Source organism: Lactuca sativa, chromosome 7 (assembly GCF_002870075.4).
Source record: "Lactuca sativa cultivar Salinas chromosome 7, Lsat_Salinas_v11, whole genome shotgun sequence".
Taxonomy (NCBI): domain Eukaryota; kingdom Viridiplantae; phylum Streptophyta; class Magnoliopsida; order Asterales; family Asteraceae; genus Lactuca; species Lactuca sativa.
In genome coordinates this window covers 32,909,563-32,981,651 of record NC_056629.2, presented here as the reverse complement: position 1 = coordinate 32,981,651, position 72,089 = coordinate 32,909,563, and the positions used below count along the sequence as shown (strand labels likewise).

The 72,089-nt window shown below is 41.2% G+C and overlaps 3 protein-coding genes across 4 annotated transcripts; 1 reads left to right on the top strand and 2 right to left on the bottom strand.

Moving 5' to 3' along the window:
• The first annotated feature begins 11,835 nt into the window (after nt 1-11,835).
• LOC111892032 (uncharacterized) lies at nt 11,836-12,249 on the top strand. Its single transcript, XM_023888090.1, has one exon. It carries the CDS (start codon nt 11,836-11,838, stop codon nt 12,247-12,249), a length of 414 nt encoding a protein of 137 aa, XP_023743858.1.
• A 5,488-nt stretch (nt 12,250-17,737) lies between these two features.
• On the bottom strand, nt 17,738-20,834 carry LOC122195110 (uncharacterized). The gene is made up of 3 exons (XM_052765525.1): nt 19,883-20,834; nt 19,506-19,586; nt 17,738-17,955 (listed from the first exon to the last, which is right to left on the bottom strand). The coding sequence occupies exons 1-3, from the start codon at nt 20,239-20,241 to the stop codon at nt 17,880-17,882; spliced, it is 516 nt and encodes a 171-aa protein (XP_052621485.1). The 5' UTR covers nt 20,242-20,834; the 3' UTR covers nt 17,738-17,879.
• A 143-nt stretch (nt 20,835-20,977) lies between these two features.
• Nucleotides 20,978-22,312, bottom strand: LOC111892059 (probable inactive dual specificity protein phosphatase-like At4g18593). 2 transcript variants are annotated; one of them, XM_023888123.3, is made up of 4 exons: nt 22,166-22,244; nt 22,006-22,060; nt 21,357-21,586; nt 20,978-21,273 (listed from the first exon to the last, which is right to left on the bottom strand). In XM_023888123.3, the coding sequence occupies exons 3-4, from the start codon at nt 21,583-21,585 to the stop codon at nt 21,119-21,121; spliced, it is 384 nt and encodes a 127-aa protein (XP_023743891.1). In that variant the 5' UTR covers nt 21,586; nt 22,006-22,060; nt 22,166-22,244; the 3' UTR covers nt 20,978-21,118. The 2 variants fall into 2 exon arrangements, with proteins under 2 accessions (XP_023743891.1, XP_023743890.1); XM_023888122.3 differs by lacking the exon at nt 22,006-22,060 and having other exon boundaries at nt 22,166-22,312.
• Between the last annotated feature and the right edge of the window lie 49,777 nt (nt 22,313-72,089).

Here is a 72,089-nt window from a genome sequence, read left to right as displayed (position 1 = left end):
ATAAAGATGAAATCAAACAACATATATCAAATTTTACATTTTCATACAGCAATATCCAACCCAAAAAAATACAGGATAAAAAAAACTTACATGTTCTGTGTCGGTGGGTGGTGTGGTTGCCGAAAGCAGTAAGTCAATAGTGCCCGGAAGTGGGAAGTTGATGTGGTGGTTGGTGTTCATCGAAAAACAACCATATCAGGCAATTAAAAAAAATGAAAAATCAAAAAACCTTACCTGGAACGGATATTGTGGTGGCCAGATGTCGCAATAGACGTCGTCGTAGGTGGTCAAACCTCCATGCAACCCTATGGAGACACAAATCAAAAACAGGAAAAAACCCTAAAATCTCAAAAGCGAACTGGAAAAAGAGGGAAATCGGAGAAGAAAGAATGGACTATGGCATACTTGTGTCGTCAGCGGTGAAGACGAGTGGTCGAAGGTTCTTTGGGTGGACAATCGCCGACCGAGAGAGAGAGAGAGAGGGGGGGAGAGAGAGAGAGAGAGAGAACACACTTTTGGTGGGGCGCTGGCGCGCTGCAAATGAGACCAGGTCAAAAGAAGCAGATGACTTAAAACCCTATACCGACGACATGTCGTCGATATAAAGTTAAGTCACACGGAGTCGTTTACCCTTTTCGTAAATTAAAAATAAAATAAATACGAAATATATTTACAGACGACAAATTGTGTCGACACAGAGTATCCTGCGGATTGCTATCATTCTATACTGACGACTTGTTGTCGGTATAGTCCATACAAACCGATGTCGTTTCTTTTTTCTGCAAAATGGAATATAAATAAATAAAAACTATATTTGACGTAAGCTATACCGATGACGTATCGTCGGCAAAAGTTTAGAGGAAACCGTGTAAAACTTTTCTTTCCTGCTTAAGGTATACAGTGAACTTATCATCTCTATATATTCGCTATTTAGTCAACCGACGACATGTCGTCGGTATAGACAACACAGTGTCGACGACTTAAGTTGTCCGTATAGATATCGTCTGCACATGACTTATTTCTATGACTTATTTCTTGTAGTAAAAAGTTTAAATAAAAACCATAAAAATGTTAGGAAATGTGAGAACTATATTAAAAATGTTAGCCACAATTTAACGAACACTGTTTTTTTCTTCTAACAGATGTTTATTGTTTAAAACTAATTTTTATTGTTACAACTAGATTTCAATAGGGGTTGATATATATTTTTTCAAAAAAAAAAATATATATATGTTTCAATATTCATAATTGAATTTTGTAACATATTTTGTCTTTAAAATTTATGCATGATGGTTTATAGTTATTAAAATAAAAATTATTAACTTCGATATATTTGATTATATATGTTTATGGACGATAAAAAATAGGGTAAATGGTGTAACAACGTAAATTCCAAAACAAAATTTTCATTTTTCATCAACAAAATTCATATAAAAACACTTTCAAATATTTCGATTACTTAGTTTTTGAAACATAACATATCCCAAGATCATAAAATCAACTCTCTCTCTCTCTCTCTCTCTCTCTCTCTCTCTCTCCAGTGTGTACAAATCACGTCGGTGCCTTCCCACGGCCCTCGCTAGTACCTGAAACACATAACATAACAATTGTAATCATAAATGCTTAGTGAGTTCCCCAAAATACCGCATACAACACATACGCCACTCGAGGCTATAATACGACCCTCTTGTCGATGTGTCTCAGCGAGACCCTCCAGTCCCGTAGCTCGTTAGACCCTCTGGTCCGGTCATAGCTCGTTGGACCCTCCGATCCGGTCTATAACATCATACAACATACATATACCATATAGCACAAAATCTCATACATAACACACAAGACCCTCTGGTCAACACATAATACCACTCTAGGTAACGTATAGTGAGAAGACTCGCCTCAGGTGTCTCGGTAAGTCTCTGACTCGATAGAAATGTGATCTAGCCTCCGCCTAATCACATAAAGTAAATACTCTCATAAATACAACTATGCTCAAACCTTTCTTAACACCCTCAGAAGGGTAAAAGACCATTTTATCCCTCTCTTGGCTTAGAGGCCTCACTGTTGACCAAACCCTAAAAGTCAACAAAAGTCAACGGTCAAACTTTGACCCGACTCGTCGAGTGCACTTGGGTGACTCGGCGAGTCTACACGTGTCCACTGACTCTCTTAGTCCCTCTCTTGGCACGTCGAGTCCTTCCCCTTACTCGACGAGTCACACCTGGCATGAATCGCAGGGCCACCCCGACTCAACTCGCCGAGTCTCAAGGCCAACTCGGCGAGTTCCGCCTTGAACTCCAGTCCCCCTAACTCTCCCTGACTCACCGAGTTAATTCCCCAACTCGGCAAGTCTACTCGGTGAGTGATTTACGGGAAACCCTCATCCTACTCGCCGAGTCTGATCTTCGGACTCGGCGAGTTCATGCCATGCACAAACTCCATAGTCCTCTTGAGGTCAGATCTGTTCCTTAAATTCATAGATCTGGCCTTCCCAAGCATGATAATCACGTAAAGTTCAGACCTTGACACTCATATAACATCTAAATGGTCTAACATGGTGATTTAGTCCCAAAAATGACATCCCAAGCTCATGGCTCCCAAAATGACTCATAAAGCTCCAAGGGTTAAGGTCTCTGGACCTCTTTGGGTCCAGATCCAAGGCATAGACTCGAGAAGGGACCAAATGCTCCACTTATCCATCCTCTAAAGGGGTTAGAAAACCCTAACACTAAGATTCAACACCAAAACTGAAGAAGGTCCGAACAAATACCTCAATATGAGCTCTATGAACTTAGAAGTCACCAAAATCGCACCTCCTTCAGCCTCCTCTTGCCTTGGTCACTTCCTTCTTGCAAATCCACCAACAAAAGGATCAAGAATGGCCTCTCCTCCCTCACAAACGCTCTAGATCTCTTAGGGTTTTTCTCTGGGGTTTGGTAGCCGCAAATGACGGCCTTAAGGGCCTTTAAATAGGTCCCAAACCCAGGAAATTAAGGTTTCAATAAACAGCGTGGACTCGCCGAGTCCACTCATGAACTCGCCGAGTCCGGCTGTGAACCCATATACGAATCCGCGACCATACTCGGCGAGTTTAAACACCAACTCGCCGAGTCTCCTCACAACTTCCAAAAATACAAGAATAAAATATTATACCTGGGAATCCGGATGTTATAATTCTCCCCCACTAGAATTAGACTTCGCCCTCGAAGTCTCACTCTGCAAACAACTCGGGATGTTGCTCCCGCATCTCACGCTCCGGCTCCCAGGTCAACTCTGACCCTTTCCGATGCTGCCACTGGACCTGCACCAGAGGCACCTCCTTGTTTCTCAAAACCTTGATCTTCCGATCCCTAATTGCCACCGGTCTCTCAACATAATTCAGATTCGCATCCACCTGAATATCTTCTAATGGCACCACTGCCGACTCGTCGGCTATACACTTTCGCAGCTGCGACACGTGGAAAGTGTCATGAATCTGCCCCAACTCTGCTGGTAACTCCAAACGATAGGCTACCCTGCCTACCCTCGCGATCACTCTGAAAGGACCAATATATCGGGGCCCCAACTTGCCCCTCTTCCTGAATCGAATCACTCCTTTCCAAGGAGAGACCTTCAGGAGCACGAAGTCGTCAACCTGAAACTCGAGCTCGGACCGGCGTCTGTCCGCATAACTCTTCTGACGACTCTGAGCGGTCAACAACCTCTGTCTGACCTGCTGAATCTGTTCTGTCGTCTGAAGCACAATCTCGGTACTACCCATCACACGCTGCCCTATTTCTTCCCAACAAATGGGGGTCCGACACCTCCTCCCATACAACAGCTCAAAGGGCGGCATGACAATGCTCGAATGATGACTGTTGTTGTAAGAAAACTCTGCCAAGGGCAAATACGTGTCCCAACTCCCGCCGAAATCCAACACACATGCTCGGAACATGTCCTCGAGCGTCTGGATCATCCGCTCACTCTGCCCGTCAGTCTGTGGGTGGTATGCGGTACTAAAATGCAGTTTCGTACCCAATTCCTCATGAAACTTCTTCCATAATCTGGAAGTGAAACATACATCTCGATCCGAGACAATCGAGATCGGCACTCCATGCCGTGATACCACCTCTCTCACGTACATCTCCGCCAACCTCTCCGCGGAAGAGCTCCCACTGATGGCCAAGAAGTGAGCACTCTTCGTCAACCTATCCACAATCACCCAAATTGCATCGACACCCCTCGCAGTCCTTGGCAATTTGGTGATGAAATCCATGGTAATCTGTTCCCATTTCCACTCGGGAATATCTAACGGTTGCAGCTTACCATGTGGACGCTGGTGCTCGGCCTTAACCCTGCAACAAGTCAAGCATCTCTCTACAAACCATGCGACATCCCTCTTCATACAGGGCCACCAATATTCCCCTTTTAGGTCCAAATACATCTTAGTGGCCCCGGGATGGATCGAGAACTTCAATCGATGAGCCTCTTCCATCAAAATGGTACACGTTCCGCCCACAGACGGTACCCATATCCGACCCTGAAATGTCATAAGCCCCCGGCTATCGGTAATGAATTCCGATACCAGCCCGACAACTCGCTCTCTCTTCTGGCTTTCTGGCCTCACAGCCTCAGCCTGGGCCCCACGAATAGCGTCCAACATCGGGGTCATCACTGTCAATCTCAAACAAGCATCTCGCATCGGGGCGCCCTCCGCCCTACGGCTCAGTGCATCGGCTACAACATTGGCCTTGCTCGGGTGGTACAGGATCTCACAATCATAATCCTTGACCACATCCAACCACCTCCTCTGGTGCATATTCAGGTTGGGCTGATCCATCAAATACTTCAAGCTCTTGTGGTCCGTGTATATTTTACACCGAACCCCATACAGATAATGTCGCCAGATCTTGAGGGCGAACACTACCGCTCCCAATTCCAAATCATGAGTGGGATACCTCGACTCATGAGGCTTAAGCTGCCTCGATGCATATGCTATCACATGCCCCCTCTGCATAAGCACCGCTCCCAATCCGGATATCGATGCATCACAATATACCACAAAATCCTCCATCCCTTCAGGAAGGGCTAATACTGGGGCTTCACATAATTTCTGGCGAAGTGTCTCGAACGAGGTCTGTTGCTCCGGAACCCAAGAAAACGCAGCACCCTTCCGGTTCAACTCGGTGAGTGGCACGACGATCTTGGAGAAATCCTTAATAAATCTCCGATAATAGTCGGCCAAACCCAGAAAGCTCCTGATCTCGGTGGGTAATCTCGGCACCTCCCACCTCATGACTGCCTCAATCTTGGCCGAATCGACCAATATCCCATTCTAGTTAACGAGATGCCCCAAAAACTGAACCTCTCGTGACCAGAACTCACATTTGGAGAACTTGGCATAAAGTCTCTCCGATCTCAAAACTCCGAGGATCTCCCTCAAATGCTCCTCATGCTGCTCTCTGGATCTCGAATACACCAATATGTCGTCAATGAACACGATCACTGAGCGATCCAACATCGGTATGCACACTCTGTTCATGAGATCCATGAACACCGCCGGTGCGTTGGTGAGTCCGAAAGGCATCACCACGAACTCGTAATGCCCATAACGAGTCTGGAATGCTGTCTTCTGGACGTCCTCATCACGCACCCTCACCTGATGATACCCAGACCTCAAATTGATCTTGGAGAACCAAGATGCTCCCTGCAACTGATCGAACAAATCGTCGATCCTCGGCAACGGGTAACGGTTCTTGACTGTTAGCTTGTTCAACTTTCGATAATCAATGCACATCCGGTGTGAACCATCCTTCTTCTTGACAAAAAGGATAGGCGCCCCCTATGGCGAACTGCTCAGCCTAATAAATCCCTTCCCCAGCAGCTCCTGGAGCTGCGAGGATAACTCCTGCATCTCTGGAGGCACAAGGCGATAAGGCGCCTTGGCAATAGGCGCAGCTCCCGGAAACAATTCAATATCGAACTCTACTTGCCTCTCTGGAGGCACACCTGACAACTCCTCTGGAAACACATCCGGAAACTCACGCACTATCGGGACCTCATCAACAGACTTCAATCTCTCTGAATCAACCCTCGCATCCATCACATATGCCACAAATCCCCTACAGCCCTGCTGTAGACTCTGTTTCGCTCTGGCGACCGAACAAAATGCTGATCCCGTACGTGTACCCTTGCTGTACACCGTAAGAACTCCCTCAATAGGGTCTCGAATTGTCAACAATTGACGCTCGCAGTCTATCACAGCTCCATATCGGCTCAACCAATCCATACCCACTATAACACACACGTCCCCCATCGCAATCGGAACCAAATCTATCGGAAACTCCACATCGAAGATCTCAAGGACACATCCTCGAATCACATCTGAAGCATACACTGCTCGCTCATCAGCTATGGAAACTCGCAGAGGTCGATCCAACGCCTCTCGACGGATACTAATGTGCTGACTAAATGCTACGAAAACAAACGACTGACTCGCACCCGAGTCAAATAATACCAAAGCAGGCACAGAACTCACAAGAAAAGTACCTACGCACATCATCATATAAGCATAATAACTCAACTCAAATAAAAGATGAATATAGAATACATACCAACCACAACATCGGGCGCCGCGCGGACCTCCTCCGCAGTCAGCTGAAACGCTCTCCCACGAGCCTTCGGGGCCTCGCCCTTCACCGGCCGAACCTCGGTAGCCCTAGCAGCAGGCGCAGATCCCTACGCTGACCTCTGAAGTAGCTGAGGGCACTCGGCCTTCCTATGGTCGGTCTGGTTGCAATGAAAGAAAACCGAAAATCCCTTAGGGCAATCCCTCGCGATATGCCCCTCCTTCCCGCACTTGTAGCATACTCCAGCAGTGCACGACCCCTCGTGGCTCTTGCCGCACTTCCCACTAGTGCGACCCTTCGCACCTCCAGATTTCAAATCAGCGGGTCTAGCCCGTTTGGCTGCCGGTTGCGACTGAGCCGGTCGCCGATCCGCCCTCTGTGACTCGGCCTCCTCCCTGGCCTGAGTCTCCAACTCAATCTCCCTCTTCCGGGCATTTGCCTGTAGCTCAGCAAATGTCCGGTAAGTCGAATTCTCCACGAACTCCCGAATATCTCTCCTCAGCACACTCAGATTACGGCTCATACGAGCCTGCTCAGAAGACACCTGCTCATGGCAAAACATCGCCCTCTCATGAAACTTCATGGTGATCGCTGCCACGGAATCAATACCCTGCTTGAGGGTCAATAACTCCTGAATCAACTGTTCCCTCTCCACCGGGAGAACATAGTCGTCTCTGAACATAGCGGTGAACCTCTCCCAGGTCACCTCAGAAATCTCTGCCAAAGTGAAGTTCGCCGTCACGAACTTCCACCAATCCTTCGCTCCCAAGCGGAGCTGGTTCAGAGTGAACCATACTCTCAAGTGCTCTGGACAAGAACACGTATAGAAACATCTCTCGATGTCAGAGATCCATCTCATCGTGGCAATCGGGTCCTGCGTCCCATCGAACTCTGGTGGCTTGTTGAACTCCCGAAACAACAACGAGTCACCTCCCTGAGGTCTGGCAGCAGCAACAGCAGCAGTAGCTGCAGCTGCCACAGCCTCAGTCAGCGTTGCATACCGCTCATCAAAAGTCTCAATCATTGTGGTCTTGATGTCCCCAAACATCTCAGGAATCTCAGCCCGAATGGCAGCATCCACCTCCTCATGAATCAATCGACGGATCTCCTCGTCGCTGACACCACTGCTCTCAGGTATGTGTCGAGTCCCAACCATGATGCCTCTGAAATACAACAATAATTATCAGAGACTCAATCGAGCATACTGATACTCGATGATGCAATCCTACTCGTCCTCCGTTGTCCAAAAGATTCTTACTTGGAATGCCCAGTGATCCGGTGTCTTCAGTAGTACGGGCCCAATACTACTGACCACACCGCATCAGCATTCACTCCTAGTCCTCCTCCTTGCATCCTGGATTACAAGTACTCTACTCTCATTATGCATTGGCTACCCTCCGATAGGCCTCTCATGCGCTCCTAACTGCTATCTACTCGCTCTCAAAGCATCTCAGCAGCAGAAATCTCCTAGGCTAAGGCATCACAAATCAGGCCACTCTAGTCCTAATATGTATACCTAGCCTACTCTAATATGCATAATGTAACATAACATATCTCATAACACATAAAGTAAGGGTACTTTTGGGGATTCACCGTTCGGGCGCTGGCTGATCGTACACACGACTCTGCTCTGTTTGTCTCAAAACTCTTTTTACCTTTTTTCAAAATTTTTACTTCATTATCAAAATTTTCCTCAAATCCGCAGTTTGAGTTCAGATATGCCCGAGGATGCATCCAAATCCCTCAAACCAAGGCTCTAATACCAACTTGTAACAACGTAAATTCCAAAATAAAATTTTCATTTTTCATCAACCAAATTCATATAAAAACACTTTCAAATAATTCCAGTACTTATTTTTGAAACATAACATATCCCAAGATCATAAAATCAACTCTCTCTCTCTCTCTCTCTCTCTCTCTCCAGTGTGTACGAGTCACGCCGGCGCCTTCCCACGGCCCTCGCTAGTACCCGAAACACATAACACAACAACTGTAAGCATAAATGCTTAGTGAGTTCCCCAAAATACCGCATACAACACATACGCCACTCGAGGCTATAATACGACCCTTTGGTCGATGTGTCTCAGCGAGACCCTCCAGTCCCGTAGCTCGTTGGACCCTCTGGTCCGGTCATAGCTCGTTGGACCCTCCGGTCCGGTCTATAACATCATACAACATACATATACCACATAGCACATAATCTCATACATAACACATAAGACCCTCTGGTCAACACATAATACCACTCTAGGTAACGTATAGTGAGAAGACTCACCTCAGGTGTCTCGGTAAGTCTCTGACTCGATAGAAATGTGATCTAGCCTCCGCCTAATCACATAAAGTAAATAATCTCATAAATACAACTATGCTCGAACCTTTCTTAACACCCCTCAGAAGGGTAAAAGACCATTTTACCCCTCTCTTGGCTTAGAGGCCTCACTGTTGACCAAACCCTAAAAGTCAACAAAAGTCAACGGTCAAACTTTGACCCGACTCGTCGAGTGCACTTGGGTGACTCGGCGAGTCTACACGTGTCCACTGACTCTCTTAGTCCCTCTCTTGGCACGTCGAGTCCTTCCCCTTACTCGACGAGTCACACCTGGCATGAATCGCAGGGCCACCCCGACTCAACTCGACGAGTCTCAAGAACAACTCGGCGAGTTCCGCCTTGAACTCCAGTCCCCCTAATTCTCCCTGACTCACCGAGTTAATTCCCCAACTCGGCAAGTCTACTCACTGAGTGATTTACGGGAAACCCTCATCCTACTCGCCGAGTTCATGCCATGCACAAACTCCATAGTCCTCCTGAGGTCAGATATGTTCCTTAAATTCATAGATCTGGCCTTCCCAAGCATGATAATCACGTAAAGTTCAGACCTTGAAACTCATATAACATCTAAATGGTCTAACATGGTGATTTAGTCCCAAAAATGACATCCCAAGCTCATGGCTCCCAAAATGACTCATAAAGCTCCAAGGGTTAAGGTCTCTGGACCTCTTTGGGTCCAGATCCAAGGCATAGACTCGAGAAGGGACCAAATGCTCCACTTATCCATCCTCTAAAGGGGTTAGAAAACCCTAACACTAAGATTCAACACCAAAACTGAAGAAGGTCCGAACAAATACCTCAATATGAGCTCTATGAACTTAGAAGTCACCAAAATTGCACCTCCTTTAGCCTCCTCTTGCCTTGGTCACTTCCTTCTTGCAAATCCACCAACAAAAGGATCAAGAATGGTCTCTCCTCCCTCACAAACACTCTAGATCTCTTAGGGTTTTTCTCTGGGGTTTGGTAGCCGCAAATGACGGCCTTAAGGGCCTTTAAATAGGTCCTAAACCCAAGAAATTAGGGTTTCATTAAACAGCGTGGACTCGCCGAGTCCACTCATGAACTCGCCGAGTCCGACTGTGAACCCGAATACGAATCCGCGACCATACTCAGCGAGTTTAAACACCAACTCGCCGAGTCTCCTCACAACTTCCAAAAATACAAGAATAAAATATTATACCTGGGAATCCAGATATTACAAATGACACAAAAAACACTCTTTTTACACAGAAATTCGATTTTGACACTGTATTTTTTTTTGCGTCAATTTTGACACCGTGTTTTCCAATTTGTTACAATTCTGATCACTTGACCGATTAACCAGGTTACATGTTGACGTGGCATGATGACGTGTCAGTTTTGATGACGTGACATGCTGACATGGTATGCTAACGTGTCAAAATTGATTTTTTTTTCCACAAAAAACATTAAGTTTTCACTTTTTTTCGATTTTAACACTAAGTTTAATTTTTTATTTCAATTTTGACACTATGTTTTTTTTGTTCCAATCGAACATCATTTATCAAATTTTGTTCAATTTTATCTATTTTCCATTTGAAACCGTATAAATATATTTTTTTTATTACATTTTAAACCGTATAAACATATTTTTTTCGTTTAAAAACCACATTTTTATTTAAATACAAGGTTTTTTTTCTTACATTCAAAGCGTTAGTTATATCATGAGAATCAAACTAACCTTAAGTTTCTAATAAGATGTAAAAATTTGATGGGTTGCAAACTTGATATCCGAGTTTTGATCGACTACACGCCTCCAAACCTCCAAACACATTTTAAAGTTGTATATTTAATATAAAATAAAATTTTTATATAACTAATACATATTTATACATAAAAATATGGTTTGAGTGTAAAAAAAATGTATTTATACAAAACTATGGTTTTTAAATGAAAAAAAACATACTTATACGGTTTAAATGTATTAAAAAAATATTTATACGGTTTCAAATAGAAAATTGTCAACATTGAACAAAATTGGAAAAAATGATGTTCGATTTGAAACAAAAAAACATAGTGTCAAAGTTGAAAAAAAAAACTTAAACTTAGTGTCAAAATCGGAAAAAATGAAAACTTAGTGTTTTTTGTGAGAAAAAAATTCAATTTTGACACGTCAGCATGTCACGTCATCAAAACTGACACGTCATCATGTCACGTCAGCATGCAACCTGGTTAACCAGTCAAGTGGTCAGAATTGTAACAAATTGAAAAACACAGTGTCAAAATTGACACAAAAAAAACACGGTGTCAAAATAAAATTTCTGAATAAAAAGAGTGTTTTTTGTGTCATTTACCCTAAAAAATATTAATAATATATATTTTTTTCAATTAAACTTGGTTTTCACCTTTTCTAACCTTTCGTTTTTGTGGTTCCTATTTAAAGTTTAAACCATTGTTACTTATCAACTTATATTTTACGTTAAAACTAATATAATAACATATATAAGAGTCATTACTAGCAAATGTTATCATGTAATGTAAGTAAATAAGGACTATAAATAACACAAAATCCTTCTTTTCATATGATTGATAATATTTATAACAGTTATAGTATATCGTATCAACTTATACCTCGTGTTTTTTTTTTCTAATTTTTTTAATACCTCATGTAATGAAACATCCATGCACCCTTTTTTTTATTTAACTTTTAATTCTATTTTAACCCAAAACGATCATGATCGAGCACGTATAGTATGGTTCATTGTTTGAAATTGCCGGCGTTTGGCCAGCAAATCACCGGCGAATATTTCTAAGATGTGAATGAGATCGCCTCGTTTTATCCACCAACATTGTCTCATCCCCATAACCATCTCTATAAAAACAGATGAACCCTAATAACTAAAACCCACAAAAACTTAAACCTTTCAACTTATTATATAATTATTAATGGCAGATCTAAAAGAAGGAGGAGTCGTGAAGAAAGGCCATGAAGAAGGTCTGAAACTTGCAAACTCCATTCTTGAAGAGTTTTGTCTTCCATTGGGTCTCCTTCCTCTTGCTGATGTGATTGAAGCAGGGTTCGTGAAGAGCACTGGTTACATGTGGATTGTGCAGAGTAAAAAAGTCGAACACAATTTCAAATTGGTCAAAAAGATGGTGAGTTATGATACTGAAATTTCAGGGTTTGTGGAGAAGAAGAAGATCAAGAAATTGAAGGGTGTGAAAGCTAAGGAGTTGATGTTGTGGCCACCGGTAAATGACATCACTGTTGAGGATCCTCCCACCGGAAAGATTGTGTTCAAGAGTCTCGCCGGAATCACCAAGACTTTCCCGGAGGAAGCTTTTGCTGCCGGTCAGTAGGGTCCAGAAATAATTCCGACAGGTGGAGGGAAGATTTGGGGTTTGGTTTATGTTGGAACTTGGAAGTTGGAAGTCGTTTTTTTTCTTTTTTACATGCATGTACCAAATAAATATTTCTGTTTTATGAAAATGAATCTGCAACGATGGAATTCTTGTTACGGGTTTATTGATATATGTATACTCGTTAGTTAATAAAATTGTTATTTTCATTATAATCCAACAACACGCTTCATTTTGTTTTAAAATGTCCTTAGTTTTATTTTTGTGTCTTAGTTTGAACGGAGTCAACATTGATGAAGCTCGGCATGTGTGAGCTGGACTCGACAAACACCCCATCACCAGCCCAGCCCAGAGCATGCAGAGTTCAGTGGCCGAACTCGGAAAGTTAATGCCGACCAGAGAGAAAAAGAGGGGAAGTTTCTAATTCGAAATATTACGTTTTTTTCAAACTTTATACTTTTTAATAAAAAAATTCAAAATTCTTTTACCTCCTTTTCAACCAATATAAATACCATGGTTCTAAAAAACATGTTATGTCGTGGCATGACGCGAGGCGTGGCGTAGCCATTACGAAAACTTCAAAGGCGAGTTTGTTAAGCGTGACGACCAAATACCGTGTCACGGCATGCCTTATCACGCCATGATGCGAGTTTTTTTTCTTATCTGACTTAACATATTTGAGTTTTTGTTACCTTTTTTATATTAAATATTAATGCAACACTTCTAAAAACTTGATATATTTGATAAAATTCAATAATTATATAATTTATCTCTTTTAATGTATATAAAATTGTCACGCCTTAAAAAACGTTATGGTTCGCCATGACTTAACTTTGATCTTGTCGCCAAGCTCACATCTCACGTTATTTAGAACATTGATAAATACTCATCACCACCTTATTTTATACCACACTACAATCTTTCATTTTTCACTCAAAAATTCATCATATTTGTGGAAAAATGACTTCCCCTTTTAATCCAAGAACTCCAACAACGATCAAGAAAAATATCCAAAACACAAACCTAATCTCACCTTCATCGCTTACATTCATCCAAAATCAAAGTGATCGTCCTATTTATTCACCTCATAATTTACATTATCTCGATGCAAACTACCCATATCCTATCCAACCCCAACCATAATTTCAATCTCAATCTCAATCCCAACATCAATTTTAATTTCAATCTCAAATGGAAAAAGAGTTCAACCCATCTGACCACATTCCTGACTCGTAATTCCAATTTCAATCCCAAACTCAATTTGAAACTCAATCACAACCCACAGTCGTACCCGAAATGGATTCCGGTAGTTTCATTTTATTAATTCTTTTCTTAGTTTATTTTTAGTTCATTTCATCTCATTTTAGTCAATATTTATGCATATTTTCCCTTTTTGTTATTTTTCGCCTTTATCGGGTACTTTCTAGTCTTTTGAGCTTAATTGCAGGATTCACCGAAGACTATTTGTCATTAGAGGTATAGGAGGAGTGCTGGACTTTTGGAGGCTTACGGTTTGCTTGTGGACTTGAAATGGTGTGATTGATCTTGGTGTCAACATAAACAAGAAAGCGAGTTAGACTTAATTTTTGGGCGAGAACGATGACGAGGCGACAAGGACTCGAGCTATGGAAAATTAAAGGAACATTAGAGCATCTTTGAAGACTTTGGAGGGCATAATTGGGCTCTCGAGAGTTTATGCATTTAGGTTGAATCACTTATGAGAAGAGTGGGCTAGCATGCTAATTAAATGGGCCAAAGAACCCATTCAGCGAGACCCACACGGCCCGTGTGGATCTTGCTGTGAAGGATTCGGGTTTTTGACATGAATCTCTATTTTGGGAAGCTTGGTGGGGTGCTTTTGGCTAACTTTTAATTCCGAAAATTGGACCCTTTTTACTGAAGATTTCGAATAGAACTTAACAACAACACACTCAAGAACAACTCCTTTTTTCTTTCAAGAGGATTTGGAAGAATTTGAAGATTGGAGTAATTTTCTTTCATCATTGCAACTTGAATCATGCTTGGTACCTCTAAACTATCTTGTATTTCTTTTATTTTGGCCATGCTTGGCTAGACTTATATTTTGGTTGATTAGGGTTTAGCCCATGGATCATTGGTTGTTTTGAAGACTTTATGTTATCTTGTGTTTGAAGTTTATGGAAATGTTTTCTGGTCAAACATCTTCTTATGTTTATTTATCTTTGATCATGAGCTTTGATGAATGAATGCTTATTTTTTTGTTGATTAATTTCTTGGTTAAGTAATGGACCCTCAAATTAGTTAGCAACAAATGGTTTCTATGTTTGTTTTCATTTCATTTAAACCGTGGAAATGTTTCGTCCATAATGATAATGTAAGCATTTGATTATCTTTTGGACTTGGTAACTCTTAAAACTTAAAGCTAATTGATTTTCACAAGATTATATACTTCATTGATTTTGTGACTTTAATTAAGGGAATGTGTTAAGAGCTCCTCTAAACATTTTAATAACAAAGAAGAGTTGAAGTAGTTTTTGCTTATGAATTGTTATAGCAAAGTTAAATTAATTCACAAGTGTTGCTTCATTTGGTATAATGATAAGTCAATCAAGTCATCCATGTGGTGTCCCCCAAAATCAATCAACTTCACTTCATTGAATTTAAATCAAATCATCTACTTGTTTACTTGTCATCTTTACATTCTAGCTTAGTTTTAATTTTCTCAAACAATCAAAAAGATTTAACCCCCCCCCCCCCCCCTTATTTATACTCTCGTTTTACAAGTACTTGAACCAGTGATTTACATAGAGATTTAATTTGAACCAATCTCTATGGATACAATCCCTTTATCACTATACACTATTTTAGTGTGTAATATTTAGGGTATTTATTTTGTTGGCCTCGACAACCACCAAATTCTGAGATGGAAGAGATTCGATGTCCACCAAAACCCAAGAAAATAGGAAAGGCATTCGAGTCGGAAAAGATTCGACGTCACAAAAGATATGGAAAAAGCTTATGACATGGCGGCCCTAACGAGACGTATTAATAACCTTACCAGACACGAAAGATATGGAAAAACCTCATGACATGGCGACATATATATATATATATATATATATATATATATATATATATATATATGTGTGTGTGTGTGTGTGTGTGTGTGTGTCTATTTATATTTCGTATTTTAATTTCTAGGTTTTGTAATTTTAATTTTTATATTTTGTATTTTTAACTCTATGTTGTTTTTTTGGTTGTGTTGTAATTTCCTTTCAATTTTAATGAAATTTTAGTTTTTATAAAAATAATTTTGTTTAAATTGATTATTTTTTATATAAATTAATTTTAGAAAAAAAAATAGTTTGACAAAAGTGGCAACCCACACCATCTAAATTACAAACTTTTGAAGCAGTGTGACAAATTCAGTATGACGCCTATGTGGCAACACTTTTAGTATGACAAACTTGGAACCACTCCTTCTAGTCTTATGGATCAAAAAACTCACAAAAGACCTAAAAAAGGGATTAGAAAGATTAAATACTTGTTTACAGGTTACCACTAGCCTCGTGTCATATGATGTAACATAATTTAGGCCATGTAGGTTTGACGTGCGGTTGACAAGACATACGTTTCACTGACCACATAATATAGCTTATGAAAGAAGCCATTGTCGATGGTTGCAAGAGATTACTACCTTATGTTGGTATGACATTATTGTAAATTTTGCTCCCAAACCTAGATTAAGATCACCAATTGGTAATTTAAGAAACCACTTCCATGTTTCCTTATTTTCTACACAAACAATTTCCCAAGAAATTAGGAATATTTGATTACTTACATCTTTCCTATTTTACAAAGCAACTCCCAGATCATATTACTTTCAAGAAACAACCATCTAATCCTACAACTCTTCTATAACCATCTAACTAGAGGTGGAAATCGTGTCGTGTCGTGTCGAAACACTAAACGGGTTGAAAGTGCTTGACCCTAACCCGACCCATTTAATTAACATGTCATGTCGTGTCAACCCGTTTATTTTCGTGTCGAGTTCGTGACGGGTTTCGGGTTAGGGCTATAGCTCAAAATATGTCGTGTCATGTGAGGTTAAAAGATTGAGCATGTTGAAAGAGTAGGATTTAGGTAGGCAGAAAGGAAAAGCTAATACTTTGGAGGCAGAATAATTGAAGTTATAGCAAGTTCAGATGAAAAAATTAAAAGAGTGGGAGTTGGGGAGGCGGATGACAAAGGTCATGAGGATGCGAGAGTGGTGAAAGATACTGGGTAGTTTGGGAGAGAATGAAAAACTGAAAGAGTGGGAGTTGGGGAGGCGGATGACAAAGGTCATGAGGATGCGAGAGTGGTGAAAGATACTGGGTAGTTTGGGAGAGAATGAAAAACTGAAATGAAGTCTTGATCTAGATGGCTAAGTCATTTCAACATTACAAAACAATTTAATTCAAAGGCTTTCTTTTACTTAAGGTTTTGATTTTGTATCTCTCTAGTTTATTTAAATAATTCAAAATACTTGCATATAAATAAATGGGTCATTTTCGAGTCATATTCGAGTTGAAATTCTCAACCCTAACCTTACCCATTTAATTTTCGTGTCGTGTCGTGTCAACCCGTTTATTTAAACGGGTTGAAATATCTTACCCAAACCCATTTATTTCGTGTCGGGTTTCGTGTCGTGTCAATTTTTGCCACTTCTACATCTAACCATACCTTTCTTAAATCAACAAAGAAACATAGAACTTGCTAAAGTGATTTTCCATATCTGGCATTGGTAGTAGATACATTTTTACAACTGATTCTGGATTTGATATTCTTATCTCTTCACAATAGGACTACAATTTAGCATATTGCTCGGTTAGAGTATCTTCATTGATGCTCATAGCATGTTTTTTATCCCTTATATATTGACTTAAACTAAAATCAATCTCAAAATTTTTTAATCACCTCCAATCTAAGTTGTCACAACACTTAGCTTTTGTCTATGCAAAATCTCCTTAGTGTAGTGACCTCCAATCCATGAATATGTGCAATTGAACTAAGTCTGTAGTTTCTATCACAATGATGCTCACTCTTAAATGATTGAATTTGAAATGAGTGTTCTTTACCCATCCACGAAGCCCAAAGTCTAAAGTTTCATTCCCCTTTGCAACACTCACCAATAACATTTTACTATCATTCTTTTCAAAACATCATTGGTAACTATTGGCTATAACATAGTTACACAACATGCGCTTAAGTTGTTTTGGTCCCTCAAATTGCATCTTTAAAATAAGAGTTTGCTTCTTCGAAGGTATGTCCTCATTGAAAGTGGAGTTGACAACACCACCTTCATCTTTTCCTTTCTCATTATGGACTAGGTTTTCATCATCATTCCCTTCAACATTGTCAACTTAGGACAAAACCTACTCAAGAATTGATATTCACTTGATATATTGTTCATAACAATGGATTCAACCAGAATTACATCATCCATGTAACGACCCGGTTTTCGCATCCAAAAATTTTGTTATAAATCGTTACTTGGAAATCATTAATAATTAAGACATTGTATAATTAACCATTCCACATCGAAAACCAAAACGAAATCCACAACATTTAAACAACCAAAATATCAGAGTGTCATTCCCAGAATAAACTCATAACTGCGGAAACAAAAGTGTGTGTGATATGCTGCTACCCGGGCCTGCTCCTTCCCCTTGGCTGAAGAGGTACCTGAAACAACAACTGAAAAACGTAAGCACAAAGCTTAGTGAGTTCCCCCACTGTACCACATACCATAATAATCACATAACATACATCTCTCGTCAGGCATATCTGGGTGCCCGACCTACCCCTTCGGTCCTCTCGACCGGATATTGCCTAGCATACCTGGGTGCTGGCCTCCCCTTCGGTCCTCTCGACCGGATACTGCCTAGCATGTCTGGGTGCTGGCCCCCCCTTTGGTCCTCTCGACCGGGTACCGGAGACTACTTCCCCTCTCTACTATTACCACATAATATGTACCACAGTATCAGAATCTATCTGGCATGGATGGGTATAACTACCCCTTCGGCCCTATCGACCGGATATCTTGGGGACTATCTCCCCTACTACCACTAACACATAACATCACATCATACTAACACATAAGAATGGAATAGTTAGTAGTAACCCTAGATGATTATCACGGAGACAATCATCCACATACAATTCCTACTGGTGGGCCGACATTGTGGCCGTAGACCCACCGCTACTGGAAGGTAACTCACCTCGAAGTAGCTACTGATCTGGTCGGGAACTGACTGCCTACTGCTGCTCCGGAAATCCTCCGGCTGCAATTCCCACAACATACTCAATCAATCACTGCTAACTGTCCTTTGCGTAAAATGACCATTTTACCCCTGATCATGTCATAAGTCAAAATCAGAGTCAACTTTCAGTTGACACGACTCGCCGAGTTGGCTCTCCAACTCGCCGAGTCCCTATTCAATCGATTGTCCTGGATCACGTCCCTACTCGTCAAGTTAGGCGTTGAGTCGACGAGTTCTTCTTCTAAACTGAGGTTCAAGTCCTTCATCCTACTCGCCGAGTTGTATGAACAACTCGCCGAGTTCATCTTCATTCGAAGAACACTATGCGGAGACTCGTCGAGTTGTATGAACAACTCGTCGAGTTCATCTTCATCCGATGAATACTTATGCTGCAACTCGCCGAGTTGTATGAACAACTCGCCGAGTCTGTTCTTGATCTAAGGAGATTGCCTTGAACTCGCCGAGTCAGGGCATGGACTCGCCGAGTTCCTCCATGGATGAGTTTGGCTTCCAACTCACTGAGTCACACCCCGTGACTCACTACTCACACTCGACACAATGAAAAGGGGACAACTCGGAGACTCGCGAACAGACTCGCCGAGTCAGATGAACGACTCGCCGAGTCGTCGCCATGCAACCACTATATACGCGATTTTGCTCGATTTCAGTCTATGCCATTCACAGATCTGGGTTCCTAGAGCATGAATGACACATAAAGTTTCCAACTTTACGTGTAGATACTCACCAATGAGGGATTTAGGGCTCAAAATGCCTCAAAAGGGTAGATCTAGGGTGGACAAGCTACATGGGTCCATAAAGGCAACGGATCTGAGCTCCTGGAGCTCAATTATGCCTAGATCTAAAGGCCAATCAACTTATTACGAATTATATTGCACATACAAGCTTGGGGAAGGGCTCAAGAAAGACTTAATGGGATAATAAGCATAAAATCAGAGGGAAAACGGGTTATACCTCAAAGGAATCACTGAGAGGACACTAAGATGCTTGACTTCCTTCCCTTCCTCTTGATCTACTCCACTTCCTTCCCAAATCCTTCAAGAACACACAAGAATGCTTCACACTCTCAAGGAAATAAGCTTTGAACGAGGGTTGGGGGCTCTGAGGGTGAATGGGGCTGGCTTGGGGCGGAAATGAGAGATTAAATAGGGTGCAAACCCTTGGAAATTAGGGTTTCATCGGACAGCGCGGACTCGCCGAGTCCATAATATGGACTCGCCGAGTCGCCAACTTAACCGTGTCCTAAGTCTCGTCTCTACTCGGCGAGTCGGGCCTCCAACTCGCCGAGTCCAAGGCCAAAATACAAAAATACTTAGATAAATCTTGCATACCAGGAACCAGGTGCTACAATCCAATTATCCATGGTTTTCTCCCTTTTATATATTGTGGCCTTGTGGGTTATTTCAGTAGGTTGTTTTTCGCCACGTTGTATTACTATACCATGCTCATCATGACTAACACCTCCGTTATCTGAATCCCAAAAATCATCTAAACAATCCCTAATATGATCAATGTATAGGTATATTGCAAGGTATTCATAAGTGGTATCAATAAAATGAGCATAATCCATATCAGTTTCTATGTAACTAATACCATAGGATAAATAACAGTTTGCATTATACAACTTCTCACACCTTTCTCCAGTAAAACGTTCTATGAAGGGTGACACATTCATCAACGTCCACACCATTAAAGTCTAATCAGTAAAATAGTAATCGTCACCACCAACATAAGCAACGCATCACACAAAAATATCATTGAAGTTCAATTCAACTCTCAAATAAATCGACATGCATTGTAAGAAAGCAAATTTTAAGGTTCAAAATCACTCACAAGGTATACGATCGTGAAAATTTAAAGTTTTGTACTTTGCATCATCTTTAAGGCACCGAAAGAAGATGTTGCGATGATGCTTAATAAATAAAAGTGATTTTATATATATTTAGGTTAGTATTATTCAAAATTAGATGTGTTTCCACGCAGATTTTATTCAATCAAGAGAATTATGGGAAGTAATGGTCAGATCACCTTCTTAACCGAGTGACTACTTCATTTTCAAGAAAAGGGTGTCAATTACATAATTTTTGTGAGTTTGTTGGTTCATAAGGCACCGAAATAAGACTAAAGACCTTTTAAAACAAAACGAAAAAATATTGTTGGGTTATAATGACAATAACACTTAATAAAACATCTAAAAATGACTAGTATAACTTCTTTTTTTAATAAATGTGTTCTCAAATATATATAAAAAAAAAGTAGGATGAATAATGAGAGTGTTATAAACCATCTTACGTTTAAAATGGCTTATTATAATTGACGTTAGACAAATCAACAAATCTATATGAAATTAAGTGTATTTACATTGTTTTGCTTTTATTTGTGTCCTCTCTTTGTGATACTTGACTTGTAATAAAAACAAATATATATATATCAAATTAATCTTTCTTTATCGTGCATGCTTATGATGAATAATTCTCAAATTTTACACCTCAAATGAAAACTCATCAAACTATCAAAATCAAGTTCAGACTTAGCCTAAAACCACAAGTAAATGACAAATTTACCCTTCAAAACCGACATTCATCTACCTTACTCTTGTGCAGCTGAAATGCCGGATTTACCCATGCTCCACAGTTACATTGCATACCCGCCCAATTAAACGAACCCAAACGCGCATTACAACCAATGCACTGAAGCTTCTGTTCCACACTACCTTCTTCAACTGTCAGATAACACAATTACAGTGTCACAAATATTTATAGAGAATATTTAATTAGTTTGAAAAGGGTAGTATCGTAATTTTACCTGCTTGCATCCATTTCATAGGCTCTACAAACATAGATGAACATTCAGGAAGTTCATTTGTTGTATCACCTGTTCTCTTCTTCCATTTAAAGCATTTCTGTCCATTTCCACGCTCATGAGGAATTATATTATCCTCTGAAGCAACAATCCTTCGACATTTCTTGCATCGGAAAATTGTTTGATTCTTTTCTTTGGATTCCATGTCAGTCTGATTAGTAGTTACTTCCATTCTTGATGCCATTACATGCAAAATACAGCAACATACTTTCAATTATTTGAGAAACCCTAATTCATCACTACAAACCCTAATTCAATCTAAAAGGAACTCAATCGTAAACACTATAGCTTAATCGCTATATTATATGTACATGTCTACATGAACACAATTTGTGCTAGGAATATTACTACAGCCTTGATTATGACATTTACTCTGACTGAGTATACCTCCTCGCTTTAATTTGGCTGCTCTGTTTGCCGATTTTTAGGGTTCTTCCGATTAAAAAAAAAAAAAAAAAAAAAAAACCAATTCTATTTAGGAATCCACAGTGAAAACTATGAGTTTACAAGATACTATATGTATGAGCGCGAATTCGTGCTGAAGCATTACTGCAATAGTTATTTTTGAAAATGAGGGTGAAGAAATCGTAACTCTAATCGAATTCGGTTGCTCTGTTTTTCCAAAATTAGGGTTTCCTACAGCAAAACTATAAACTCTATCAAGAAATTATACGTATGAACACCAATTCGTGCTCAGAACATAATAGTCGAGTATGAGGATTACGTTAAAAAATAAGGATGAAAATACGTACCTCTAATCGAATTCGTTCCACCGTTTTCAGATTTTACTAGAATTGTATTTGGGATTAAAGGCTTAAAGCAAGATTTCAGAAGGAATGAAGTAGCCCCAGTTCAAAGGGCGAATGTTTAGAATCTAAACGACCATGTCCTCACATCGGACGACGTCGTTACGTGTATGCTGATTTCTACTTTCGCCCCCCTTACTTTATATTTTTCTCCAATTGTTCCCTTTATTATTGGTGTTTGTTTTTTTCGTTTTTAAATTTTTTTTTTTAATGTTTTCATTATAAAATACAAACATTTTCATTTGGAATACCACGCTTCGATATGGTTTTATTTTTTTCAGGTTGTCAAATATATATATATATATATATATATATATATATATATATATATATATATATATATATATATATATATATATATATTAAAAAAAAAAAAAAAAAACAGTAGAATCATGCAACGAAAAAATATAGTATTATAGTATTAAATAAGGTATATTACAAAGAACAATTACCTTAATTTATGACATAAACGAGAGAAACCTTGATAACCTTTTTATATAATAACTACATAGGATAAATAGACACAAAAACTAAAAAAATCAGGATATGACTTTGTTTCGATATGCATGTCATGCATCAGAAAAGACATCTAGATTTTTGTATTTATATAGAATTATTGAAAAAACCATAAGAAATAATATTACTCTTACTCACCATCTTATATCAATCAATCATGTCGTTTTTTTAATTGCTTTCTTGGAATAAATAAATAAGTAAACGTAGGAAAATTTGGTACTCTCAAGTCTCAACTCTCAAGTAATTAAGAAGCCTTGACTTGCACGAATTGTCCGACCCAAACATACTCTATCGCTACCCTACAAAAGTATGGTTGGTTAAATATGTTATAAAACGAATTATTACGATCTAAAATAACAGTAATTAATTAGTTGTGTATTATTTGAGAAAATTATAATTTAGATCCTCTAAAAGAACAAGATTTAGAGAAGCATCATGCGATGTTGAATGTATACATGTATGCATGCATGCATACATACATACATACATACATACATACATGTACATAACCTATTTTCTTATTAGACGAAACGTGAAACGTTAAACGGACACAAGATACAGGAGCCATGTATGTAGATTAGAATGGATAGTGAGAGCTCTTTGTGATGTCATTTTTGAAAAGGATAACATTCTAAAACAGACAAATAAAATTGTTTGTATGTATATTTGTGATTGGTCAATGGTCATGGTTTTCAAGGATCTTGAAAACAAGCATGATGCATTTGACAGGGAGTTGAAAGGGAGTGAATTGTAGTATTCTTGATTGTGTAGACACTTAGAAGATTCCAACTGATTCCAAGTTAAAATCCCGAATCATTAAACTAATGAAAGATTCATCAAATGTACAAGCGTAACTACGTGAGCAATTGGCCCCATGAAAAGGAAATAGAGTGTATCATCTTCTTTTGGATGTTAATTATGGTTATCATAAATACGTCCCTTGGTCTACTTTTATATGGTGTTTGAAAATATGTTCTCTTATGTTTGAATGTTCAAGTTTCAATTTCACAGGGAGTTGAAAGGGAATGAATTGTAGTATTCTTGATTGTGTAGACACTTACAAGATTCCAAATGATTCCAAGTTAAAATCTGGAGTCGTTAGACTAATGAAAGATTCATCAAATGTACAAGCGTATAACTACGTGAGCAATTGGCCCCATGAAAAGGAAATAGAGTGTATCATCTTCTTTTGGATGTTAATTATGGTTATCATAAATACGTCCCTTGGTCTACTTTTATATATATATATATATATATATATATATATATATATATATATATATATATATATATCCTATCCCTATTCTAATAAAAGAATAGGTTTAATCTCGTATTGACAAGTGTCATGCAATTAGAACCCCTCATTAATGTTATATATCATTTATCATGTCACTTATCAACCTATTAATTATTCATTTCAAATTTCAAATTTTAAATTTCCCACTCTAATTTTATTAAATTAATAATTGATTCTTCATTTTAAATTTCAAATTTTAAAATTTCTTTCTTTAACTATATTAAATTAATAACATTAGATTAAAAAATAAAATAAAATTAATATAAATTATAAAATGATATAACTCCACTTATTTATTTAAATCAACGATTATAATTTTATATAACTAAAAATATCTCTTAAGTAATAATTTATTTAAAATAATTGATTAATAATTTTGATTTTTTAATACGAAAGTTTAATTAATTTTATAACCGTGGTTATCATGGGTTATAAACTAATATATATATATATATATATATATATATATATATATATATATATATATATATATATATATATATATATATATATAGATTTAGGTTCAAATGTTTTCACTATCTATTGTGTGCATGTATCATTAATTTTGGATCAATCATTTTAGTTATTTTAAGAAAATAATTAATGCATATTAAATGCTGAAGATGTAATTAATATCCATTATATCTTCAACATATAATATGCATTAATTACTTTCTTAAAATAACTAAAATGATTGGTGCAGAATCAATCATACATGCACACAATAGATAGTGAAAACAAAATAACCTAACCTTATATATATATATATATATATATATATATATATATATATATATATATATATATATATATATATAACCGGCAAATATATTAAAAAGTTACCACTAGCAAGTAACTAGAGGTAACAAAGAGCAGAAAAATAGAAAATATTTACAAGCAATTAAAGGGAGAAGAAATCCAAAGACTTCCAATCTAAACTTCCCTTTGATGATTTATGTTTCAACCAAACAAAAACCATAGATTTTACTATATCAACAATAGCCGTCGACGAGGTCTTGATTCCTTTATATACCAATTCATTACGGGCTCTCCAAATGCACCATAAAACACAAAAAATGATACTACATAGCACCTTTTGCTTCTTACGATTTTTTCCTTGTTTACACGCGAATGTCACGATCTCCATCACGGACTCGAAACGTTGAATCGTCAGGCCACACCAATTCAGAATCGTATTGATCACTTGTTCTGCCATCAGGCATGAGACGAGTAAGTGATTCGAGCATTTTGTATTATTACCCCATGTCTGACAGTTCAGTGAATTAATATGAACACCCTTTTTTATTAACTCCAAAGCACTCGGGATCTTTCCCAACCTTGCACGCCACACGAAACACAACACCTTGAACGGAATCAATTTTGACCATGAGAACACGACATCACAAACAAAGTGGGGGCGTGCTCAATCTTTTTCCGCAGTTCAGCCACCACAAAGGATTTTTTATCTGCAAAATCAGACTCCCAGCAAGTATTTAATATGTTCCATCTGATGATCTGCGAAGGTACTTAGTTTCCCAATTCTTGAATGCTTTTTGAGATATTCCACCATACACCATTTAATGCTCTATTCGATATACTTTCTGAACAATTTTGATTTAACTTGTGGAGCCCGCTAATCACCTGGGCCCATAGTGAATTTTGGTATGTCTTAATTCTCCAAATCCATTTTGCCATCAAAGATAAGTTCAGGGCTCTAATAGAGCCTAAACCTTGTCCACCAACATCTCTTGGGGCAAGGATTTTTTTCCCAGTGAATCCAGTGATACTTCTATTATTTTGAGAACCTTGCCATATGAAGCACCTCCTTATTTTATCGATTTCTTCCACAACCCCGATTGGAGCCAAGAATATTGAGAGAAAGAAGTTTGGTAGATTGCCGAGCACCGATTTTGCCAATGTTATACGGCCACCAAAGCTTAAAATCTTAGCTTTCCACAAGGAAAGTTTAGATTTTATTTTTTCGATTATCAGTTTCCATGATCTCTTGAAATTCATATTGGCTCCCATAGGAACCCCAAGATATGTGAATGGTAAGGAAACCGACTCACAGCCAAGAGGGAGAGCCCAACTTTCCACCTCATTGGTATTTGCACCCACACCAAATACCCGAGATTTATCAAAATTTACTTTGAGACTAGATGCCACATGGAAGCATCTAAGGATTCTAGCAAGGTTTGCTATCTTTCTCATTGACCATTCATCCAGGAAAAAGGCATCATCCGCATAAAATAAATAAGAAACAACCTTATTTGTGTTAGGAATCAATTTACCTTTGAATATTCCTTTTGATATCACCTCCTTCATTACAATGTTGAGCCCCTCCATTGCAATATTGAACAAGTATGGAGATAATGGATCACCTTGCCTCAATCCTTTAGACATTTGGGAACTTTGGGGTGGGACTACCATTGACAATGACTGAGGCTCTTGCGGATTCCAAACAACCTCTAATCCACCCCCTCTATTTTTTCCCAAACATCATTTGTTCCATAATCGAGTCAAGATTGTCCCAATTGACGAAGTCAAATGCCTTATTAAAATCCACCTTGAATAATAGCATTTGTTTACCTATTTTCTTCACCCAAGTGCATAACTCGTTTACGATTAGCGGGCCTTCAATAATGTTTCTCCCTTCGATAAAGACGGATTGTTCCTCCCCAATGAAACTAACAATAACACTTTTGATTCAGGTTGCAAGGATTCTCACAATGATTTTGTACATCGATCTGATTAGGCTAATTGGCCTATAATCAGAGAGGCTTAATGGGTCTTTAACCTTGGACACAAGCGAAATAAACGAGGAGTTGATTTAACGACCATAAAATTCGAGCCAAATTAAAACATTTTAATTCATTCAAAACATGAGGAGCGGTACGATCACGCCTTCACCTTGCCACGATCTCTTGAAGTACCTGAAACAAAACACTGAACTGTAAGCCCAAAAGCTTAGTGAGTTACCCCCAAAATACCAACCACACATAAACATACTCGTAACATATCACAAATAGAATAGTCATGCACATCGGGTCTACTATGGGACTTGTCCGCCACCCCGGGCCTTCAGTCCACCCTCCGAGTCTAGCCATGTATATCAAGTCTACAGTGTGATTGGTCCGCCCTCACTGGGCCTTCAATCCACCTGGTCCACTCTCTGAGTCTACAGTATGATTGGTCCGCCCGCACTGGGCCTTCAGTCGGCCTGGTCCACTCTCCGAGCCTCGACACGTCTGGTCCGCCCTATTGGGGCCTTCAGCCTATCCGAACCGCTCGCTAGGCCTTTAGAATATCTGGTCCGCCCTGGGTATGTTGGTCTACAACATAAAGCAGGACCCGCCGCAACCCAACCCCCGTTAAACAACCATGTGCACATAAAACAATTAATCACGTAACAAATCCTTACCCAAACAAATAGTATAACATATCACATAGCATATCAACATCCTAACCAGGATTCCGACCTAACCGATCACTAGCGTAACATTACCCTATATACCGGTTACCGACCCTAACCAGGTCACTAATATAACACCATCCTAAATACTAGGATGCAGATCTAGCAAAGCAATAACATAACAAACAATACCCAGATTTCCATCCGATAAAGGGTCGGCCTTGGTGCCGCAGACCCTGTCAATATAGTGAGGATAACTCACCTCACAACTGCCGATTGAAAGATAAGACCAAGCTGCTCCGATCACCGACACGATCTTCACCACAGAACACTACCAAAGAACCAATTCCATAAATACCAATGTTACCAAAATACCCCTGGAAGTCAAACTGGTCAACTCTTGGTCAACGTCAAAGTCAAAGTCAACCTTCCTGATTGACTCTACTCGCTGAGTCATCCCGTCGACTCGCCGAGTTCCCTTACCCAGAAAATTCACATAACACACTTAACTCGCCGAGTCCAACGATCTCTGAGTCCCATCCTGCCCAACTCACTGAGTCGCCAACCTACTCACTAATCCAAGGCTTAACCAAAAGAGGTTGGGGTTCTCGATCTGACTCGCCGAGTCCAAGGCAATCTTCAACAGATTCGCCGAGTTGTTCTTCCAACTCGTCGAGTTCCTGCCCATCATCATACAACTCGCCGAGTCCACCCATGTGACTCGCCGAGTCGCTTCAATTCTTAATCCATACAATGCCTTTTCGAGCCATACAGGGGCTCCAAACTGTAGATCCACTCCTCTAAGGCCCACCCTTCACGTAAAGTTGCAAACTTTACGTGAAACCAAAGAGCTATAGGCTTATAACACCCTAGGGCTAGGGTTTATGACAAACGTGCCTCACCAACATACCAAAGGCTGATATTTTACAAGTTTTTGGACCAAAACAAACCTAGATCTGAAGTAGCAACCTCAGATCTGGACTACTAACTCAAAATGGCTCCTTAACATGCCAAAATGGCCCCAAAACATCATCCAAGGAAAGATCTAGAAGCAACAAAGGCGATGTGACAGATTGTTACCTTCAACTGATGCTCACAAGCACAGAGTTGAATCCTCCATCTCCTTAGTGGTCGAAACCTCCAAATCTTCCTCTTGTAAAATCCCCAAGTTCACTTTCTTCCTCCTCTTACTCAAATTAGGGTTTTGGAGTCGCTTATAGAAGCTTCTGGCCGACAAGGGGGCTGAGGAGAGAACATAAGGTCCTTTAAATAGGGTGCAAACCCTGAGATTAGGGTTTTTCTCATTTCAGCACCAACTCGTCGAGTCCAGCTTCTGACTCGGTGAGTTGGTAACTTAATTCGCGACTCAAACCCGCTCCGACTCGGCGAGTAAGCGTACCTACTCATCGAGTCCCTTCTTCGAAATTACACTCTAAACCCTTAATCCATACTTCTGTAATTCGGGATGTTACAATTCTCCCCCACTTAAATTAGGCTTTGTCCTCGAAGCCTACTGCAGTATACGCCTCAAAACAAACCCTTTTGCACTGCAGACTCCGACTTCTCAATCAAGTCATTCTCTTACAAACCCTACTTCTGCATCCCTCTTAAAATGGCTTATCCTCGCGTGGCATCCTTGCCACTATTCCAAGCCGATCATCAGCCTTTCAACTCAATAGCACCACGAATCACCCGATAATACTAACCCTTCATATCAGGGACACGCTTCCGCACCCTGCAACGCTAGATTCCACAAACACCCACCGAGCTCCGCCAAGACACTAATCCATCTTCCCTCGCCCAAGATTGGCGATAATCCTAATAACTTGCAACCTGGAACGAATCTTGTTCCACCCTCTGGTTCTATCCCTTACGCGCTGACAGGATACCGCATCCCTCGGCTCCCATAACCCATCAACCAAGCATATTGCGTAACCACTTGTACCTGGCCCAATCAGCCTTGGGCTGGAATACCAAACACACCATATCCAATCAATTATAGGGTCTGGTCGTCCTCATAACGGAATACCCCAGCTTGGAATACGTCCACTTACGTAACTCAAGCCTGCAACCATACTCGGGACTAAGGACCTTGTCCTTGCATCACCCTCGGACCCTTCGGTTCGACACAACGGAGTGCAACCCACTCACACCTCCTTATCATAATCTCTAGGTCCTTGACCTCCGACTGTAATATCCTTATACAGTCCTCAGCACCGGTCCGGACTACTCTCGAGTCTGTTAACCTGCTGTCTCACCTTCCTCTGTCCAAATTCCAATCTGAAACCACTATCCTCCTCCTCATCCAAGGAGGTTGAAAACATGCGGCGCATCATCCAACATTGCCACCACCTCAATGGGCATCCAACCCGTATGTGTTTCCATATATCTGGTACAATCCCAATGCCTACTACCAGCAACTGAAGCACTTTCGATTATCCATTTACTCTGTTGCCTTTCTTCCAGAGGACCCACACTCCTTCCCGAGCTACATACCTTTCCCTTCCAGGAAATCTACTCAACGACCCTTGCCACACCTGCAAGTGCCACTGTGCTAACTTCACTCTACACTATCCATGTAGAGCAACTGCTATTCTCGAACTCTCATATTGTAACGCCCGTAGATCCAGGCTAGTCAATTTAGAGGCAATAAGGGTCGAAAACGACTTTTTGACAAAATATTATTAAGAATAAATAATCTTAACCAAGTTGTAGAATATCTCACAAGGTTTTTGTACATATAAAGAACGCCGAAATCCAAGTTAAAACGAAGAAGTTATGACCCGTCGAAGTTTTGTGACGGAACCGGCACGACACCGGGAAGCGTAAATAGTGAATTTACGATAAAGCGAGATTTAGCCTTAGCAATCTAAACAAAAGTCGTAGAATATGTTAAAATAAGAGCGTCGATAATAAGAACGCCCAAATCTGACTTCGTATGAGGAAGTTATGATTTTTCGAAGTTTCCGATTAACAGTATACAGCCCGAAATTCGAATATTAGGTCGAGTGGTTTTTAGCCAAAACAACCTAAACGAGAATCGAAGATCTTGCTAAGAGTAGCATAACGAGAAAAAAGATGGGCGAAAACGGACATCAAATGAAAAAGTTATGAGAATTTAACAGACCAATCATGTCTCGGCCTGTTAATAATATAACTTTTATAATAAATTCAAAATTAGCCAACAAAGTCTAAACAAAAGTTGTAGGGTACGTTCCCGCCTTCCCATGGAAATCTCAGCCGTCGCTTGTTGAGCACGGTCTCGCTTCGGATGAAGGACGCGTCACCCTCGCATTACGCCCCGCGTACGAAGTCCGGAACGCACCGCGTACGCCTTGCACTCCTCGGTCCAGCTTGAGCCACGTCGCCTCATCCGAAGCTTGCCATCTGTCTGCCTTATCCGAAGCTACGCCCCGCGTAGAACTTCTGAACGCCCAGCGTAGCGAGGCCCTCGCAGCTATAAAAGGAGGCCGAGGGTGCCCGCATTTTCACACCAAAAATCACTTCTCTCTCAAGTTTCTTTCTCTCTCTAGGATCCCAAACCACCCCTATGCCCTAGGAAAAATCCCTAGCACCCTAAGGAAGCCTCGAGGCTCCCGGAGTCCCGAGAAAAAGGGTCTTTTGGTTTCGAAACGCTACTCCGAGCAAAGCCAGATTTTCTTTAAAGTCCGCTGTAAGTGAGCTACGCTTACGCAACTTTTTATATAGCTTTCAAATAATTATTGTAATGTTATTAGGTCCTTAAAATAATTATTTGGGCTATTATTATGAGTTATATTGAGTGTTATTTAACGCTTATATAATAGTAATAATAGTCAGGCTATTAATTTGTCGCGGTTATCGTTAGACTAAACCCTAGTGGTATTGATACTAGGTTTTATCGAAGGAGAATTGTTTTGAGAGTATCTAAGCGTTGTCCGAGTGCTGAGTCACCACCTTTTAGGTGAGTGCATGGTCCCTTTCAGCTTACACATAGATATGAAGTATTTTATATTAATTACGTGATATGTGTGCATATTATCTGAATACTTGCTATCTATGCTGGATGAACGATTTTATACACGTTTTAAATGATTTAAACTGTATATGTATTTTATATCTACGAAAATGTTGGGGTAAGACATGGGTAGATGTAATAGATGAAATATGAGTTGGATGATAAGTTGAGAGGTGAAATAGACCGTGGGGTGAGGGTGAGAGGTGGACGATGTGAGAAGCCTTTTCCCAAATGATGGCCCCATCATTCAACAGAGTATGGATGACAAGCACGGACTATTCTAGACAGTCCAGTGGAATACTAGTAGGCTCGCAACCTGTAGGTGTTATGAACGACGTGTTCACCGATGTACTCTAAAAACCCATTGATATGTATTACGAGTGGACTCTCGAAAACGATACTGTCAATAAAACCCCGGCAGATGCGCCTAAAGGACTCTACCGGAAGAAGCGCCTAATAGAGAACCTCATAACCCCGACAGATGCGCCTAAAGGACTATTTCGGCAGACGCGCCCCATAGAGAATGTCACAATTTTGGCAGCCGCACCTAAGTGACAGAACTAGCAGTTGTGCTTGACAGATGTGTCATTTACAACGATGGTATTCGTACATATTCCTTAGGATACTCCTTAGGAATAAATGAACGAGGAATAGCTGATTCTTAGGGTAGATCCTTAAGAATAAAGAAGATAATGGGGATGGGTAATTGGGTTGATTGTTAATCGTTTAAACATAGAAAACCCTATGTACTCACCAGGTTTCCCAACCTGACCCACTCAGTTTATTTATATCACAGGTGTCGATATGAAGCGACATTACACTGAGAGATTAAAGAGATGTAGATCACTAGTGTAAATAAATGTAAGTTCCGTTTATTCTTATGTTCCTGTATTGACAATGACATCCCAAACGTTTTAAAATGAATAAAATACATTTCTTCGAAAATGTTTTGATAACGTATTTATCGTATTTTTCTGAGAACAAATTTCGCAACATTTTTATTTAAAATGTTACTCTGATTTTTAAACAAAGCATAAAAAAAATCGGTCTTTTCTGGCCGTGAAAATGGGGATGTCACAGTTGGTATCAGAGCATTTGTTTAAGCGAACTAGAAATATGGATTTATTTCTAGACTTAAACTTAGAATGCTAAGCAATGATTGTGAGGTGTGTGTCTAATAGATTTAGGTAATACACCTGAATAGACACAAGCACTAGCTTATTTTAGGAACGATGCCTAAATTGCTTTTATGTGCTAAATGATTTGTTATGCTTTATGCTATAGCTTGATCGGATCTATGGTCTATTGCCGACCGGATCTGGAAACCTTATGTGTTTAGGATTCTAAGCGTTTAACTACGATATTAGAACTAGCATGTAAACGTTTCGGAGTGATAAGGATGACTTAAACGTCAATCCTAAATAAAGATCTAGATTCATCTTATTCGGTGTATAGATCAAGATGGCAAGGACCCGTAGCGGAAACGTGAATGCAAATGGAAACCGACACCAACCCCCAGTGATTGAGCAAATACCGGTTGTGGTAGCCGCTGCTGAGCCAATAACGATGGCCGGAGTGCAAGCGATGATCCAGGCGATGTTGGATCGTCAAATGGAGGAAACCAGACGTTTGCTCCATCAAAATCGAGAGGAAGCGACCATACAGATCCAACAGCCCGAGTTGAACGAAGGGCGGATTGAGGAGGGGAACTACAGTGGAACCGTTGGTCAAGTCAACCCACCAATAGTTCGACAAAACAACCAAGATGATGGAATCGAGAGGAATGGATGCAAGTACAAGGATTTTCTGACTTGCAAGCCATCGAACTTCACTGGAAAAGAAGATCCGATCGGGGTCATGGATTGGATCTTGGAGATGGAGTTAGCTTTCATGACGTGTGGTTGCAGAGGCAAACTACAAACCACGTTTGCGGTACGCCAGTTCGGACGAGGCGCGGTTCGATGGTGGAACACTCTGGGGAAGACTCTAAGCCCCAATGAGCCCCTACAACTGACGTGTGCAGAGTTTTTGGTGCAGTTCAAACGTAAGTACTGCTCAGCCCAAAATCTGCTCGAGCTAGAAAACCAATTCCTTACCTTGAAGAAAGGAAGCATGTCTATCGATGAATACACCAACAACTTCACAGAGAAGATGGAGTTCGCCTTACATCTTGTTCCGGATAAGCTGACGAAAAACGACAAGTACGCAAAAGGACTTCCATGGGAATATGCAGTGCCAGTACGTCAGACACCTACTTTGGAGGCAGGTATCTGGGCTGCCAAGTCGGTTGAGGAGATGATCAAGGGAAGAGCCTCCAACAAGACCGAGGTTGGCGAAAAGAGGAAGTTTGAGGGGTTTGCGAAGCCCGATGAGAGAATCAAGTCCAGTACAAGGAAGTTTAGAGGAGGAGGGAGTGAAGAAAGATGGCGCGAGAAGAGCAAAAAGAAACGCTCTGGAAAATGCGGTGAGGAGGTGACTTGTTTCAAGTGTGGGAAGCATGGGCATTATGCCAACGAGTGTAAATTAAACAAAAGGGTGTGTTACGAATGTAATGAGGAAGGGCAGTTCAAGCAAGACTACCCAAAGAGAGAGGGGGCTACAAAGCCAAATGTGCCGCCAAAGCCAAAGGCGAGAGCATTTCAAATGATCCTTGACGAAGCAGATGACAATGCAAGGATTCAGGAGTGAAGGCTTGACATTCGAAGGTCGAGCTATGAAGTAGCCATAGAATCATATGATGTAGACTATTAGAGGCATAGTCTAGGGTGAACTTGAACACCTATGTAATAATTTCAAGGAATAATAAAAAAAACCTTCGTTTTGATATTTGATGTGTTAAGCTGTTATGTGATTTTCTTGTATGGTGACATGGAAAAACTGCGGGACAATACTTGGGACGAGTATGAGTAGGTGTGAATGGTAGTAGAGGCCTATACTACCGGAAGCACAGGACTCACACTTGGATCAGGGAAAGTCACAAGGTTACCAAGAAGCTAGTAATTGATTTTGTTTTATTCAAGTATGGCATTACCATTGTTTCGGTAATGACTAAGAAAAATTGTTGTTATCTCGACCCTAGTGGCCATATCACATTAAGTCTGACTACGATGAGTAGGTTATGTGGTTCAGAGAACCAAGTTTGATGTAGCGTCCGACTTAAACCAAACAACTAAAATCAAAGCGATCAATAGAAGTATCGCGCTCGTTGTTAAAGAAGTTGGTAGTGTGATTATATCACATTAGAACATGAAGGAAGGCATAGTCTGTTTTAGAATTTGAAACTAAGAGACCTGAGTCTAAACTTGCATCACATGATGATAGGTCATAATTTGGAGTCTAATTTGAGGTAGAGAGCAGGTGCACGATCGAGTACTGCTTACAGTCAATAAGTCTGAGAGATAGACTTGAAGAAATATAGAAGTTATAATTATTACCTAGGATGAAGAGATGATGTATGGAGTCATTATACGAGCCTTGTTTCGTTGATGATTCCGGGACGTAATCATCCTAAGGGGGAGATAATTGTAACGTCCGTAGATCCGAGCTTGTCAATTTAGAGGCAATAGGGGCCGAAAACGACTTTTTGACAAAAGATTATTAAGAATAAATAATCTTAACCAAGTTTTAGAATATGTCGCAAGGTTTTCGTACATATAACGAACACCGAAATCCGAGTTATAACGAAGAAGTTATGACCTGCCGAAGTTTCGCAACGGAACCGGCACGACACCGGGAAGCGTAAATAGTGAATTTATGATTGTTGGAATAGTGTCTAAGGCTGCAACTATATTAGGCAAGTATTTAACCTGGTTGTGCATGGTCCTTTTGGGTTGCCTTCACCATAGCAACTTGATAGGATGATTTATTAAGAGAGAGTAAATATTATTAATATATTATGGGAATAATATAAAGAATAATATATTGTTATTTGATTAATATAAGTCATAGAGTTAATTGGAATTAATTTGGTGACTTAAAGAGGTTAATTAAATAAAGGGGTATAAACTGTCAATTGTTTGATAGTTAAGCTTTAGACTATAAATCCTTATAGATATATAGTGGACGGATTCTAGAAGCTAGGATAGCTTCAAAATCGTCCATGACTTATCTAAGGAAAGGATTTGGATAACCTTAAGAGAAGATTATCCAATTAGGGTTTAGGTTGTAACCCTTAAGGAGTCTACAAGTATAAATAAACCCTATGGCATAAGGAAATCGGCACCTCACCTAAAGTAAGGGAACCCTGGCCGATTTCCTCCCCTCTCCTCTCTCATAAATCATCTTTCTTGCTATTGGTGTTTGTAAGCCATTAGAGGAGTGACATTTGTGACTCTAGAAGCTCCAAGGCTACAAGATCAACAAGGAATTCAAAAGGTATGGTTCTAGATCTGTTTCAATGTTGTTATTTAACCTAATTAGCCATTAGAAGTCTTGGATTCAAAGCATGTTTAACTAGAAAGCCTAGATCCAAGCATTAGGGTTTTGCATGCGCACATAGGAAAGTTCTTATGGCTAAAACCCATCAGTGGTATCAGAGCCTAGCTTGGTTTTCTTTAAATTGTTGCTTGATTAACTGAAACAAACCTGCAAAATTTGATTTTTTGGTTTCTGAGTCATGGAATCGGCGAGTTCCAAAGTGGACTCGGCGAGTAGGCCTGACTCGGCGAGTCCCTTTGTGCACTCGGCGAGTCCAGGCGTCAGGAATGGCCAGATTCGGGATTTTTTCATAATTATCTTATGGAAACTTACCTTAATCATAATAGATCAACCTAAATCCGATTTTTTGATATATATGACTATTATCTTGATCTAGTTAAAGGTATTTATCAACTAATAAAATATTTAATTTCCTTATATGATAATTAATTAATTATTTTAATTATTTTGGTAATTATCTTTCAAAGAAATCTTGAATAAAATCAAATATAGATAATTAGGATATTAATTGTTAATTGGAATTATTTGTTATTTAATCCTCTATGTTTTAAATGTTTAAAACTTGCCCTCAAGTTTTGAAATTTATATTTGTGATTAAAAGTTTTAATTTAGACAACTTAAATTTCAAACCCTAAATTTTAAAAGGTTTAAAATACAACCCTATACTAATATGATATTACTAGAATAATATATATATATATATATATATATATATATATATATATATATATGTATAACTAAATGCTAGTCTTACCGTTAGTAGGCCTCATTCACGAAGCCGATCTATAAGGTGGGTATAAGGTTGCGGCCTATAAAATGGCGCTTAATGGGTGTACACTCACACCCACCGCTTGCTTGATTGGTGGAGGGTCGTTAGCCGACCGGGTAGGATAGGGCAACCTCATCCTCTCATTAAAAGTATAATAAGTAATACAAAGTAACTACACATTTTTTTAAAATTTCCCAATCTTAGTTACTTTAGGAAAAGTGAATTGATGCAATCCCATGAAATTACACTTTGCACCCTTGCTAAGAAGTTAGTGGACCGTGTGTGGTTTACCGGCACACTAATTGGTTCTAAGCAAAGGTGGCAAAGGGTGATTCATTGTTTATCATAGTTTGATGGAGCGTGTGTGGTTTACCGGCACATCGAATAGGTGATCGTTATAATGAAGGCACCATGTGAATTTGCATGGTAATTCACACCCGCTTTGTGATCCTCGGTATCCCAGTCACAAATGAGAGGGGGATTTCGAGATTTAAACATGCCATTGAATAGTTTCAATGAATCTCATCCGAACCTAGGAATTCTCAATACATTTAGGACTAATAGTTAAGTTTTGTGGTGGAGAATGTCATTCACTTACCTTCAATTTATTTGCATGTTAGATTACGGCATCCCTTTTCTAGTATGTAAATGTTATTGTTGGATCCTAGCCCTAATTTTCTTATTGGGTGATAATTAGGGATTCTTATTCTAATCTATCTTTGTCCTTTCTATTTGTAGATGTCGAACGCAAACAACGTTGCTGCTAGTTCTTTCATGTTGATGAGCCTTTGCCAAAAGGTCACCTTCGATGGAACGAACTTTAGCGAATGGATAAGATACATTCGCACCATTGCTCGCTATGAGGATAAGGAGTATGTCCTCGATGAGAAGCTTGAAAAGATCAACCCCGAAATCGCTACTCCGGCCGAAATCACCACTTTTGAAACTCATGAGCGAGATGCAACGAAGGTACATTGCATCATGATTGCCACCATGAACTCTGAATTCCAAAAGTCCTACGAGGACATGTACCCGTACGAGATGAACCAAGACTTATTGGAGAGATACCACCAGAACGCGAGACAAGAGCGTTATGAGATTTTCACCAACATGATTTCCGCTAAGATGGGTCATGGAAAATCTCTTACCGTGCACCTGCAAAAGATGCAAAGGTATGTCGACTGTCTTCGCAAGTTAAATGTTGACTTTGGAGAAGACTTGGCGATCGACATGTGCTTCACTCTTTGCCTCCGATGTACAACCAATTTAGGATGACCTGCCACATGAACAAAGAAGAGGTTACCCTAAGCAAACTCCAAGGTCTCTTGAGGGTTGCTGAGAGCAACTTCAAAGACAAGTCTGTTGCACCAACTCCCAATCCGCCTGCTGCTCCTGTCTTGGCTATTGGTCAAGGAAAGGGAAAGAAGAGGAAGGCTTCATCAAAGAACTATCGCAAGGTCAAAGCCCAAGATGGTGCCTCTTCTAGTGGGACCAAAGTTGATCCCGCTAAGCCCTGTCCTAACCCGAAGGAGGCAGAGTGCCACCACTGCCACAAGATAGGACATTAGAAGAGAAGCTGCCCAGAGTACCTGCAAGCAATCAAAGAAGGAAAGATCAAGCCATCTTTCATAGGTATATACACAATTAAATCTAACGATTCTAATCATGCTATTTCTTGGGTTTTTGATACCGGTTGTGGTTATCACATTTGTTCTAATGTGCAGGGACTAAGAAGAAGTAGGGATGTGGAGCAAGGAAGGATCAATCTAATCATGGGGAACAGAAGATCGTCGCCTGTGACCAAGATTGGAGTGTATTCTTTAGTGCTTAGGAATAATTTGTGTTTAGATTTGAACAATTGTTGCTATTCGCCAGAAATGGCTAGAAACATCATTTCATTTCATGGTTTATATAGACAAGGATTTAGATTTTCTTTTAATAATGAGAATGGTTCTATTTTAGCTTATCTAAATGGTGTCTTTTACTTTGAAGCTATACCATGTAATGGAATATATGAAACTGTTATGATTGTTGATAACTTAGGAAATGATTTTTTGAATATAGATTCTTCCACTAGTATGGATAAAGCATCCTTGTGGCATTGTCGTCTTGGACATGTCAACAAGAAACGCATAGCCCAACTCCAAAAGGATGGAGTGTTGGAGTCATTCGACCTTAGGGAAGATGACACATGCTAGTCTTGTTTACTTGGAAAGATGACTAAATCACCCTTCACGAGTACGTGTGAAAGGGGTGAGGGTCTATTGGACCTAATACATACCGATGTATGTGGACCGTTTAGATCAACCACGAAGGATGAGAACCGCTTCTACGTGACTTTTACCGATGATTATAGTAGATATGGGTATATCTATTTAATCAAGCAAAAGTCAGAAAGCTTTGAAAAGTTCAAAGAGTTTAAGAATGAAGTGGTGAATCAATTGGGCAGGAAAATCAAGATGCTTCGATCCGATCGAGGAGGAGAGTACCTAAGTCTTGAATTCCACGATTATCTCAAGGAGTGTGGAATAGTTTCGCAATTGATGCCTCCTAGGACACCGCAGTTGAATGGTGTGGCAGAAAGGTGTAATCGAACCTTATTGGATATGGTTCGCTCTATGATGAGTCGTGCTTCACTACCTATCTCTTTTTGGGGGTATGCCTTAGAGACTGCCGCCCTTATCCTTAACTGAGTCCCTACTAAGAAGGTTGCCAAAACACCTCACGAGATGTGGACAGGGAAAGCTCCCTCGTTGGCACATATCAAGGTTTGGGGTTGAGAGGCCTTCGTAAGACGAGATACTCACGACAAGCTCGAACCTCGAAGTGAGCGATGTATTTTCATCGGCTACCCGCAGACATCCTTTGGATATCTCTTCTATAGACCGAAGGACAATGTTGTCTTCATTGCGAGGAGAGGAGTTTTCCGAGAGCGAGAACTCATAAGCCAAGGAGACAGTGGGAGGCAAATCGAACTTGAAGAGATTCAAGAGTCGATAGATGAAGGAACCTCTACCGCTGGCACTCAACCCGAGGAGGAAACTCCGGTTGAACCGATTGACAAATCCTTACCTCTTAGACGTTCCGATAGAGTTAGAGTTCATCCCCAGTTTTATGGTTTTCATATTACTACCGAAGGGGACACGTATATTAGTGATGGTACACTAGTAAATCTTGACGAACCTAATAGCTATAAGGAAGCCATGGCAGGCCCGGAGTCTGCGAAGTGGAAAGAGGCAATGGATAGTGAGATCCAATCCATGTATGATAACCAAGTTTGGAATTTGGATGATTATGTGCCCGAACGTAAGACCGTTGGGTGCAAATGGATCTTCAAGAAGAAGACCGACGTGGATGGAAAAGTACACACATATAAAGCGCGATTGGTTGCGAAGGGCTTTACTCAAACTCCCGGAGTTGACTATCATGAGACCTTCTCACCAGTTGCGAAGATTAAATCTATTAGAGTGATGCTAGCAATTGCCGCATTTCATTATTATGAGATTTGGCAAATGGATGTCAAGACCGCTTTCCTTAACGGAAAGTTGGTTGAGGATGTTTACATGGCTCAACCAGAGGGGTTTGTGGATCCGAAGCATCCGAATAGAGTGTGTAAGCTTGAGAAGTCCATTTATGGACTTAAGCAAGCATCTCACAGATGGAATCTTTGCTTCGAGGAGAAAGTCAAAGAGTTTGGATTTGTACGAAGCGAAGACGAATCTTGTGTATATGTCAAAGCCAGTGGGAGTATAGTAAGCTTCCTCATTCTATATGTCGATGACATATTACTCATAGGAAACGACATCCCGACTCTGCAGGAGGTTAAGTCCTGGCTCGGGAAGTGCTTCGCTATGAAGGACCTCGGAGAGGCTTCTTACATTTTGGGAATAAAGATAGTAAGAGAAAGAAGTAAGAGACTAATTGGACTTAGTCAGAACACTTACTTGGAGAAGGTACTAAAACGTTTTAGTATGGAAAACTCAAAGAAGGGAGAATTACCGATACAAAGTAATGCCAAGTTGAGTAAGACTCAATGTCCGAGTACCGAAGCTGAGATAGCAGAAATGAGCCGAGTATCATACGCTTCCGCAGTTGGCTCAATCATGTACGCTATGACTTGTACTCGCCCTGATGTAGCCTTCGCTTTGAGCATGGTTAGCAGATATCAGGGGAATCCTGGCAGAGCACATTGGATTGCAGTGAAGAATATCCTTAAGTACCTTCGGAGGACGAAGGAATGGTTCTTAGTCCTCGGAGGGAGTGATGACTTGAAGGTGCGAGGGTATAGTGACGCCAGTTTTCAAACCGACAGGGACAACTACCGTTCGCAGTCGGGCTGGGTCTTTACCCTAAATGGAGGAGCATTGACATGGAAGAGTTCCAAGCAAAAGACCATAGTTGATTCAACGTGCGAATCAGAGTACATTGCAGCAAGCGAAGCGTCGAAGGAGGCAATATGGCTAAAGAACTTCATCGGTGATCTTGGAGTTGTACCTGCCATAAAGGAGCCTATGGAGATTTTCTGTGATAACGAAGGAGCGGTTGCCTTGACCAAGGAACCAAGGGATCATGGTAGATCAAGACATATCGACAGAAAATATCATTTCATTAGACATCGTGTAGAAGGACAACTCGTAGTGAAGAGGATATCATCAGAAGATAACCCAGCAGATCCGCTTACGAAGGGACTGAGTAGGGTTAAGCACTTGCAGCATGATAGGAGTATTGGGCTGAAGGATGATATTAGCATAGATTAGATAGTATTAGAAACGTGTAATAGATAAATGTAATTAACATTTGATGATTAAATAAAGGAGTTTTATTTATGAGTAATGTTACTGTCTTATGTTAATTGTTTAACTATTGTTTCACTTTGCATGTTTTGACTTCCAGAATAATTGAGTTTATTAGGAATAATCGAATTGTTCAAATTATCCACAATCGTTCATATGTTGGAAGTAGATATGAATGAAGATTGTCATGAATTGGTGTGTAGATTGTCTAAATGGTTTTAGACATAGCAAAGGGTTGCTGCAACGTTCATGAGTGCTTATGAACTAGTTTCGAGCATTAGAACAAACCCACGCTTGCTGGAATCACCTTATGGAATATGATATAAAAGGGTGATCGCAAGACGATAATATCATATAGTCTTAAAACCTAGATATATGGTTTGTTATTTGTTAATTGATTGTACATTGATAATGCGAAAACGCATCAGTAACTCGGTGTTATAAAACGCATTGTTGTGTATAGTTGATTAATAAATAAGTAAATGCATATAAGTCGAAGTTTATCTGTAACTTTTATCTAATAAGGTAAAAGCAATATCTCGACCGCTCGATGATTTGATTTGACTTATGTGTCGGGCCCGGTCAGAACTGAATTGATTTGTTCGATTAAGTTCTATGTCAAATAAATCAGAGATCGAGAAACCTAAATGCTTGACTAACTATTCCATAGGATTGTCAGCATGATATCTAACAGAGGACTGTACGATCCCTTATCTAAAGGACTAGATTGATTAGATCAGAGTATGACAGCGTCTTTGAGAGCTACGATTGTCAACCGAATTGTACTTGTGCATATAGTTACTAGACTTATCCAAGTGGGAGACTGTTGGAATAGTGTCTAAGGCTGGAACTATATTAGGCAAGTATTTGACCCGGTTGTGCATGGTCCTTTTGGGTTGCCTTCACCATAGCAACTTGATAGGATGATTTATTAAGAGAGAGTAAATATTGTTAATATATTATGGGAATAATATAAAGAATAATATATTGTTATTTGATTAATATAAGTCATAGAATTAATTGGAATTAATTTGGTGACTTAAAGAGGTTAATTAAATAAAGGGGTATAAATTGTCAATTGTTTGATAGTTAAGCTTTAGACTATAAATCCTTATAGATATATAGTGGATGGATTCTAGAAGCTAGGATAGCTTCAAAATCGTCCATGACTTATCTAAGGAAAGGATTTGGATAGCCTTAAGAGAAGATTATCCAATTAGGGTTTAGGTTGTAACCCTTAAGGAGTCTACAAGTATAAATAGACCCTATGGCATAAGGAAATCGGCACCTCACCTAAAGTAAGGGAACCCTGGCCGATTCCCCCCCCCCCCCCTCTCCTCTCTCATAAATCATCTTCCTTGCTATTGGTGTTTGTAAGCCATTAGAGGAGTGACATTTGTGACTCTAGAAGCTCCAAGACTACAAGATCAACAAGGAATTCAAAAGGTATGGTTCTAGATCTGTTTCAATGTTGTTATTTAACCTAATTAGCCATTAGAAGTCTTGGATTCAAAGCATGTTTAACTAGAAAGCCTAGATCCAAGCATTAGGGTTTTGCATGCGCACATAGGAAAGTTCTTATGGCTAAAACCCATCAATGATAGAGCGAGATTTAGCCTTATCAATCTAAACGAAAGTCGTAGAATATGTTAAACTAAGAGCGTCGATAAAAAGAACGCCCAAATCTGACTTCATATGATGAAGTTATGATTTTTCGAAGTTTCGGATTAGCAGTATACAGCCCGAAATTCGAATATTAGATCGAGTGGTTTTTAGCCGACACAACCTAAACGAGAATCGAAGATCTTGCTAAGAGTAGCATAACGAGAAAAAAGATGGGCGAAAACGGACATCAAATGAAAAAGTTATGAGAATTTAACGGACCAATCATGTCTCGGTCTGTTAATAATATAACTTTTATAATAAATTCAAAATTAGCCAACGAAGTCTAAACGAAAGTTGTAGGGTACGTTCCCGCCTTCCCATGGATTAAAGAACGTCGAAGATAGAGCTCGTATGCGAAAGTTACGAATTTTTAAAGTTTAAACTCGAATTTGCGAAGCTGTTGCTAGATACGATGACTTGGCCAAATCTCAGCCATCGCTTGTTGAGCACGGTCTCGCTTCGGATGAAGGACGCGTCACCCTCGCATTACGCCCCACGTACGAAGTGCGGAACGCACCGCGTACGCCTTGCACTCCTCGGTCCAGCTTGAGCCACGTCGCCTCATCCGAAGCTTGCCATCTGTCTGCCTTATCCGAAGCTACGCCCCGCGTAGAACTTCTGAACGCCCAGCGTAGCGAGGCCCTCGTAGCTATAAAAGGAGGCCGAGGGTGCCCGCATTTTCACACCAAAAATCACTTCTCTCTCAAGTTTCTTTCTCTCTCTAGGATCCCAAACCACCCCTATGCCCTAGGAAAAATCCCTAGCACCCTAAGGAAGCCTCGAGGCTCCCGGAGTCCCGAGAAAAAGGGTCTTTTGGTTTCGAAACGCTGCTCCGAGCAAAGCCCGATTTTCTTTAAAGTCCGCTGTAAGTGAGCTACGCTTACGCAACTTTTTATATAGCTTTCAAATAATTATTGTAATGTTATTAGGTCCTTAAAATAATTATTTGGGCTATTATTATGAGTTATATTGAGTGTTATTTAACGCTTATATAATAGTAATAATAGTCAGGCTATTAATTTGTCGCGGTTATCGTTAGACTAAACCCTAGTGGTATTGATACTAGGTTTTATCGAAGGAGAATTGTTTTGAGAGTATCGAAGCGTTGTCCGAGTGCTGAGTCACCACCTTTTAGGTGAGTGCATGGTCCATTTCAGCTTACACATAGATATGAAGTATTTTATATTAATTACGTGATATGTGTGCATATTATCTGAATACTTGCTATCTATGCTGGATGAACGATTTTATACACGTTTTAAATGATTTAAACTGTATATGTATTTTATATCTTCGAAAATGTTGGGGTAAGACATGGGTAGATGTAATAGATGAAATATGAGTTGGATGATAAGTTGAGAGGTGAAATAGACCGTGGGGTGAGGGTGAGAGGTGGACGATGTGAGAAGCCTTTTCCCAAATGATGGCCCCATCATTCAGCAGAGTATGGATGACAAGCACGGACTATTCTAGACAGTCCAGTGGAACACTAGCAGGCTCGCAACCTGTAGGTGTTATGAACGACATGTTCACCGATGTACTCTAAAAACCCATTGATATGTATTGCGAGCGGACTCTCGAAAACGATACTGTCAATAAAACCCCGACAGATGCGCCTAAAGGACTCTACTGGCAGAAGCGCCTAATAGAGAACCTCATAACCCCGACAGATGCGCCTAAAGGACTATTTCGGCAGATGCGCCCCATAGAGAATGTCACAATTTTGGCAGCCGCGCCTAAGTGACAGAACTAGCAGTTGTGCTTGATAGATGTGTCATTTACAACGATGGTATTCGTACATATTCCTTAGGATACTCCTTAGGAATAAATGAACGAGGAATAGCTGATTCTTAGGGTAGATCCTAAAGAATAAAGAAGATAATGGGGATGGGTAATTGGGTTGATTGTTAATCGCTTAAACATAGAAAACCCTATGTACTCACCAGGTTTCCCAACCTGACCCACTCAGTTTATTTATATCACAGGTATCGATATGAAGCGACATTACACTGAGAGATTAAAGAGATGTAGATCACTAGTGTAAATAAATGTAAGTTCCCCATTGTCTTTAATCCCCACACAGGCTTATGGTTTTCTTTAAATTTTTTAACTCATGGCTAGGCTGGCTGAAAAACTAAAATGCATTAAAGAAGGAATTAAGAAGTGGCGTATTAGTGAATTCCCCAAGGAATCAAATTCGATTATGTTTGCAAAAAAGGATCGATGAGATTGATTTCATTACTGAGAATAGGTCACTATCGGTGGACGAACTAGAGGTAAGGGCCTTGGAACAATCTGGTCAGTTTATTGATGCACAATCTGGTCAAAACTTTCACGCATAAGCCATGAGTTAAAAAATTTAAAAGGCCTAGGGCCATTGTCTAGGAACGAGGTTCGAAGGAGGATCGGGCAGTGGTCCGAGAGCTCACGAGGTCGTGTAGTCACGGAAGCACAAGGGAACATTTTAACAAATTTTGAACATACGGGGAATCTATTAAGGTTACTTATCTTTACCCCTTCTTGACGGAAGTATTATATATGTTCCCACCCATGCGGAGATCATGAAGTTATGCTTCAATAATGAACTGATTAAAAGTATGAGCCGAAGAAGCACAGAAATGAGAATTTATTCTTTTTGCCTGATGTCTGACCACATTAAAGTCACCGAGTAAAATCCACATAACATTCCTGTTACTTTTGATGTGAAGTAATTCTTCCTATACTTTTGCCTTTTCAACAGGGAACTTTGGACCATATATATTTACCACAACAACCACCCCCATCGACTCTAGAACATTCACCAAAAAGCACTAGGAATTATTTTGATTTTATGACCCCCGATACCTTGTAGAAATTTGCATCCCAGATTGACAGAATTCCCCTAGACCTACCTTCAGCGTTAATCCAGTCACATGCAAAACTATTGCTCCTATAACATCCCAAAGTCAGAATCAAGAGTTTAGGGGGGTAAAGTGTAAGTTTGGAAAAGAGGAACTCGACGAGTAGGATCTGCCACTCGTCGAGTCGAAGCGTGTTCCAGGCACATGTTAAGTGACCGGAATCGCCGAGTTGGCAGCTAGCTCGACGAGTCCGTGCTGGAATGAGAAACCCTAATTCCTGGGGTTTGCACCCTATTTAAAGAATGATATGCCTTCATTTCAGCCTCTATCTTCCCTGAGTGTTCTAGAGAAACCCTAGATCATGAGAGACTCCATTGTTGAGAAGATTGAAGCTTGGAAGAAGAAATTGGTGAAGAGAAGTTGGAGGAATTTGAGGATAGCATCCAGAGAGTTTGTGGTTCTGAAGTCTACATCAGTTTAGACTCATCTCTAAGGTAAGAGGACCTTACCTTAAGCCATTTCCTTGTTATTTCATCCATGGTGTGTGATTTGGGGTTCTTTAGCATGGTTGGGATCTATTTCGGGTATAGAGACTAGATCTGAGGTTGCAACTTCAGATCTAGGTTGGTTTAGAGTCATGTAATCAGAAAGTGATAGCTTTGGGGTTTGATTGAGAGTGTCCTTGCCTTAAATCTTCATTTTAGCTTGATTAGAGCTTGTTGAGCCTTGTATGCACATAAAGTTGGAAACTTTATGTGTGAATCTGGCCCTAGGAGTCCCGATCTATGTATTGGAAGCAATGGAATGGCCTGTGATCATCTGAATGAAGATATTACATATGGACTCGGCGATGTTGGGTCGTGTTTTGTATTAAGTGTTGCGTCTATTGGGCTCGTTAGCTAGTCCATTTTTGTATCTCCGGTGTGGGCCTGTCCATCCGTGAGTTTAGTAGGGTTGAATATAAATATAGGTGCTTGCATGCATCTTAGGAAAACGATAGAATAGAACGATCAGAGTATTATTTCAGCAAGTTTATCGTTATCGTTCTTGTAACCCTAATTTCCTCTACAGCGGAAGTTCTTAGTCGAGCTCTGCTGAGGATTATTTGATCTAATCATTCGACATATTTTGATCCACTCTTGTTTTATTTATTGTTTTGAGTTCATCGTAATACATGTTTCATAGATCTAATCGATCTTCACGTTTGTTATTTTATCCTATCAATTGGTATCAGAGCAGGAGGCTGTGTAATTCATACACATCTTTTCTGTGAAAAAGGTTGTGATTACGGTTATTCCGCATTAACTAATATTTATTGAGCCGTCATCCCATAATTGACGTAACTCAGCATTTATTCGTTTTGCCCTAACTTAATATATTACAAGTCTGATCTTTTAAACAGGTTATTCGATCTAGCATGGACGAGTCACAATCAAATCCCATTAACATCTCAAACAGCATTGGATCAACGACGAAGATTCCCATCCTTTACACCCCGGATTACGAAGTCTGGGCACATCACTTTGAAGATTATGTCATTGGATCTGAGGACAACGGATATCTTATTTGGGAGGCAATCGTGTCTGGACCATTCGCTCATTCAGCAACATCAAGAATCATTAAAACTCAGAAAGAGTATAATGATCTGTTGAAAGATGTAAAAGATGTTGCCCAAGACGAAAAAGATAAATTTTAGTGCAATATTAAAGCATTGAGACTAATCAGATTCGCTCTTCAATCTGATACTTTCAGGCTAGTGAGTTCGTGCAGCACTGCTAAAGAGATATGGGATAGGCTGCGAGAGTTATATTCCACAGATGAAGATCTCGAGCATTCCATTCAAACCTTACTTTTGTCCGAGTTTGGTGAATTCAAGCAGAGTCCTGAAGAAACTGTAACTCAAACGTTCGATCGCTTCAATCATCTTCTTAGTAAGATGATTAAACATGATATTGAAAGGAAGTTGATTGAACAAAAGGTTACGTTTTTAAATGGTCTTAGATCCGAGTGGAGAGCGGTTGTGTCCACCGTTAAAGCACATGAGCAATTCAAATCTTACTCATTGGCAAAGCTGGTAGGGATTTTGAAATCCCAAGAAAAGATTGTCTTGCAGGAGAAAAATGTAGTTTCAAGCTTGGGATCATTGGCCCTTCTGTCCAAAAGCAAAGGTGTGATGGAAGATGAAGACTTCAACTTAGAGGACTATGACCTTACCTCTAAAGACTATGCAATGATGGTGTCAAACCCGAAGAGGTTCATCAAGAAAAGGTTTCCTACCAATAAGAACCGAAATTGGCAGGGAAGTTATAGTTCTGAAAAGGTCAGGGAAGAACCGAAAGCAGAAGAACCAAAGAAGGAACCAAAAGTTGAAAGAGATTCGGGTGTGACTGCTACTATTGTGGAGGAAAGAACCACTATGCCAAAGATTGTGTCCTCAAGAAAATAGCAGAAAAGGATGAGGAGAAAGATGAAGAAGCTGTGTTAATGAAAAAGCTGGAAGAGATCAAGAAAAAGAAAGTTGTCACTAACCCTTCAATGAATGCTTTAATTGTGCAGGGTTCCGTAGCAGATGATGAGTTCGGTGGCGTGGAAGTCTGGTCAACCGACTCTGAGGATGATGAAGTAAGGAAGCCATCTCATGGAAAGGCTTATGTTGCAAAGAATGAAGGAAGCGGTGGAAAGTGCTTGATGGTGTCGGATGTATCTCAAATGAGGGGATACAACACAGACGGTGGGAATGAAGACACAAAGGAGCGAGAGGACTTGTGCTTCACAGCAAAACCTCTCAGCGTGCAGTTTAACGAGCTTGATGAGTTAATAAAGACGGTACAATCTATTTTTGTTTCATTCAAAGTCCCACAAAGCTCATATGAAAAAGAATTAAAAAATGTAAATTCAAGAATCTCGCATCTAGACAGCAGTTTAACTCAAACACGGGTCACCAATTCTAACCTAACTGACCAATTAAGCAGGGCGTCTTCAAAAAGTGAGGAACGGAGGATGTGGATCGAGCTGAAGGAGTCGGAGTTAATCAAATCCAAGGACGAAAACATTTATTTACAAAGAGACAATTTGAAACTTTTAAAACAGAGAAATGTCTTTTGTTTAATTGCTAAGCGTCTTTACACTAATATCACACAACTTCATTTAAACTGTGAAATAGGGCAGAAAATTCATCGCATGATTTTGCCCTTCCTTGAGTTTAAGGAGGATGAAATCGACGCTGAAGCATATAATTGCGAAAGTGTAGTTTCATATGAGGATGTAAATCCGACTTATATGTATGGACTAGACAAAATCGAATCTTTCATAAAGTCCAAGGACCATAAGGACATGCTGAAAAACCTTTTGGATGAAAATGATAAATTGAAACTAAGGACCGAAACCATACAAAAGTTTGACTCATTGAATGCCAAATTGAGCTCAGAAAATAAAATTGATGTTGAAAATGCATCTGAGCTTAATGAGGATGGTGATATGAGTGAAATTTCTGTAGAGGATGTAGTTGACTGTTCTGAGTTTGTCAAGAGCGAACCCGAAAACCACAAAAATCTTATTTCAGAAAATTCTGTGGAGTTTGCTCGTTTGTCCCAACAAAAGTCCCCGATCCTTGAAGAAAAGGCTGTTGTATACCAAAAGGTAAGGACGACTCCAAATCAAGTGTATAAGGTCACAGGTGTAACTGAACATCAGACAGCTGAACTCACAACCATTGTAAACGAAGACAATGCTGATGGTTGTGATGAGTTCTTCTGGTCCGCTCCTATCGACAATGTTGACGAAACTGTTGGACTGTCTGAACGGACGTCCTGGAAAACCAAAGGCAGATATGTACCAGAGCCTCTGAACAAGACCGATAACTTTGACATGCCAAGTACTAGTGGTACAAAAGATGTTCCTAAAGAAAAAGGAGACCCTGCAAAAGAAGTCACTCCTTCAAGCGAAACTTCATCAGTTCAGAGTGAACCGGCTGACAAAAAGCAAAAGCAAAAAGCAAATATCCATCGACAGCCGAAGCAAGTGAAGAATCAGAAGCAGCAAAGGAATATGAGATACAAGAAGAATCTCTCAGAACGAAAACAGTTTTGGCAATCTCAAAACGCTCATTTCTCTTATCATGACAGAAATTCAAAGTCAGAAGAAAGTATTGTTAGATCACAACAAAGTAATAACAACCGAAGGGAGAGGTTCGGTTCTGAGGGTCATAACAAGCGAAAGGACACGTTCGGTTCTGAAAATTATGATAACCGAAGGCAAAGGTTCGGTTCAGAAAACACAAGCTACCGAAAGCATAAGTTCGGTTCTGAGAGCAAAAGCAACCAAAGTTCTAAGTTCAGTACCACTAATAATCAAAAACAAAAGGGTCACTTAGAACCTCAAGTCAAGAAAACATCTCAGTCTAAATACTCTCGTTCTACCTCTTCTAATCCTTCTAATTCCTCTCAACCTCATTCTAAATCCAATTCTGTTAATACTCAAAATCCAAAATCTTCAACAGATTTGAAAGGAAAATCGAAGGTCTCCTCAGTCAAAACCGATCAAAAGCATTCCAATGTCCCAATGCCTAAACCTGAATCCAAACCGACTGTAACAAATCCCAATAAAATTAAGGTTTTCACCATTAAAAAGAAAGATGAAACAACTTTAATAAAAAGAACATACCTTGTTGACATCTCTCTTACTATTCCTGTTCCTGTGAAAGGCTCATGTGGACCCAAGAAACTTTGGGTTCCTAAATCTGCTTAATTTTTGCAGGTTATTAGTGACGAGCAGTTTGACGAAGAATGGTACATTGACAGTGGCTGCTTGCGTCACATGACAGGAAGGAAGGAAGAGCTGAGGGAATTTCGGTCTCTTTCAAACGGTGGAAATGTCAAGTTCGGGAACAACTCATTCGGCACAATAAAAGGCTATGGAATGATAACAAATGGTGATTTTACGATTAGGAAGGTCACATACGTTGAAGGACTACAGCACAACCTCATCAGTGTATCTCAGCTTGTTGGAGGTACCGGTCTCAAGGTCTCATTCAATGATAAGGGTCCGGAAATAATTGAAAAGAAAACGAAAAGAGTAATTCTCAAATCGGAGCGCAAAGGCGAAATGTTTCCCAAGAACCTCAAACCCATCAAAGGGAATCCAGCTATCTGCCTGTTATCCAAAGCACAATCTAACGAAAGCTGGCTGTGGCACCGAAGGCTCTCTCATCTCAACTTCAAGGATATCAACAAACTTGTCACAGGTGGTCATGTTCGAGGTCTTCCACTGCTCAAATTCGATCGAGAACATTTATGTGTTGCGTGTGAAATGGGGAAGCAGAGTCGTCAAAGTCACCCATCGATTGTAAACACTAAAGTTGTTGAACCATTAGAGTTAATTCACATTGACTTGTGTGGTCCATCATCTATCGAAAGTATCGGGGGTAGCAAGTATATTCTTGTTATTGTTGATGACTTTTCACGTTTTACATGGGTGTTCTTTCTGAAGCACAAATCTGAAGCAACTCTCAAGCTAAAGATGTTTATCAAGCAGGTTGAGGTACAGCTGAAGAAAGTTGTTCGCAACATCAGGAGTGACAATGGGCTGGAATTCAAAAATAAAGAATTCGAAGAATTCTTGACCGGAAAAGGAACCAGTCACAACTTCTCAGCTCCCTACACCCCTCAACAAAACGGGATTGTCGAAAGACGAAACCGATCTTTGTGTGAGGCGGCTCGAACCATGCTAAGTTTTGCTTCTTTACCTTTATATTTTTGGGCTAATGCTATTGCTGCATCATGCTTTACGCAGAATAGGTCATATCTCAATAAGCGATTCACTCTCACTCCTTATGAGATCATCAACAACAGGAAGCCAAATGTCAAATTTTTCCATGTATTCGGCTCACGGTGTTTCATCTTCAATTCTAAAGAACATCGTAACAAGTTCGATGTCAAAGCCAATGAAGGGATATTTCTGGGCTATTCTCTCACTTCTAAAGCCTACAAGGTATTAAACAAGCGCTCAAGGAAAATAGAAGAAACTTATTATGTGACTTTTGATGATACCTATGTCAAAAAGCTAAAGGCCAACGAAGACACAGTTGGAGAAATCTTTTCTCACACAGGCCAAGTCACAGCCTCGATCGCAAACCTATTTGAGAAGTTCGTCGAGTTATTCAATGAACCTGAGAAGGCAACTCTCTCAGAAGCTAGTGCAGCAGACAACAAAGTAGATCATCTGAAGCAACTCATCGAAGATACTGCGAAGAGAATGAATGAAGGAAGATCAAGTTCTAACGAACCTCCACAACACGATACTTCAGTTGAGGGGGAGGACACATCTTCGTCATCACAGCCGAGCTCACATGTTGAAGGGGAGAACAGTTCTCAAGCTGCACCCGAAGGTGCTATAACACCCGAAAATGCTACAACACCCGAAGGTGAGTCAACACCTGAAAGCTCAACACCACCCGAAACCCCTATAGCTCCAGAAACTCAAGACACATCTGAAAACTTATCTGTCGAGGGGGAGAATGCTGATATGCTTTATGACGATGACAGTCAATCTGAACTAGAAGAGATGGTAAATGTTGAATTGGATCCATCTTATGATCCAAATTACCCTCCTCTTGTCAAATGGACCAGAGATCATCCTGTTTCCCAGGTTGTCGGTAATGTCTCTGAAAAGGTCCTGACCCGATCACAACTAAAGGCAAAACAAACTTCCTTATTTTCAAAAGTAGAATTCTGTATGTTTAACTCTTTCGTCTCAAAAGTTGAACCAAGGACAGTTAACACTGCTCTTGATCACTCCGATTGGGTTCAAGCTATGCAAGACGAACTGAATGAATTCGAAAGGAATAAATTTTGGCGTCTCATTCCAACTCCTCAAGATGCCTCAGTTGTTGGTCTCAAATGGGTCTTCAGAAATAAGATGGAAAAGGAAGGCAACGTGATACTAAACAAAGCCCGTCTGGTGGTGAAAGGATACTGTCAGGAGGAAGGAATCGACTATTAAGAAACTTTCGCTCCTGTAGCTAGGCTGGAATCCGTTAGAATATTTCTTGCCTATGCTGCACAAAAAAACTTTGAGGTCTACCAAATGGATGTCAAGTGCACATTTCTAAATGGAGAACTTGAAGAACCGGTGTACGTGGAGCAACCTCCTGGATTAGTCAATGAAAGGTACCCCAATCACTGTTACATTTTGGACAAAGCCGTATATGGACTGAAACAAGCTCCGAGGGCCTGGTATGAAACGCTAACCAAGTTTTTAAAGATGTCAAAATTCAAACAAGGTTCGGTTGACCCAACCTTCTTTCGTAAGAAGGAAGGTAACCACCTTATGATTGTTCAAATTTATGTCGATGATATCATCTTTGGCTCAACAAATCCTGGCTTAACAGTTGAATTCATAAAGCTGATGGAGACTAAATTTGAAATGAGCTCAATGGGTCCAATTAACTTTTTCCTTGGTTTAAATATTAGACAGGGACCCGAAGGCATCTTTATTAATCAGGAAGCTTACATGAAGACTCTCCTCGCAAAATTTGGCATGATGAGAGATTCAAAGGTTAAAGTTCCAATGGCGTTCGGCACCAAGCTTACTCCATCATTGGATAAGCCAGCAGTTGATGTTACGCTATATCGCCAGATGATCGGTTCTCTAATGTATCTTACTGCTAGCAGGCCTGATATTATGTTCTCTGTTTGTTACTGTGCTAGATTTCAGGCGAATCCACGTGAACCTCATATGCTTGCAGTGAAGAACATACTTCGTTATCTCAAGCGAACTACCTCTTTAGGCCTATGGTATCCATCCAACTCAGGCTTCTTCGTTCAAGCCTACTCAGATGCAGACCTTGGAGGTTGTGGACTAGACAGGAAAAGCACCACGGGAGGCTGCCAATTCCTAGACGGGAAGTTGGTTAGTTGGCAATCAAAGAATCAGACCTGTGTATCTCTGTCTACCGCTGAAGCAGAATACATCGTAGCTGCCTCCTGTACTTCTCAAGTGATTTGGATCCAAAGTCAACTCCGGGACTATGGACTCAATATGAAAAAGATCCCACTATATTGTGACTCTGAAAGTGCAATTAGGATCTGTCATAACCCAGTGCAACACTCGAAGACTAAGCACATAGCACTGAGGTATCACTTCATTAAGGATCATGTGGAAGATGGGAACGTCGAAATTCATTTTGTTCAAACCACTGATCAACTGGCTGACATCTTCACCAAAGCTCTTCCTGAAGCATCGTTCAACAAAATTCTACAAGGGCTAGGTATGATGGAATCGGAGTCAGTACCAAACATTACCTCTCAAACTCAAAATTAAGAAGCGAAATAGACCGAACGTTCAGGTTCGGGTCTTGTACTAATGTACCGAAATGAACCGAACGCTCGGGTTCGGTTGAATAATCTGCTTTTCGCTCATCAAACAAAGGTAGTTTTCTTGGTTGTAGATCTTATGTATAATTGTTCCAAATGCATTTATCTTATTGTCAAAGTTATTCTCCTTTTAAAACCTATTTTCTTTGGCAACCGAAATATACCGAACATTCGGGTTCGGTTCCAAAATTTTTCTCACCCGAAATAAACCGAACGCTCGGGTTCGGTTCCAAAGTTTTTCACAACCGAAATAAACCGAACGCTCGGGTTCGGTTCCAAATTTCTTTTTTCTCTGAATTTTTTTTTCTTTCTTTTGTCTTATTTTTTATTTCATTTTATTTTTTTATAAATTCAAAAACTCCAAAAATATTTCGTTCTTTATTTTTTTTGGCTTTAATTTTATGTGTGTGTTCGTTTATGGGGAAATTATTGAATTAGCTAAGTGTCCTTAGAAGCATGCTGCTGTATGTGTCCAAAGTCTCACCTGATTCTGAATAATAGGCCTTACTGACTTGGTATAAACAAACCTTGTCTTCCCAATTAGGCTTTCTTATTTATTCTAATCATGAGCTACCTAACTCTCTTCTCACATGAGATAAGAGTTTTCTGCTTGGTCCTATTTTTCACAGCAGAGGTACTTTGATTTATTACACCATCTAAATTAAATTTCTCCATCACATTTGTTTCACAAACGTAACCCTTGAGACTCTCAGAATTTACCACTGAGGTTTATGGTTGCACAATTTTTGTGTTCATGATCTTAGTTTTGTGCCACTACGATCTAAGTGAAATCCAAAATTCAATACCGAATACGAATTGATGGTGAACAATTAATTTGCTCTAGTTTTCACTAATGCATTGACGGACGTACCTCCTTGAAATCTCAAATTTTTCTTTTTGTGTGATTCCTATGAAATTGTTAACACCCATAACATTTCTTCCCTTGGGATCCAGTTTTAAATTTTTGTTGAGATTTTATATACATATTTCTGAGCTAAATTAAATTATCTCCAACCTACTTGTTCAATAGACTACACCGGTCTCACAAGTACTTCGTTCGCTTTTTATCTTATATCAAGATTAGGAAGTTTGAATCGAAACGAAAGCCACCCTAATAAGCCTAGTTAAAAGAAGCCTTTCAACACTTCTTAATAAGTGTTTGATCGTTATTCAACGGGAAACCACACAAACACTTTAAGGTCTCTCTTGACTTTGAAGGAAGAGATTCGTACCCGGGATCATTTGTTTCATGTCTTAATTGACATCACATATTTTCCCAAAAATATTGTTTTATTTCTTTTCTTTTACACCCTAAGCACAAAAATCTTTGATTTTCCTAAATTCAGGTTCTATTAATTACAAGGCATTTTACTTGGATTGACAGTTGATTAAAGGTTGTGGTTGATTTTAATCCACGTGGGGTATTTTTCAAAAGATGTCGTTACAATTTAAAGGGATAAGATGAAGACATGCTGACTCAGGCGGGAGTCTAATCAATTTGATTTCAAACGGTGCTAAAAGGGACAGCGTGCGAATCGGAACCGTTTAATCTCCAAACGACGCAAGAAGGGCGGGTGTGAATCTGAACCGTCTCGTCTCCAAACGGCACCTGATGGGAAGGCGTGTTATTAGGGACCTGACATTCTCTCTCATGCGTGATCATCGGCAACTCCAACTGTCACGCATCAGTCAACTCCGGAAAAACCCTTCATTTTTCAATAGAAGATTTGGAAAGATCTTTCTCTCTCCTTACACCACAGTATAAAAGGCAACATCCTCCACCGTTTACCTCTTTACTGCAATTCAAATTCCCAGAGCGCAAGAAATACCTAAACCTTCACTGTTCATCATCTTCTCTACTTTCTTCAAGCAATGGCAGATTCCTCTTCTGTTCACGCAACATCCCACATTTTGCCCATTCGCCCACAACAAAGCCTAATCATCGATTTAACCCCTCATGCTTACGACGCCTTCATGTTCCCCATCATCGAGTGTCTGAAGTTTTCTCCGATCGCTCCTGCACTTACTAAGGCTGAAACTGTTCCAATGGAGTTCTTGTCATAGAGCTTTGCGACCGCTCACTACGACAAGGTCGTTGACAGAATCTTTTTTGATGTCTTTGAGCACAAGGCGTCAATTTCAAAGCAAAGGTTTTGCTCGCTGTTAGGGTTTGAACCTGATTCTTCGAGGGTTAACCCTGAAACGATTCCTATGGGTCACTTGTTCAACATGTTCTATAACATGGGTTATACGGAGGTGCTTTCTACGGTCACAAAGTTCAAGAAGTCGTGTCTACCTCCACAGTGGAATGGGCTGTTCACTGTTCTCTTCAAGGGGTTATCCGAGAGAAGTGCTGGATCTGATGGTGCCAGCCGTTTATTTCTCTCCATAATGTATGGTATCTACAATGGCATCAACATGGATTATGGGTTTGTTCTATGGCAACAACTCATCCAGAGTCTCTCCTCTACCTCCAGACATTCAGAGATTTCGTATGCTAGGTTCTGGACTCTTATCACGAAATGGGTGATGGACAAGTACCACGTCCCCATTATCGTTGGTGCTCCAATGTCTTCAATTGGTATCTTCCATACCACGAAGATCATTGTGTCGGACGCTTCAAAGTTTCCGTTCAACGGGTCTATTCCGGAAACTATGTATGGGGATGTTCCTGCTGACAGTCGGATTATCCAGACGTACAAAGGGTTCAAGCATTCTGGTCCGAGGAATCTTACTCCAGAGATGTTGAAGTCAATACATGATGCCGACAAGCCTGCTCCAAGAGGCAAAAAGGCTGATAAGGGGAAACAGGTGGCAAAAGGAGCAAAAGGCCCATCTCCAAAGAAGAGGAAACCCACCAAGCTTGCTCAGTCTCCATAGGAAAAGAGGAGAAAAACCCAACCACGACGAAAGTTAATTATCGCTTCCTCCTCAAGCGAGTCTGAGGGTGAGAGTTCAGATTCTGATGACTCTCCACGTGGCAACACTCCACCCAGATCTCCTACCCCAGAAGTTCATGCATCTACTTCTCCAATTTTCTCTCCACCTAAAACCATTCCTACTTCTATTCCCCCCATAACTTCCACTACTTCAATACCACCCACTTCAATCCCAATACCAACACCAATATTCACCAACGCAACCACAACATCCACTGCAGATGTTAGAGCCAACGTATCTGATACGGGGGTTCATACTGATGCACCCGAAACCACGCCAGCACCCGAAACCACAAAAGCACCCGAACCTACACCTATACCCGAAACTACCCAACCCGAACCTACCCATACTACTACACCACCAGCTTCACCACCACCACCTTCTCCTGGTCATGCTTCAGAGGGAGATGAACCATTCCTTGGCGGGGAAGATATGACGTTTGACTCGGTCTACTATAGTTCGTTTCAAGTACATAGTGATAACGATGACGACGCTCCTGTCACAAAACGACATTTGAAGGAGCTCCATGACAAGATTGACTTGCTCATCGCCTCCTCTTCCACTTCTCAGTCATCCCTTTCTGAAGATGCAGTTCAGAAGATTGTTGACGCCTTCTCTAAAGCTCAGCAAGATTCCATTGCTTCTGCAACCTCCGCCATGGATGCCTCCACAAAAGCCTGTCAGGCTGCGACCGAAAAAGTCGATAAACTATTTTCTGATGCCTCTTCTCTGTTAAAGTCTTTACAGGAGAGTGAAAATGCCGCCAAGACTACGTTGGAACCAATTGTTCACCAGCTAGCAACGTCAGTCTCCACTGAGTTGAAGTCCTTCACTTCTTTTCGTCAAATGCTTTCAGACGACAACTCAGCCTTTCGCACAACCATTGACGAGCGTCTCTCGAAGCTACAAGAAGATTTGGCTGCCGAGAACTCTCTTATGGATGTTCTTGCCAAGAAGACCACTGCTCTGAAGGTCAAGAGCGTTCAACTATCCCACTCTCAACAGGAGGTTGACTCTCTTCGGTCCGAAAGGGAGGTGATAAAATCGTGTGTTTCGGATTTCCACTTTGCCATCTCCAACATCCTCGAAGCACATGATCCTATTCTTAACTATACTGTGAGGCGTGACCTTGCAGAGAAGCTCGCTCCCACCCTTGCTCTGCTCAGCAAACTCGAAGGGCTCCTTGATTTCGTGTCCATTCCGAAACAAGGGGGAGAGAAGGAAACAATGTCTCAACCACCTCCTACTTCCACAGCTACTCATACTACCGAACCTCCTCTAGTAGGCCAAGCCTCCGGTTCTGGTGTGAAAGACAAAGGCAAAAATATTGATGAGGAAGAAGAAGAAGAAGACAAAGAAACAATCGCCGACTTGTTGAAGCGTAGAAGTCGACGCAATGAGGCTGATATCAGTGCTCGTGTGGCAAGAGAGGCTGAAGAAGCCGAACGTAAACAGAAGGAAGCCCACGACCTTCTTGAGAGTAGGAAAACTCTTTTTCCTGCCTGGACTCTCGAGAGGATGATCAAAGAAGCCATTGACACACCGAGTATCTTGTGGCTGGAACCTGTAATCTCTCTTGATTGTTCCAACACTGTCGACTCTCAGTTTGACATGCCACTGACCCGAAAGGCGTTCATCTTTCATGCCTTTTCCAACGTTGCAGAGTTCCCTCATCCTCATCCACAGGTTGATCGGGACTTAATCAATTTCTATCTGAAGGCTGCTCAACCTCAGTATCAGACTTGGAGCGCTCATAAAATTATCAACGTTCGGGTCTTGAAGTCGTATAGTGAAGGGAACTTCATCAACATTCGGTTCAAGGTACTTCGGGGATCTGCCAAAACCGAACATGTTATTTCCCTTGCAGATCTTCCAAACCTTAATCCCCATGATTGGATTATCTTGCACAACATCCTTCTCACCAACGAAGCTGAATATGGTCCGATCATCGACCATCTCAAGAGGATGCTCGTGTGCTACATCATGGAAGTTGCACTGATGGATCAGGAGATTGCAAGCGTATTTAAGAAGAAACCAAAAATATCTCCTGCTGGCTCTGCCAGTGATCTCAACCAAATGCAGATGGGTAAAATTGACTCAAGAAGGAATTCGTTCATGTTCACCAGGAACGAAGGACAGAAGTGTCTTTTCGCTTTGGCTGACAAACATCTCTACACCACTGCTTGCTTAGAGCACGTTTAGGGGATCATCCACAGATGCAAGCAGAACACAGCGGATGATGTCAAGTACTTCGATGACATGATACAATGGTACATTCGGTTCAGACAGACTATTCTCGCTCTTATCACATGTCTGTTTGATACTGTAAAGAAGGCTCCCGCTGCTGGCCCGAAGAAGAAGTAGTCTCGCTCCAATTTGACGCAAAGGGGGAGATTGTTGGGTCGTGTTTTGTATTAAGTGTTGCGTCTATTGGGCTCGTTAGCTAGTCCATTTTTGTATCTCCGGTTTGGGCCTGTCCATCCGTGAGTTTAGTTGGGTTGAATATAAATATAGGTGCTTGCATGCATCTTAGGACAACGATAGAATAGAACGATCAGAGTATTATTTCAGCAAGTTTATCGTTATCGTTCTTGTAACCCTAATTTCCTCTACAGCGGAAGTTCTTAGTCGAGCTCTGCTGAGGATTATTTGATCTAATCATTCGACATATTTTGATCCACTCTTGTTTTATTTATTGTTTTGAGTTCATCGTAATACCTATTTCATAGATCTAATCGATCTTCACGTTTGTTATTTTATCCTATCAGGCGAGTTTGGGAGATGACTCGGCGAGCCGGGCTAGATATCAGTCTTGAGTTGCATAGTAACTCGGCGAGTCACATGGGTGGACTCGGCGAGTTGTATGAAAATGGGCAGGAACTCGACGAGTTGGAAGAACAACTCGGCGAGTCTGTTGAAGATTGCCTTGGACTCGGCGAGTCTATTCTTGGACTCGGCGATTCTGGTCGTGGAACCCTAACCCTTTCTGGTTGAGCTGTGAATCGGTGAGTCAAGGGATGACTCGGTGAGTTGAGCGGGAAGGGACTCAGAGCTTGTTGGACTCGACGAGTCTTGGGGCGACTCGGCGAGTTGAGTCGTGGCATGGGAGTTTCTGAGCATAGGGACTTAACAAGTCAACGGGTTGACTCGGCGAGTAGGGTCAACCAGGAAGGTTGACTTTGACTTGGACCAAGGGTTGACCAGTTTGACTTCCAGGGATATTTTGGTATTTATTGGTACTTATTGGTTTTGGTTATTTGGTAACGTTCAGTGGTGGAGTTCGTGTCGGTGGTCGGAGCAGCATGATCTTATTTCTTCAGTCGGCAGTTGCAGGTGAGTTATCCTCACTATATCGACAGGGTCTAAGGCACCAAGGCCGGCCCTTTATCGGATGGGAATCCGGGTAGTTGTTTCTTATGTTATTGCTTTGCTATGTCTGCATCCTGGTAATTAGGATGGTATATGTTAGAGACCTGGTTAAGGTCGGTATTCTGGTATATAGGATGATGCTATTTTAGAGACCTGGTTAAGGTCGGTATCCTGGTATATAGGATGATGCTATGTTAGTGACCGGTTAGGTCGGTATCCTGGTTAGGATGTTGCTATGTTATGTGATATGCTAGATCGGTTGATTAGTTGTGAATTGCTATATGATTATATGTTTATGTGCACATGGTTGTTGGACTGGGATTGGGTTGAGGCGGGTCCTGCTTTGTGCTATAGGCCAACATACCCAGGGCAGACCGGTTAGACCAAAGGCCCAGCGAGCGGTCCGGATAGGCTGAAGGCCCCAAGAGAGCGGACCAGACGTGTCGAGGCTCGGAGAGTGGACCAAACAGACTGAAGGCCCGGTGGGGGCGGACCAGTCATACTGTAGACTCAGAGAGTGGACCAGGTGGGCTGAAGGCCCGGTGCGGGCGGACCAGTCATACTGTAGACTCAGAGAGAGAGTGGATTGGGTGGACTGAAGGCCTAGTGCAGGCGGACCAGTCACACTGTAGACTCGATATGCATGGTTGTTCTGTTATATTATGATATGATATGATACGTGTATGGTACTCTGGTTGGTATTTTGGGGGTAACTCACTAAGCTTTCAGGCTTACAATTTCAGTGTAATGTTTCAGGTACTTCAGGAGATCGTGGCAAGGCGAAGGCGTGATCGTACCGCTCCTCAGTTTTATGCTGATGTTCTGGGATACTCTGATAATAAATGAATTGAAAACCTTTTTGTAATAACTTAATGAATATGGGTTGTTTTTGAAAATTTTAAATTGGTTGTAAATTTCACGGTGTTACAAGTTGGTATCAGAGCCTTGGTTTGAGTGAATTGGAGGAACATTCGTGTGAATCCAATCTCAAATCAAGGAGAGTTTTCAAAGTGAAATTAAAATGGTTTTAAAAAAAAGGAGTAGAGGAGGATGCGGAGGTACGATCAGCCAGAGCCAGTAAGTAGACCCCAAAATACCATACAAGTTATTTGATTATGTGATATGTTAGAACAACATGCTAGTACTAGGCTAGGGATCTTCAGGAATTGCATGATAGAATTGCCTGTTTATATGATGCCTGCTAGCCTAGGGTTCCCTGTTATGTGAGGTAGTTAGCAGTTCCTCTAGAGGTGAAGGTTGAGTGTTGCCATGTATATGCTTATCGCTGGGGTGTTGTGGTGAAACTTGATATAAATATGGGTGGGTGTGGAAGGTAGTATGTGCCCGTACTACTGAGAGCACAGGACCCACACGTGTATCAAGGAAGTCATAACCCCTAGGGTCGGGTTGGGAGTTGGTTCCCGGGTTATTTGGGAAGCATCTGATTTTCTTGCAACGTATTTTCAGTATGGTGGTTACAAGACATGCCGAGGGTGGATCCAGGTCAGGATCGGGATCAGGAGAAGGAGATCAGGGTGGATCGGTACCACCTGAGTTCATTGGTCAGATGAGTACGGGCGAGCTGGATTCCAGGATTCGTGAGTTCCTGCATGATGAGGATGCTTCTATGTTCCGGGCTGAGTTACCGGAGATGTTTGGGTCGATCAAGACCGCCATGGTTGAGTACTTTGATGAGCGTTATCCAGCTCTCACAGAGGCGGCTGCCGCGGCAACTACATCGGCTATATCAGCGGCAGGGGGAGGAACCAATCGAGGTTTTTAGTATCGAGACTTCGATAATACGAAGCCCCTACTTTCGATGGAGTTCAGAATCCGATCGTTGCTATGAGGTGTTTGTCAGACGTGGAGGGTTGTTTCTTCACGTGTTCGTGCCCTGTGGATAAGAGGGTGAGATGTACTCTAAACGTTTTGAGGCTCGAGGCGAAGGATTGGTGGACGTTGACCACGGGATCTTATTCGGATGCGCAGCGGGTTGCGACTTCATGGGATCAATTTCGGGAGATGTTTAGTACCCGTTATGTTCCACGGGTTGAGAGGGAGAGGTTAGCTCAGGAGTTCTTGGAACTGAAGCAGGATTTGGAGTTGGTGACAGAGATCACCAGGATGTTCACTGAGAGGGCGATGTTTTGCCCTGAATTTGCTTCGGAGCAGGCTCAGATTTACCGATATCTGAGTATGCTCAAGAGGGATATCAGGCACTTTGTGGCTACGCAGAGGTGCGAGACCTTACAGGAGTTGCAAGAGGCCGCTCGGGGGCGTGAGTTGGAAATTGAGTGGAAGTTGAGAGAGCAGAGGTAGGCCCCGGCGCAGTCACAGCCGGCGCCGAAACGGTCGAAGACCGTTGATTCCAGGTTGGGAAGTAAGAGCGGCCACACTTGCAAAAAGTGCGGGAAGGGTCATACCGGAGTTTGTAGGTCTGGTGGTGTGTTCCCTAAGTGCGGGAGAGAGGGGCATTATGCAAGGGATTGTCGACAGTCAGTCCCGGTTCAGGATATGAGGATTTGTTATCATTGCCACCAGGTTGGTCACTTGAGGGCCAACTCCTCAGCTTGTTGCCAGACCGGTGCAGGCTCCAGCACCGGCCACTTTGAGGATTACTGGTGGGGGTCAGGGTGGAGTGGAGCCTCCGAGGGCTCAGGGTCGTGCTTTTCAACTCACAACAGAGGAGGTAAGGGCAGATCCGGATGCAGTTGCGGGTATGTTTTTGTTTCATTATTGTCTGGTTATCTGGTTATTTTTGTAGTGTTTTATTTTATTCGTCGTTCTGCTTGTTTCATGGTTTGGTTGGGAGTGTTAGTAACTAGGAATTGTAGGCGGTTAGCATCCAAAGGATTGATGGTCAGAATTTGGTTATATGGTCTTGTTGTTGGGTATAGCAATTGTGATTCGAGAAATGTTCAGCGGAGAGCCGAACTCCCTTAGAGTTCTTGATGTGCGATGCCGGGAAGTGACTTTGTGGAGGTTGCTCGTTTTAGAGGAAAACAGTTCATGGATAAGAGGAGTATGTTGAGTAGGGATGATTGATTTATGCCGGTTGAGTTACCGGTGGTTGGTAGTCAGTGCTCTAAGTGGGGAGAATTGGAAAATTCTTAGGAGGATCGGCAAGCATTAGAGGTTGATTAGTTGTTTGGGATTTAGCAATGTTTCATTAAGCCAAGAGTGTGGGCTAGTATGAGTAAGTGATAGACAGATGGGGCGGGATACAGACCAACGTTTTTGGAAAAGGTGATTGGTTGTTGTGAGGCCTAGGATTAGGCCGGGATTTGAGTAGATGGAATGGAGTTAGAGTTCGGAACCCCTAGAGGGCTAGAACAGTATGTACGGGAAAGATTCCCAAGAAGGATAGTTCGGGATGATGTATGATAGTTTGAGCGGTCCAGTGAGACTGAAGGCCGATGGGTGTACCAGTCAGGCCGAAGGCTCGAAGAACGGTCCAGACATGCTGAAGGTTCTGAGAGTGGATCAGATTGGCTGAAGGCCTGGTAAAGTCCAGTCATGCTGAAGACTTTGTATGTGTTGATAGATCCATATGAGGGGATAGATTGAGTATGTTGCGATGTGATAGCAAACAATAGGTATGGCCCCGGGTATTGATCATGTTTGTGGAAGGCAGTGCATGGACCCGAGAGTCCTTGCGAGCAGATTCAGAGCATGTGCAATGCATGGAGTAGTGGTTACTCTACAAGGGATAGTGTAGAGTAGGGTATGAGCACCGTGGCACTTGTCTGAAGTGGCAAGGTTGGCAAGTAGATTTCCTTGGATAAGGAAAGGGAAAGGTATGTAACTTCAGGAGGGAGTATTGGTTCACGGAAGTGAAAGTAGTAGTGAGAATGGATGATTGAGAGTATTTCAATTATGGTTGTCGAGCATTGTGATTGTGCTAGTGGTATGGAAGCACATCCGGATTGGGTGTCTGTTGAGATTGCGGAAGAATTTCTAGTAGTATAGTACTGGAGGAGTTCGGAAGGGATGCAAGGATGGAGCCTTGGATTTCCAGTAGGGTTGTGATCAGGAGGTTATGTATGTAGAGGTAATTTATCCTGGGGATGTTTGGAGGTATCGTCAGTGTGTCGGGTTTTTCCAGCCCGAGGATGTTAGATCAGGTTCAGCATGTGTATGTGATTGCGAAGGAGAGCTCATGGGAGTTGCTCAGGAGCTGAAGGAGGTGTCATCCTATCAGCGTGGAAAGAAAAGAGTTGGATTCGGAATGGAAGCGGGATGAGTCCCAGCAGTGAAATTCGATGAAAGTTATGCCAAGTGAGGTAAGGGATAGCAGTTGGTACCGGGTCAGGACCCGGTGGTTCAGGGTGATATCTAGCTTTGTAAGAGCCAAGTGATTGATGTGATTTGGAGTGATGAAAGAATCGTCGGGTGATCAGTGGTTAATAAGGGTTGTTATTAGAGAAAGAAGTCGGTGGTCGGCTTGAACCAGTTGTCGTGACTCTGTGAGAAAGAGTTGGACTTTATAGGGGTTTGATGGCAGTGTTTGGGGGAACCTGGGTCGGTTGAGGCCAAGAGGTGCATTGTAGGAGTAATGTCTGGAATTGTGTGCTGCAGCAGGCTTCGAGGACGAAGTCTAATTTAAGTGGGGGAGAATTGTAACATCCCAAAGTCAGAATCAAGCGTTCAGGGGGTAAAGTGTAAGTTTGGAAAGAGGAACTCGGCGAGTAGGATCTGCAACTCGTCGAGTCGAAGCATGTGTCGGGCACATGTTAAGTGACCAGACTCGCCGAGTCGGCGGCTGGACTCGATGAGTCCGTGCTGAAATGAGAAACCCTAATTCCTGGGGTTTACACCCTATTTAAAGAATGACATGCCTTCATTTCAGCCTCTATCTTCCCTGAGTGTTCTAGAGAAACCCTAGATCGTGAGAGACTCCATTGTTGAGAAGATTGAAGCTTGGAAGAAGAAATTGGTGAAGAGAAGTTGGAGGAATTTGAGGATAGCATCAAGAGAGCTTTTGGATCTGAAGTCTACATCAATTTAGACTCATATCTAAGGTAAGAGGACCTTACCTTAAGCCATTTCCTTGTTATTTCATCCATGGTGTGTGATTTGGGGTTCTTTAGCATGGTTAGGATCTATTTTGGGTATAAAGACTAGATCTGAGGTTGCAACTTTAGATCTAGGTTGGTTTGGAGTCATGTAATCAGAAAGTGATAGCTTTGGGGCTTGATTGAGAGTGTCCTTGCCTAAAATCTTCATTTTAGCTTGATTAGAGCTTGTTGAGCTTTGTATGCACGTAAATTTGGAAACTTTATGTGTGAATCTGGCCCTAGGAGTCCCGATCTTGTATTGGAAGCAATGGAATGGCCTGTGATCGTCTGAATGAAGATATTACGTATGGACTCGGCGAGTCTGGCTAGATATCAGTCTTGAGTTGCATAGTAACTCGGCGAGTCACATGGGTGGACTCGACGAGTTGTATGAAGATGGGGAGGAACTCGACGAGTTGGAAGAACAACCCGGCGAGTCTGTTGAAGATTGCCTTGGACTCGGCGAGTCTATTCTTGGACTCGGCGAGTCTGGTCGTGGAACCCTAACCTTTTCTGGTTGAGCTGTGAATCGGTGAGTCGAGGGATGACTCAGTGAGTTGAGCAGGAAGGGACTCAAAGCTTGTTGGACTCGATGAGTCTTGGGGCGACTCGACGAGTTGAGACGTGGCATGGGATTTTCTGAGCATGGGGACTTAACGAGTCAACGGGTTGACTCGGCGAGTAGGGTCAACCAGGAAGGTTGACTTTGACTTGGACCAAGGGTTGACCAGTTTGACTTCCAGGGATATTTTGGTATTTATTGGTACTTATTGGTTTTGGTTATTTGGTAACGTTCAGTGGTGGAGTTCATGTCGGTGGTCGGAGCAGCGTGATCTTATTTCTTCAGTCGGCAGTTGCAGGTGACTTATCCTCACTATATCGACAGGGTCTAAGGCACCAAGGCCGGCCCTTTATCGGATGGGAATCCGGGTTGTTGTTTCTTATGTTATTGCTTTGCTATGTCTGCATCCTGGTAATTAGGATGGTATATGTTAGAGACCTGGTTAAGGTCGGTATTCTGGTATATAGGATGATGCTATTTTAGAGACCTGGTTAAGGTCGGTATCCTGGTATATAGGATGATGTTATGTTAGTGACCGGTTAGGTCGGTATCCTGGTTAGGATGTTGCTATGTTATGTGATATGTTAGATCGGTTGATTAGTTGTGAATTGCTATATGATTATATGTTTATGTGCACATGGTTGTTAGACTGGGATTGGGTTGAGGCGGGTCCTGCTTTGTGCTGTAGGCCAACATACCCAGGGCGGACCGGTTAGACCGAAGGCCCGACGAGCGGTCCGGATAGGCTGAAGCCCCCAAGTGGGCGGACCAGTTGTGTCGAGGCTCGGAGAGTGGACCAGACAGACTGAAGGCCCAGTGGGGGCGGACCAGTCATACTGTAGACTCAGAGAGTGGACCAGGTGGGCTGAAGGCCCGGTGCGGGCGAACCAGTCATACTGTAGACTCGGAGAGAGAGTGGATCAAGTGGACTGAAGGCCTAGTGCAGGCGGACCTATCACACGGTAGACTCGATATGCATGGCTGTTCTTTTATGTTATGATATGATATGATACGTGTATGGTACTGTGGTTGGTATTTTAGGGGTAACTCTCTAAGCTTTTGGGCTTACAGTTTCAGTGTATTATTTCAGATACTTCAGGAGATCGTGGCAAAGCGAAGGCGTGATCGTAGCGCTCCTCAGTTTTATGCTGATGTTCTGGGATACTCTGATAATAAATGAATTGAAAACCTTTTTGTAATAACTTAATGAATACGGGTTGTTTTTGAAAAGTTTAAATTGGTTGTAAATTTCACGGTATTACAGTTCCCCCAACATTTCCTGAAATTAATTGAAGAGGAATCCCATAACTGTGTTTCTTGAATGCCTAAAATATTCAATTTATTTTCCTTCATGGCCCTTTGTATCCATTCTAGTTTTGAGTCTTCACCCATACCTCTAGAGTTTATTGATAGCATATTCATTGGGAAACAATTGTCTCACCATTAACGCCCAGGTCTTCCAGCAGGATCTTATTGCTCCTGTCAATGTCAATCCCAATTAGGTTGCCAACTTCAATTGTACAACTGAGTTCATCCTCGTTATTCATACCCCCAATCGATTCCTCAGTCCCCACCTGCGAAGAGCAAGGAGTAGCGGTTCTATTGAGGTCAAGTGATGGCGTGTTCATCTCATGGTCGTGGTTTGGGAAGATAAATTGGTTTTGATCTAATTTGGAAGTATCTTAGGATGAACTAACCCTTGGACGCTTTCTTTTATTTCCACATGACTCCTCAATCACAATAGACTTTGAACAAGTCATTTGTCTAGGCCTGGATGCATGTCTTGTTATAGTTGGGCCCGAGTGAACACCTGATTTGAATTGTAACGACCCAATTTCTTCCAAAGGCAAGTTCGGGATTGATCCATTTTAACCAGTCATTTGGGGGAAACTTCCCGGATTTACCGAGTTTACTGGAGCATTAATTCCGACTCCTGGGTATTCACTTTGTGACTTTTGCGATTCTCGATGAGAATCATCACCGTGCCTTTATGGCAACACCGGCGACCAAAGATGATTTTCTGGTGATTGCATCACAGATTTTGCAACTATTCCCGTCTCTGTATCCATTCCTATTTCTCCTTCTTCCAAAACATCGTCTTCATTCTGATTATCTGTCTCAGAAACACCCAGGTGGTCTTCCTCGTCGGATTAAGGTAGGTCGTCCAACCAATTATCCTCTAACACCTGCTTCTTGAAAGGACTCCATGATTCTTCCATTTCAATGATCCCAATTTTGACCATACGATCTCCACCCGGGATAGCAATTTCTTTATTTACTTTCTTCAAGGATTTTGTCATAATGCATACTTTCGCCATTGAGAAGTCCCTGAATGTTGCAAAGAAATCGAATGGGATAACCACCTCCCCAAATTGACTTGTAATGTTATTGATGTTACTCTCATCCCATAGATCGAATGGTAACCCCACAATTTTGACCCATATTATCCGTTTAAATTCAATTTTGACATTTACAACATTGTCCACCCATGCAAACCATTCACCCCATAGACTTCTGTCATTTAGGAATCTATTAACATCTTCCGTACACTTGAATCTTAGACCCATGTTTAATCCCCCCAAGTATGTCACTTTTACAAAATCATCATCTCCTAAGTCAACAGTAGAGGGTATAACGTTTAGGTGTTTTGCACTGTGTGCTTTCCCAATTAGAGATAACTCATTATTCTTCCATTGTTTCATCATGACCTCGGTGTTAATGGATATTTGGTGCACCGGGTATTTTGAACCACCATTCCCAGCTATCACCCCAGCAAATGTTCTATTGTCTCGAAAGCCCCCATGATGACAATAAGGTTTATGAGGAGGAGACGAATGACATACCTTTGTTTTAAGGACCGTGGATTTGGGATCTTTCCTGTCGAACTTTGCTTTGTTAATTATCAAGGTTATGTTCTTGAATCTTATTCCTTTAAGCGACTCTTCAAATCTTCTTTCATCAGCAATACCTCCAAATCTAACGAAAGCAAAATTCCAACGACAAGAGTCTTTTTTCGTCACCATGTATACATCTTTCACATCACCATGGATCTGAAAACATCCGTTCAATCTCCACTTTTGAAGATCCATGTAACACCCATAAAATTCAAACCAATTTAAAACTTTTTAAAACATTTAAAACCATTAAGTTAGTACAATTTGTTTTCAAAATAGTTTAAGCATCAGAGTATCTCCATAATCAAACTTGTAACAACCCAAAAATTTAAGAAGAATTTAAATTTTTCAAAACCAATCTGAGTAATCAAAAATTATTCAAACATCAACAAAGTTCACAAATTGTTTTCAAAATGATTTCATATCAAAGTTCCAAGAAACCCTAAATCATAAAATGTGAGGATGTGTACGTCACACCTTCGCCTTGCCATGGTCACCTGAAGTACCTGAAACAAAATCGATAAATGTAAGCTCGAAGGCTTAGTGAGTTACCCCCAAAATACCAACATATACCATCCAGAAGAATAATAACAAACAACATGTATAATGAGCCTTCAACATGACTGGATCGCCTCGCAGGGCCTACAACCTATCTGGACCGCTCCCGAGCCTTCGGCATGACTGGACCGCCTCATAGGCCCTACAACCTATCCAAACCACTCGTCGGACCTTTGGCCTGACTGGACCGCCTCCTCAGGGCCTACAGCCTATCCAGACCGGCCTGGGTATGTTGGCCTATAGCACGAAGCAGGACCGCCTCAACCCAACCCCCAAACAAACAATCATGTGCACATGGATAACATACAAACAATAGCATGCATATAAGAGTCAAACCGATCTAACATATCACAAGCATAGCAATGATCCTATAACCAGGATACCGACCTAACAGGTCACTAACATAGCATCACCCTAAATACCAGGAACACCGACCTAACCAAATTACTGAGTATAACACATCATCATCCTAACTACCAGGATGTAAATCAGTAGGCATATCATATAATAATCCGAATACAATCCATAAAGGGACGGCCTTAGTGCCTTATACCATGTTGATATAGTGAGGATAACTCACCTCAAAATGCTGAAGTCCCATAGACACAATCCCAGCTGTTGGATGACAGATTCCCGAACTGTCAATATCAAAACATCACCCAATTAATAATTGGGTCCCAACACATAGCCACAAGTTCTTGGAGTAACAGGCTACATTAACCCCATCTTGTCTTGATTCAAGCCCAAGGCCCAATCCAAAGACCCAAAAGCCAAACTAGGAATCAAATCCCAACATATGGCCCGATTTTCCAAATTGAGCCCAAACCCTTACATGGTCATAATCAAAGGCCCAACTACTTAGTCCAGTCCAAACATTTGACATTTCCAATGCCCTAATATCATATAATCATCAAGGCCCAAAATATGGCCCATCCACAGCCTAATTTTCCAAATTGGGCCCACACCCTCATATGGGCCTTACCCTAAGCCCATCAACATATTCTAGTCCATATGACTATTATTGGATGGCCCATTAATAATCCAATTACCAAAGCCCAATAAAAAGGCCCAACTCAAGGCCCAAGTGAAATTAGGGTTTTCACATGAAGTGACCATTAGGGTTAAGTGTTCCTACTTAACCCATTAAGGACTTAATCCATTAAGGACTCAATCCATTAAGTCCATTATTGCCTTAGGTTAATTTGCCAATGATTTTAATTTAATATTGTAAGTTTATTAATTAATTCAGATGCAGTCCCAATAAATCCTAAAATTAGGGTTTCATGGCATTAGGGGTTTTCCAAACCCTAATTAGGGTTTCCAACCCAATACTTGCCCATTAATCAAATGGTTGGGCTTTGAGGTCCATTAGGGATTCATTGGGACCACTAAGGCCTCATTGGGCCCACTTTGTCCAAACATCCCAAACGAGTCCAAAATGCAACGAGGCACACCGCCACCCAACACGGCGGCCAGTGGCGGCAGGAGGCGACGGCCACCACCCTATGGTGGTGGATTGAGATTTTCTTATCATTATTCCTACTCTATTACAGTTTTACAATGAAATATTAATAACACACACTAAGATACATGCACACAACAATAAAATTACACACACACATAACCATCCTTTTGGTGGCCGGTGGTGGTACATGGTGGCAGTCACCTCCTCATGGTGGTGCTGGTGGCCCACTTTTGATTTCGGATACACAACCCACCCACTTAAAGCAAGACAACAAAAATACACACACATAAATTACATAGCAACACACACACACACATACCTTCCACGGTGGCTATGGCGACGGGACAATGGCAGCAGGCGGCGGCTTGGTCTATAACGGAAACGACAACGATGGTCGGCCCCAAAAACGCAACAACAATGATGACAACAGCAACGGTGACTTAGGGTGGCAGCAGAAGCAGTAATTGGTGGTATCACTCAACATCGGTAGCAGCAACTACTAGACGAGAAGGAGACGAGGCAGTCGGGGAAGGGCGTTAGCCGTAACAGCCGCCCAAACGATGACGTCGGCGACTACAGTGGCAGAAGAAGACGGAGAAAAGCACTTCAGCAGCACCGGTTAATGGAGCAATGGTGTTTTTCGGCCCCAGGCGGTTCACAGCTTCGATGTATCGGATAGCGGCGACAATGCACGGCTCCGCTGAAGGCCCACAACGTTGATTATGGGGTTGCTATGGCGACTATTGATTGGCGAGGTGACAGCGCCGGAGAATGGAGGAGAGGGAGAGGATGTCGGCTAGAAGGTGAAGAGGAAGTGGGGGATGACGGCTACACATATTGTTCCTAGGGTTAGGGTTACGGGACCCTTAAACACCCGCTTCATTTAAAATTTTTCCATAATGGCAACTATAGTCCCTCCCCATAATA

Bases quoted from the DNA above. Each gene is read 5' to 3' on its own strand.
- LOC111892032 (XM_023888090.1), top strand. From the start codon at position 11,836: ATGGCAGATCTAAAAGAAGGAGGAGTCGTGAAGAAAGGCCATGAAGAA.
- LOC122195110 (XM_052765525.1), bottom strand. From the start codon at position 20,241: ATGGTGTGGACGTTGATGAATGTGTCACCCTTCATAGAACGTTTTACT. The intron at 19,587-19,882 runs GTATGCAAGATT...GTGTTCTTGAAG, and splicing joins ATTGTAGCACCTGGTTCCTG to GATTTGGGAAGGAAGTGGAG. The intron at 17,956-19,505 runs GTATAACCCGTT...TTGTTGTTTCAG, and splicing joins CTCTCAGTGATTCCTTTGAG to GTACCTCTTCAGCCAAGGGG.
- LOC111892059 (XM_023888122.3), bottom strand. From the start codon at position 21,585: ATGGAAGTAACTACTAATCAGACTGACATGGAATCCAAAGAAAAGAAT. The intron at 21,274-21,356 runs GTAAAATTACGA...GTTATCTGACAG, and splicing joins TATGAAATGGATGCAAGCAG to TTGAAGAAGGTAGTGTGGAA.